The sequence below is a fragment of the Arvicola amphibius genome, chromosome 5 (assembly GCF_903992535.2).
Source record: "Arvicola amphibius chromosome 5, mArvAmp1.2, whole genome shotgun sequence".
Taxonomy (NCBI): Eukaryota; Metazoa; Chordata; class Mammalia; order Rodentia; family Cricetidae; genus Arvicola; species Arvicola amphibius.
The window spans coordinates 53,567,861-53,639,949 of NC_052051.1; the positions used below are offsets into that span (position 1 = coordinate 53,567,861).

General features: G+C 39.6%; 1 protein-coding gene across 1 annotated transcript; it reads right to left on the minus strand.

Moving 5' to 3' along the window:
• Positions 1 to 883: 883 nt before the first annotated feature.
• On the minus strand, positions 884 to 55,348 carry Ctdspl2 (CTD small phosphatase like 2). The gene is made up of 13 exons (XM_038330185.1): positions 54,788 to 55,348; positions 41,135 to 41,344; positions 36,745 to 36,883; positions 35,060 to 35,209; positions 34,039 to 34,251; positions 29,429 to 29,507; positions 28,014 to 28,125; positions 23,360 to 23,446; positions 13,062 to 13,124; positions 12,883 to 12,962; positions 10,032 to 10,158; positions 8,193 to 8,288; positions 884 to 5,648 (listed from the first exon to the last, which is right to left on the minus strand). Exons 2-13 carry the CDS (start codon positions 41,318 to 41,320, stop codon positions 5,583 to 5,585), a joined length of 1,398 nt encoding a protein of 465 aa, XP_038186113.1. The 5' UTR covers positions 41,321 to 41,344; positions 54,788 to 55,348; the 3' UTR covers positions 884 to 5,582.
• Positions 55,349 to 72,089: the final 16,741 nt, after the last annotated feature.

The following is a 72,089-nucleotide window of genomic DNA, read 5'->3' on the forward strand; positions in this document are numbered from 1 at the left end:
GTCTCACATATGCTAGGTACCTACTACCCCATGCTGTTTCCTCAGCCTCTTCAATTTCTTCACTAAGCACACTCATAACAAGTTCTCAACAACCATGGGTACCCTTTTAATTCCTAGTACTTGCCATGCATGTATATAGCCCAGGCTGCTATGTGTGGTATGATACCAATTACTATTTCAAATACCATCCTTCAGAAGACCATCTGCTTTGAAATCCCCATTCTTGCTGTTGATTGCTTTGTAGTTTGTGTTTACCTTTAGAGTACACAAAGGTAGGTATTAGTGTACCAGTTTTACAAATACAAAATTGAGACTCAGGAAACTGAATTCAGATCAAGACTCTAATCAGCTTTTAAGAGTCCTCATCAAGCCCACCGCCCAACGCTAACCCTTCTTTATCTGTACTGACCTCAGATATTTTCTTTCATCTGGGCTCACAGAAATGGCTAAGACTATAATGGAGTAATGGAAATTATGAGACATACATTGTTCCCAGATGTGACCTTTAGGTGCATATGAAGAGTTAATTTGGAAGCAGCAGTTTCCTTCTACTTTCAAAACTGGACGATACCTTTAGGCCCAGTTTGTATGATTCTATATTCCTTTTTATAACGGCATCTTTAGACTAAACTGACATACGAGGAGGCTTTGTATTTATGTACAACCATGACCACACAAGAACGCCAGCACACTGCAGTGCTACTTGAGTTCGGCTTTGGTTCACAGGCCCGACTTGACCTTGTTTCTGTACTGGTCTTTCCTCATCTGCAACCCACTCTGATCTTTATAGCACGTTCTAAGGTCAGTATCGAAAAGTAAAGAACATGAAAATACTCAAAATCTCATTGTTTCCGATGGCCGATAAAACGTCATCAAAGAAAAGTACTTCCATAAAAGTTTTATTTATCCCCACAACAACCCTGTGAGGTAGGGTGATCAGGGCATTTGAAGATGAGAAAACTAAATCTACATTACTTGTTCACGGCTATACTGCATAGTAAATAAGTAGAAATTAAATTGAGATTTTTAAATGTCCATAACTTCGTATTGATTCATGTGGAAATAAGTAGAGAGAATATTAACTCCTCCCTACCTTAATGCCAAAAGGACACTACCTTGAAAAATCCCATTTCAAAAGATGAAAGTAGCATTTCATTGCTCATTTCTACAAAGATTTATAAAATAAAAAAATAGTGAAATATTTTAGTTACTATATATAATGGTCTCATTCAGGGACATGTCCTTCAGCTACGTAAATGATCAGCTATTCAGAGTTCTATAAATGCAAACTCTTTAAAAAGTATGAATGACAAAAATAATAGTGAGCAGTAGCCTCAATCTTCATCATTCCTCCTCGGATCTTGAATAAGTTCTGTGAAATCTGGTCCCAGGACTTAAAAAGAAAGAAAAGAAGGAAAAAAAAAAAAAAAAGGAAAAGACAAAAAAAGCTACCACAGAGAGATGACTGGTGAACTTTTGTAGCCTATTCTCAAACCACACTATTTAGAACAGAGACATACCAAAGTTGTCTATTTAAATCACTAGGAGAACTTTAAAAACGGAACTGTTCCCAGCCTGCTCCTGACACAATGAGAAGGCTTCCCAGGGGCAGGCTTCAGGAGTTTGCAGTTCAAAAAGCTCCTCAGAGTAATTCTGATGAACATGCTGGTTTGGGAATCACTATGTATCTTAAAACAATAGTATTAAACCATAAACTAGAATAAACTTGCTCTCATCCCCTTAATTCTTTTTAAAAAGGATCTCAAAACATGTTTGTTGACTAAATTGATTTACAATGAAATCTCAATTCAAGATAACAGAGAAACATTTTAAGAAAATGTATATGACTTGGATTTCAATAATTTAAGTAGAATTTGAATATAAGGAACTGAGTTTTAACTCTGAAAACTTTTTAAGGTATTTTACACAAATTCCTAGCAGGTTTTCAACTCAAGGGAAGACATGAAAAGCAATGGTATAATCAAATACATTAGCACTGAAGAAAAAAAAAATTCAAATACAGCCCATGAGAGGAATAAGAAAGTGAATGAACGACAACCTAAGGCCTCTTGGCCTTACATTTTTGTTCCCAGTCCACTCTTCCCCTATAAGGGGAAATAAAATAAACATTCTTTCCTAGTTCTTGGCATAGTTATTCGGTGGGTAACTATTCTAAGTTAATTTAGACATACAAGATCTAAAAAGGTTAACAAATAAATACCTAGGAAGACAAAGAGGTCAGGTCACAACCTTAACTAGCTAGTGATGTAGTGTATAACACCATCACATCAGTACAGGAGACGAAGGCTTCCGTGTCCTTTATGTGACTGACACAGACGTGGAAGAGATCCGATCCTTATGAAGAATCTGTGCTTGCTGTAAGACTTGTAGGAATAATGAAACACCTTCTTCACTGATGAGATGAAGTCTCTCTTACAGCCAAGTTGATGACAGAACAAGAATGAACTCCGTTAGAAGGCTGAATGAAGTAAAAGCTAGCAGAAAAAGTCATTGGCAAAAGGTAACTTAAAAAACAAAAAAACATTGTCAACCCTAAAAAAAAATTACCCCCAGAAATATATATATGTATATATATATATATATAAAACAATGTACACATCCATATCACTGACAGTTACAAGAAAATAGCCATTTATAGAAGTCACACAATGCTTTCAACAAGTCCCAATACAATTTTGGGAAACAAATAAAGCCATCGGATAAATAAATATACACACTAGCAAATATAAAACAACTTCTGGTTACGAATTGTCATCGGTTCTCTTTTAGGACCAGGAAAATGGTCAGGACTGCATATATTACACGGGATTAAAAAATACAACCAATTAAAACATCCTCTAACAATGATACAAATATTTAAATGTCTTAAAGTCAAACATTCAGAACTGGAAATAGCACAATTTTAATAGGTCCTTAAGAGTTGTAATGTGTACACAGGTAGCTTGCTATGCCTCATGGATCCATTGCCCCTACATTTACTACAGGCATGTTTGTCGTGTGCACTGACAGCTGGGCGCGTCTCAATTCAAAAACAACACACCCCCGAGTAACTAAATGGAAGGGTTCTACAGCTACCAGCAAAGGAAAGCTGTGACTGGAAGATAACCTACTGAGAAGGGAAATAGCTGGTTAAATGGCTTATTTGTAATTTGCTTTAAACCTTGTATCAATAACTTTAGAATTACCCAAATAAAGTAGTGGAAAAATAATGTATTAATTTGGTCGTATAAACTTTCCCACAATGTGTTTTCTCTGTCATTCTTGAGTCATCTATCAGCTGACTTTAAAGAAGTCCTCCTCAAACGGTCTGCTTTTATTATTAAAGTGCCCAGAGGCACAATGGTGTAAGTGTTTACATTTCCCCTTAAAGTTGTGGGAAGGGCTTTGAGACTGTATTCACTTAGTCAGGAAAGCTTTCAACAATTATGCATGTCAAAAATTCAGATCTTGTATAGGTTTGGGGTTTGCTAAAGAAGCATAAAAATGATGGGGTCAGGAAGAAATTAACTAGGTTCACAATTTTGAGCAAGAGCATATGTAAAGGTAACGTATGTACATTTTATTTCAAGAAAAACATAAGACAAACAGCATTAAAGATGCCCAGGTGCCCTAAAGATAAATACATTTAAAAAATTCTCATTAAAATGAATCTGTAGTATTGTTCCTGCAAGCAAAATACCTTTTTTTAAAATAAAAAAAAATCAGTATTCTGAATTGCAAATGCTTTTGTTTTTTTTTTTTTGCAGAAAATCTGCCATGATTATTTTTTTAATAAGGATTTTCCACAAAACAGGCTTGCTCTACATGCTAGATTTTTAAACAGTTCAGTGACACAATATGCTAACTACATACATAACAGATAATAAGAAAACACTTAACCTGATGAAAAGTTAAAATCTTCATTAATACACTGAAAACTGACAACTCATGCCTTTAAAATCAAAAATACAAAAATTAAATGTTTTCCTAAAAAGATTTCCTTATTTTAAGGATTCATTTGAAAATGAAGCTGCATGTAATTTGTACAAGAAGTTGTACAAGTAAACAGGTAATATACATAAAAAATTAACTGACATACTCCTCAATTATCAGTTGTCCACCTTTAATTTCCAATACTGTACTTTCTTAACAAGCATACAAAATATCAAACTTCTCTTTAGAAAAAGTGCCGTTCTTTGACATCCTTTACACAAAAACAGTCTGAGCCTGCGGCATGTCAATGCAGTTGAGAGGCAAAGCATACTAACTCTTACAAATTCTACCTTCCATAAAAAGCCCCTGAAAAGGAGATTACACGCCACTATAAAAATATCAACCTCTTGTGGTAGCTGCATTAGAGAACCAAGGCGTGACGACTATTCCCACACAGCAGACTAACTGCACGGGTAGCTGGGAGTGTACTGACTGAGCCACGGGTATGCATAGCTACTGTTAGGTACCAAGCCTGTTACACAGAGTTTTAAACTGATTGTAACCAAGAGTGTAACAGAGGGACCACCAGCCCATGCAAAGCAAATACTGAGTCACTGTGCTGAATACTTCATTCCTGGAGAAAACCAAAGGCAGCAGTAACTGAATCAAGCCTGACAGGAGACTGAACTCATTCTCCTCAATGGTGAGCACAGTGAAGTCTGAGGTATACCTTTATCCATTCCATGTGTGCCATTACAAGATATTACCATCTGGAATACATGTCATCACAATGGTTCTAATCGCTTGAATATTAGTCATTCATATATTCTTACCTACCCAGTCTCTTGATTTTTGAAGATTTTACCTACAGTAGAATATTACAGAACAAAATATAAATGCATGTTTTTTAAAAAATGAAACTTACATGGACTAAAAGAGAATATTTTTAAACAAATATACAATATGCAGGCAGACAAAGCAGGAAAACGGCCATTCAAATGTGTGTGTGTATATATATGTGTATATATATATATATATGTGTATGTATATATATATATATATATGTATATATATACATAAAAAACTCAAAAACTAAAAATTGACTATTTCCAGAAAACTGAAGCGCCTCAACTAAAAGGAATGCATCATGAGAGTCTAATCTAATACAGGTCAGAAGTGTAAAAAGGTTATAAACCTGAACAGGAAAAAAAAACAACTTTTACTGGCCATTCCTGTTGAAATGAGAGTAGTAAAGTAACAGAAAAGTGGCTACAAACCCACCGAGAGCACCAAACAGAGGAGAGTGGAAGTTCCACTTCACCCTGTATTATCATAAAGTCCTGTGCACTACAGGCAGACTGATGGTGGCAGAAAACAGAATCTTTATGAACCGCAGGTGTCCTGTGCATACAGTGTCACTGCAGTTGCACTAGCTCTGCAGACGCTTCTGTTTTAGCCCCCCCACTGTGTGTTCAATCTGGATAGACAGTTCTCTTTCTAACCCTTGATTATTATTGGGCACCAAAGATAAGAAAAGCAAGACGGGGTACAAAAATGCAAAATTTCAACAGTAATGGCAATGTTTTTGTCTTAGTCCAAAAGGTCCTGCATTCTCTCTCCCCCCTCAGTGATCTGACAAGTCTCTGAACTTAATCTGGGGGCAGCAAATCATGCAAGCGAAATTTGTCTCTGATGTGAGGCCGGACATCTTCATTCTGTGTGGAGAAAAAATTATTTTTCAAAAGCCACATATTTCTAAGGTATGATCCCCTACATAACACTCTTTACAGAGAAGTGGACTACTTCCTTACTTCATGACATATTATTTTGCTTGCCAAATACAGTCAGTTTCTATAACCAATCTATAGATTCATATCTCTACTGGCAGACTTTTGTCATTAATCTCTAAACAATACAGTGCAAACTATTTAACTTAGCATTTACTCATACTAGATATTACTAAGACTTTAAAGATAATTTTAAGGATTTGGGAGGGTATGTGAAGGTTATACGCAAACACCACATACAACTCTCTAAGGGACTTGAGAACACGTGGATATTGTCATTTGGGAGATCCTGGATTCAATCTAGAAGGGTATGGAGGGGTGACTGTATTAGACTACAACATAAAATAAGTTCAGAATTACATTTAGACTTAAGCTTTTTTTCTCGTCATTTTTTTTTGTTAAAAAACATTAAGAAGCTAAACCCAATAGATAAGTAAAATGTTTTATACCACTAAATTCTACTTTCTACAATTAACTCACAGATAAGAAAATAATTCCTAGAAAAAGGAGCTGAGTGACCAAAACATTACTATTAAATGTGAATTATGACGGGTAAAATGCATCATTTTAGAAACATATGTAAACAAAAGAGGAAACTATACAAATAAAAGTCCCAAAGCACTTAGTATATAAAACTTTTAAGAACGGGTAGGCCTTATTTTTTAATAATTTCTAACAGAATTCGAAAACTGTTCATGGAAACAATGGTGGGCAGAAAGGACCAAGGTTTAGAACCTGAAATGAGGCTACAAATCACTAAATTTGTTCTAAGCCCTCTATCTTTGCCCAGGGGAGGAATATTATTTATTCTTTGAGCATCCCAGCTTCCAGCCCAGGATTTCTCTTATAAAGCCCAAGGAGAAGGGAGCCTTTTCTGAGTCCTTGTTCTCTCCAGTGCATCTGGCTTCTCTGTTAATTTTCCTGACAAATCACTTAGAGAAGTAAAGCCTTGCTGTAGACATTGTGATTTGCTGGGCATAGTAGCACTCAAGAGGCAGGCAGATCTCTAAGAGCTGGAGGACAGCCTGATACACATAGTAAGTTCCAGGCCAGTCAAGTCCCTGGGACCCTGTCTCAAACAACAAAAAAACCACCTTGAGCTATTTCTTTGGTCCATTTTACTGGCCAGTGATAAAACTTCCCTTGAAGACCAGCTGCATCATGGAAGGCTTCATATCCTGCCTGAGGCAGAATCCTGGCAGTTCCAGCTGATCACAAACATCTCTGCTTCCCATCAGAACTACATGTGAGGATCCCAAATCATTTGCTCACCAGAACTACTCTCCCAGGCAATCTTTTTGTCTTGCCACCACACACATGGCTGAACTCTTCCTTCCATGTCAGGGAAATACTGAGAGCTGCTTTTAGCTCTCCCACTCCTGCTTACTCTTAACTCCAAGCAAAAGCTAGGGGAAGTTTGTAAAAGGTTAGACTCCCTGAGGCTAACTGATGCCTGCGCATCACAGTGCAAGGCCAAGCTCACTCTCATGTTGCCAACAAGAGCCCCGCAAGTCCTCCTACTTTCTGCTTATTTTTGTACACTTCATGAGTACTGAAAACTTTATCTTTTCAATATGCAAACAGAAACAAACTGTAGAGATATTTTTTTAAAAGACAAGAGTTCCATTTAGTCCCAGGCTGACCTCAAGCTCACCAGGCAAGAATCACCTTTAATTCCTGATCCTCCTGCCTCTGCGATACTTAGTGCTGGGATCAACTGATCATTCATATGCACCACAACTCTAAGAAAACTTGTTTCAATAGAAGGATGAACCTAGTCAATTTCTACTGCATATTGATTTATTAAAAAAAAAACCAACAAAACCAATTAGTCTTTTTTAAACTTTTGTCACAATCTTTGTTTTTCCCAAATATTTATTTATTTATTATGTATACCATGTTCTGCCAGAAGTTGGCACCAAATTTTATTACAGGTGGTTGTGGGCCACTATGTGGTTGCTGGGAATTGAACTCAGGACCTCTGGAAGAACAATCAGTGCTCTTAACTGCTGAGCCATCTCTCCAGCCCCCCCTTCTTTTTATTTTTTAAAAAAAAGATTTATTTATTTATCATATATTCAGTGTTCTGCCTGCATGTATCCCTGCAGGCCAGAAAAGGGCACCAAATCTCATTACAGATGGTTGTGAGCACATGTGGTTGCTGGGAATTGAACTCAGGACCTTTGGAAGAGCAGGCAAAGCAAAGCTCTTAACCACTGAGCCATCTCTCCAGCCCCTTGCCACAATCTTCTACCAGTTAACTTTATTATTTGTTCTGTTACTTTTTAGGGAGGATTTCTCTATATGTGTAACCTAGACTGCCCTCAATCTGATGATTATCCCTCTTTAGTCTTCCAGGTTGGTACACAGTTAACTTTAAAAGCCAATACACACAGAGAGATTTGTTCAATATAGTTCAGCTAACAACAACAGCAGCAGCAGCAATAAAAATCAAACAGATGACATACTTACCATTTCTACAAGCTTCTCCAGAAATGGAATCAATTTTAGGAGTTCATTGTCATTTTTATCCATAAACCAGCTTTCTATAGGAATTCCATTAGAAAGCTAAAACAATAAATATGTAATTAAGTTCTCTTTAACTACATTAGCCTGCTTTGGAAAACTTAAAAAACAGAGTTAAATAACTATGGACATAAAAGTTTCTCTGGAAAAAAATATTATTAGATTTCACTGGCAGCTCAATAACGCAAGAGAGAGTTTGACTGTTCAGTGTCCCTGACTTCCTCGGTGAGTGCAAAAGGGAAATAATAAAGAGCTCACTAGGCGATTCTACAATATTCATTCAAGAAAGTCACCAGCACAATGCTAGTCACTGTGGAGTAAAGAGAAACTACCAACCTAAACACTCTCAGAAAGCATATGTAAATACTTTTACACAAGGACCATGTCTTTCCTATTCACTGGTTTTTTCTTTCTTCCTTTCCCTTTTTTGGTCTCTCCTTTTCTTTTTGAAACACTCTATAGTCACGTTCTATTCTTTTAAGAAGGGGTCTTGAGCTGGGTGGTAGTGGCACACGCCTTTAATTCCAGTACTTGGGAAGCAGAGGCAGGCGGATCTCAGTTAGTTTGAGGCCAGCCTGGTCTACAGAGTGAGTTTCAGGACAAGATCTAAAGATACAGAGAACCCTGTCTTGAAAAACTCAACCCCCCCAAAAAAGGAAAGAAGAGAGTGAAGGGTCTTGAGCTGGGTGGTGGGGCGCACACCTTTAATCCCAGCACTTGGGAGACAGAGGCAGGGGGGAATTCTCCAAGTTCGAGGCCAGCCTGCTCTACAGAGCGAGTTTCCAGGACAGCCAGGGCTGTTAGACTGACAAACCCTGTCGGCTGTGGCCCAGGCAGGCCTTTAACAATCAATCCTCCCACTCCAGACTAACCATTTTCCTGCTATCAACTCATGAGTACAAGTAAAAGTACAAATACAAGGTAGGAAAAAGCACTGATTTTAACAAAGTAAACACTGGGGCAGGGATAGGGCCTTTAATTTCACCATTTGGAAGACAAAAGAAAGCTGACCTCTGAGTTCAAGGTTGGCATGGGCTGCATATACATATATGAGAGAGAGAGAGGAGAGGAGAGAGAGACTTAAAGATAATACAAAAAAACACCCAGTGTGTGTCTTCCAATAATTCAGGTGGGTAGAACAGAGCTATAGAAATATTAGCAAAAACGGGTCGGGCAGTGGTGGCGCACGCCTTTAATCTCTTGGGAGGCAGAGGCAGGCAGATCTCTGTGAGTTCGAGGGCCAGCCTGGTCTACAAGAGCTAGTTCCAGCACAGGCACCAACAGCTACAGAGAAAACCGTGTCTCGAAAACAAACCAAAAGTAGTATTAGCAAGCACACAAAAATCTAGCCAAACATTTCAAATTATTTAAGTCAATAGACTAGAATATTGTTAATTTTAGTTTTCAAACATATTTATAATTTTAAAAAAATATCAACGGGTGGGTGGTGATGGCCTTGATCTACAAGACTACAAGAGCTAGTTCCAGAAAACCTATTGTTGTAACACAGGGAAAACCTGTCCTGAATAAAGCAAACAAACAAACAAATGGAAATGCTACTAAATGGTATCCTGACCCATCATTTTATCTGCATTTCTCTTAATTTATGTTGTACTTCATGTAGAAAACAAATTTCCACAAATACTTTTCCATTTGGCCTTTCTAATCTTAAAAGATTACGTAGTAAATAAAAATTACTGTTTTTTTTTCTATCATAATTTCTTGGCAGCAATTGTCTTCATTGTAATTTTTCCATTTGGGTTTCTTTAGGAATCTTCTCCCTACCTGATAGGCAAAGGCTTGTGGTGAGTTGTCAATTATTATAGTTTTGGAAAGATCTCTTCCAAGGATATTTAAGTCCTTTATATAGTTTCCTTGTACACAAACACAATGTTCTCGGAAAAGCCGATGCCTAAACAAAAAATAAAACCGAGATTTTAAAACATGCACTGAAATTCATGCCACAAGATTTCTAAGTATTCTTTCTCTCAGGAAGCAAATTCAACTACAAACATTGGCCTAAATTGTAGTAGTTTTCAATATAAAAATTCTTAGCAATTACTGAGACCTTTAAAAAAAAAAAAAACCACCAAATATTACAATGGTTTAAACAACTCTGGTTTATACTATGTCATAAAGTAAAAAAAGAATTAAAACTTTGAAGTTGTTTTTGTAATTTAATTACCCAAGAAAGCTCAGCTCAGATGCAGCATTTGGTTGTCATCGAGGTCCTGCTTTTAAACCAATTTTCCAGATGGCTGACTGAGGCACAAGTGACTTGCCCAAGGTCACAGTAAGTCTGTGGTTAGTTGGAAACCAGGATCCTCCTGGCTCCCAGTCCTTTGCTCTAACCAGTAGACCACACAGCCTCCCTATCCCTGTACATGCCAGAATAGAAAATATAAGAAGGTATGTTTTTGTATTGGAGTTAATATATATATATATATATATATATATATATATATATATATATATATTTTAGTTTTCCTAATAGTTTTTTGAGAAAAGATGCTGCTGAGGCCAAAACATTCCATCATTTCAACTTTCCCCAAACACTCTTATTTCTGTGTGTGTGTGTGTATGTATGTATGTGTGTGTGTGTAATATTGATTCAAAGAACAGGGATTGAAAAAAAATCAAATGTAAATAATCTTACAAACTAAATAGAAAATTCTGCCATTTTAAAAGCTATTAAAAGATGTGTAATTCTTATATACTATAGTAATTATGCAATCTTAATTTATAATCAAGATACTATTCTCTAAATATTACTAATAACCGAAACAGATTTTTCAGCTTGAAATATGTTTGTGCTATATGACTTAACAACTGAGTTTGTCTTGCTGCTTAACCCTTAACAAATGTTCATGAGCAATATACTATTCATCCCTGTACTTTTTGTTTTATAATTTCAAGAAAGGAGTTTATTTTCAGCTGGGCATAGTGGTGGTGCATACACAGATGCACCTGCATCTCTGTGAGCTCCAGGGCAGCCAGGGCTACACAGAGAAACCATGTCTTGGAAGAAAAGAAAAAAAGAAAAAGAAAAAGAAGAAAGCGTTTTCTACCCATACACCCTGTCCCAGTTCAACACCATTTAAAAAGCAAAAACTCATCTTAAAAAACCAGTGCTAGTGGCAATGACGATTAGGGAGTTTTAGTTACCCAGCTACTAAGAGACAGTTCTCTAAAGCACTTCAAAAAAATTCCAATCAAGGGCTGAAGAGATGGCTCAGAGGTTAAGAGCACTGACTGCTCTTCCAGAGGTCCTGAGTTCAAATCCCAGCAACTACATGGTGGCTCACAACCATCTGTAATGAGATCTGGTGCCCTCTTCTGGCCTGCAGGCATACATGGAGGCTGAACATTGTGTATATAATAAATTAATAAATCTTTAAAAAAATTCCAATCAGTCACATTTTTTTCTCTTTAAAAATTCAATATGGTAGAACAAATGAATATTTCCAAGTGTCTAGATTTTACAACACAATGTAACAGCATGGCTCCTCCCCAGGAAATGAAACTGCACAAGAGCCATGACCATGCTGCTTACAACCGTTGCTAGAATACTACAGATACTGAAAAGAAATCTTTTAACATGAATAGTCATCAAAGCAAAATCTAAATTTAGATACTTTTATTAAAGTTAGGCACAGTGAGCATATATTACAGTATACATATGTGAATTCTTTAACTTATTTGATCCTTTCAATTAAAAATTAAAGATCACAGTTTAATTGTAACCATCCAATAAAAGTTCTTTTGAGTTTGTTGAGACAGCAGCTCAAGTTGGCATGAAACACAGATCTGCCTATCTCTACTTCACAAGCTCTGGAGTTAAAGTCTTATGCCACAACACATGGGAATAAAGTATCATCAATAGTAAACTAGGTTTAAGATTTATAACTAAAAGTATGGGAGATAATGATCAAAACAATATCCAGCTAAATAGCTGTTTGAGCTTCTTACATCCTTTCTTTATTTTTTATCACTAAGTCAGACTCACTCATACGCCTCAGACGATGGAGCAAGTACTACAGACTTGACTAAAGTGTCTTCAGCTGACAGAAATAAAGGGACTGATTTTCAAAATCTCCCAAGGCAACCCTGCTACCCAGGAACACACTTCATTTGCTGGTTAATGACATACACAAGGAACAGAGTCCAGTTCAGGATAAACTGCATGATCAAGCCAGTTTTAATTTTCAGATAGATACATGTAACATTTTCTCAGGAGAGAAGGAGGCAAATCTAGTCTTAAAGAATCCTTTCTACTATATTTCTAAATGCCATTACAAAGGCAATATAACAAACATTATCTCAGAGACACGAAAGTAAAACAAGCTCATAGTGAAAATATCCACCACCACCCGCCTCACCCAAATTCCCAAAGAAATGAAGATATAGATGTAATAGGAAATATATCTGACTTTGGGACCCTTTAAGGAATGTCTGTCTGAAGTCACATAATTAGAAACTCTTAAAGAGTTGTGGGACTTTAAAAAAATTCATTTACTATTCAACACAATAATCTAGATATCAGCCAACTGAAAATGGCCATTAAAATTAAATAAAGTCAAGGTAATTGCATGGATGAGTGTGACAGACATTTCTACGATTTCTTAATTAAATTTACCTGACCAGTTGCTTTTTAGGGTCTAGTATGTTCAGTAACTTGTCTGCATACACCTTCTTAGAAGCAGTAAAAAGAATGATCTACAAATTCAGGGAAAAGAAGTAATCATTATACATGATCTAAATATGGGTACTATATTGAATAAAAAATACATAGGTAATTAGTTTAAACACATTTACCTCATACATCCGAGACATTCGTTCAAGGAATTCCCTGAAGAATGGTCTTAATCTCACATAAACCTGAAGAAATGCAAAGATAGTTTTCAGCAAATAAACATAATATAATTTAAAAGTTCCTATTTTAAAGTAACAGAAATATTTACTAAGTACCACTCAAATCAAACATATTCCATGTACCAGAAGCACTTAAGATGACTTTTAGAGACAGTAATCATTGTTTCATTTTTAATAACAAATCAACTGTATTTCACTGGAATGTAATTTCAAAAAGCATTTCAACTAAAAACAGATTTCCCTCATTGTAGATTGTGATCCACCAATCAGTTCCATCTTCCAAGCAGGTAGCATCCATCCAATTATGCTGCAGGCTGTGAGTCCAGTTCTAAGCTGACCTGTCTCAATGGACCTTCCTCAATTACTCAGAACGTCTTCTAAACAAGTACCTGTTAAAAATACCTATTGAATTTTTATATTAAGACAAGTAATAGTCAAGAAGGTGGTATCTGGATTGGTGAGTTTTAATAACCCCTCCCTTTTCTAAAGAAATCAAACTTATCCTTCACATTTAATGTTTCAGATATAACAACCGAGCTTGAAAGTATACAAAGTCAATAGTTCTCAAAGTTTACTTCTCAAGATTTTAAACACACATATATAATATATATATAAAACACACACACACACACACACACACACACACACACACACACACACGCACGCACGCGCGCGCGCGCACACACACACTGAGTTGGGTTGAGACAGGGTTTCTGTGTCATTCTGGCTGTCCTGGAACTCACTTTGTAGACCAGGCTGGCTTTGAACTCAGAGATCCACCTGCCTCTGCCTCGGGAGTGCTGGGATTAAAAAAAGGAGTGCAACACCAGCTATATATTCTTATCTCTAAGTTCAGCTTCTTTCCTAGTGTTATTGTTCCTTTAATATGCTGCGACAATCAGAAAACACACACACAAATATAAGCCATAAATAACCACTGAAACTACTTACAAAAGACTGTTCACTCCTCTTTATGTTCACTTGGTGACTAAATTTTAGAAAAGTGTTGTACTCCACTGAAAGATGTCTACTGATTTCATATATCATAAATACAGCTGAGTTAAACAGATTGTGACTTTGTAACAAGCCTGTGGTGAAAACACACCTAATGCACGCTTAGTGTTCAATTTTGCCATCTACATAAAAATGTTCCTGTGACAAAAAAGGCCAGTTCTGGGAATGTTTTACAGTAAGCCTGGGAAAGCATGCAACAAAATAAGACACAAGTAATATTTTTCCAGCGACGTCCAGATTAGACTAAACCTATGATAGCATTATGCATCCTACTGCTATTTCCATGTTTAAATTTAACACACAACCTATACATGCTTTCAAAATGAAAGATAGCACTAAGGACAGAAGAATCCATTGCTAGTGTTTCTGTCCTGAGAACACAGGGGTTAAGAAGAGCTGTCTATCAAGGTGTCTATCTGCAGAACAGATTCATTGTTTAATCAGAAAGGTATCACAAAAAGATTCAAAGACACAGATAACACAGTAGCTTATGGTGAAAAAAAATAGTGGTCAGCTCTGGAATAAGGCTAGAGAGCTGTGCCATGTGATACAAACGCACACAGCCATAAAAAAAAAAATAGCAGAGATGAGGTACACGCCCAAAAGGGTTATGACTCAGAAATCTATTAAACATGAACAGGAATATATATGAATTAGAAAGTCCTAAGTTTTGTTCTAAAAGAAAGAATTAAGGTATGCATAATAAATATGGTCTTTCTTTGTTCACTAGGTCTATCTACTGGGGGCAAGGTGTGCCGTGGTGTGTACATGACATCGGTCAGAGGACAACTTTTTTGAAAATCCATTTTCTTCTCTCCCCATGTAGAGCCCAGGAACCAAACTCAAGTAGCAAGTCTTTTTCTGTTGAGCCATCTCATTGGCTCCAAAAATTTAGTTCCTGACACTAACATTACTTAATTGTATTAGATCACAAAGACAGACACGGGTATGTCTCTAAATCCTTCCAAACCTAAGCTCACAAGTAACAATTGGCTCCATTTTCCTTCTCCAAACTTCAACCTCATATAGGATTCTATTCTGAAGCACCCACCCGTCATTTCCTACCAACCATCCTCCTAAAAACTCAAAACTTTTTGTTTTGTTTTGTTGAGACAGGGTCTTAGTCTGCAGCCCAGACCAGTCTGGAACTTACTATGTAGCCAGGATGACCTGCCCAGCCTTCCCTACACTGGCATTCCAGGCGTTTGTAGCCATGCCTAAGCAAACACAACTCTTAACTGGGTAAACTCTTAAGACTAAAAGACTGATTTCACTCTAGCTAAAATGTTCTTCTAGACCTACAGCAATGCTATTTAGGTTAAGTCTGTTTTCAAATAAACCAAATATATTTTGGAAAATAAGTTAAATTTTAAAATGCTTAATGATAGCAATAAATCTGGCAAGATTGACAAAGACTCAAAAGTGGGTATTTGCAAATAAGTACATTTTGCCAAATTTTTAAAAATCAGAAACATTGTAATTTGTTGGGTGGTGGTGGTGCACGCCTTTAATCCCAGCACTTGGGAGGCAGAGGCAGACAGATCTCTGAATGTGAGGCCAGCCTGGTCTAGAGTAAGTTCCAAGACAGCCAAGGCTATATAGTTTCAAAAAAACAAAAACAAAACAAAACAAAAAAATTAGAATCTATGAAGAACTGGCTTTACTAAAATTTAAATTTATAAAGAAAATTTTATATATGTATATAAATACATATACACACATATATACAATAAAAACCCAGTATATTACATTAACAATATAACAACACTACTTGACAATGAATAATAGTTTATTTTCTGTGTCCTCTTTGGTAGCCTGTCAATGAAAACTAACTGATGTTCATGGTACTAACAAAGCACAATAGAACCACACTTATTAAAAGTCAATTACATAGAAATTGATTATAAACACTGAATTTAAGTCTGGTTAAATACAAATTTAACTTATTTCTATTAATTTATCAAAATTTCATGTTATTTTAACAATAAGACAGAGAAACAAAGCAAAATACTACCTACAGCAATTTCAACTTGTAAGAAAATTACTAGTCAACTTTTTTTTCAACTTTTTTAGGAGAAATATTTTACATGATTTCCAAGCCCAGATTAACATTAAAAACAAGGTTTTTTTTTTGTGTGTTTTATTTTTCATATGATGGTGGCACACACCTTTAATCCCAGCATTCAGGAAGCAGAAGCAAGACAATCTCTCTGAGTTTGAGGCCAGCATGGTCTACAGAGTAAGTTTCAGGGCAGTTAGCGTTACTCAGAGAAACCCTGTTTTGAAAAGAATCTTTGATACATCCTTTGAATTTATTGATATACTATGTCTATAATTTAAAAAAATAGTAAGTTTATAGGGTAGACGTATAGATCAAGGTTTACATGTATGCTTGGCTTAGTAGGGACTTGGGTTAGCATCGAAAGAAACATACAGTCAGCAACTCAGAGACATATGCTTTTGACCCCAATACTCCAGAAGCTGAAGCAGAAGGATTTCATTGAGTTTAATACCAGTCTGAGCCAAAATGAATAAATAAATAAATGTAAGTATATGGCAGAAAGTACACTAGGTATTCCTTTAAACAAAAAGATAACCTGTGAGCACTAATGATTTAATAAGGAGAGATGAGTGCAGTCATGTCAATACACGTGATCTTAGCACTTGGGTGGCTGAAAGCAGAGAACAAATGACGCTGGAGTTTTTGAAGAATTAAATGTTAAATTATTGGGGGGCAGAAGATCTTATAATGAATAGACATACTGGGATACAAAGCAGCTCTGCCAATTTCCAACCTTTTGGTACAACTTCATTTCCTCATCTATAAAATGGATGCCAGTGGTATAAAGGGTAAACAATACAGGTAAGCATTTGGTATCGTACCCAGTGAATGTAAGGTGACAAAAACTGGTAAACACTATTACCTACCTCTTTATTTAAAAGTCACCAGCCCGCTGGGCGGTGGTGGCGCACGCCTTTAATCCCAGCACTCGGGAGGCAGAGGCAGGCGGATCTCTGTGAGTTCGAGGCCAGCCTGGTCTACAAGAGCTAGTTCCAGGACAGGCTCTAGAAACTACAGGGAAACCCTGTCTCAAAAAACAAAAAAACAAAAAAAAGAGCCGGGCGGTGGTGGCGCACGCCTTTAATCCCAGCACTCGGGAGGCAGAGGCAGGCGGATCTCTGTGAGTTCGAGGCCAGCCTGGTCTACAAGAGCTAGTTCCAGGACAGGCTCTAAAAAAGCTGCAGAGAAACCCTGTCTCGAAAAACCAAAAAAACAACAACAAAAAAAAAAAAAAAACAAAAAACAAAAAAAGTCACCAGCCCCCCCGTATTATGGGGTAGAACTGAGCAACCACAATTCTAAAGAGAAAGCCTTACAGCTACCAACGAGTCTCTTAAAAGAAAAACATTACTGACTCTACCAATATTTCCTTAGCATTAGCACGAAAACACAGAAACAAAGGCCAAATCTTTTCCAAGGACAGAAAGGCTGCTCAAGTAGGAGCCATGGAGGCCCCCACTTTATAACCTATATGGTTAATTTAGTAATCATTTGCCTCAACTAGTTCCAGTAAGAGGTGGGGAATAATCTGGGGACAAACAGGGAAGGACCCAAACACCAGAACCAGAATTTTCCTTAACTATGAAATAGAATTCAATCTGAAAGGGGACTTAGAGTCCAAACGGGATAAACTAAAGTTTAATGTATTCATATACATTATTAAGTATTCAATGAAGAATAATGTTTATGATGGGAAAAAATAGCGATATATTTACACATAGTATATAAGTACATACATAAAACTTTAAATGACATCTATTAAGAGAAACTGTAATTACTTCAAAGGCAAAAAGAAAGTAGTAATTTAAGTAACAAAATGTTGCCTTTAAAAACCATTTTAGCATAAGCCAACATGGTGGCCCACGCCTTTGCAAAGCAGGCAGATCTCTGCGTTATTAAGGCCATCTGGTCTAGAGTGAGTTCCAGGCCAGTCAGCGCCTCAAAGTAAGACTTTGTTTGTAGTAGTAATAACAACAACAATAGTAATAACAGCAATAAGAAATCATTCTAGTGAGCAATCAGGAAGTTGAAAGATTGTGAGTTCTAGGCCAGCCTGGGCTATACATAGTGAAACCATATCTCAAAAATAAAATTAAATAAAAACCACTCTTAAACATCATTCTAAAGATAATGAACCCTCCAATTTAGTTCACGCTGTAATCAACTCTCATCTCTTCTATATTTAAAATACTTTCTGCTGTTAAGTAGGAACTTTCATGTGTAGAGAGTCCATCTACCCCTCCCCATATATAGCCCAAGCAAGCCCCAAACTCTTCTAAGCTGTGATGACATACATGCATCACCTCTCTGGCTGTATAATTTGCTTTTTAAAGTGATTTATTCCTAATTTGAGATACTTTAACAATTCCCATGAAATATATTTTCTAATTTGTGATAAAGAGAAAACTGTAAGTTTAATTTATATAATTTCTAATCTAAAAATCAATAAAATTATAACAAAAACATATTGCCCATGCTTACTTACTAAGAAAGATGGTAAAGTTACTTTACAATTATTCTAAAGTAGTATTTTTCAGGTAAGTTATTATCCAAATATGGTTCTCTCCTATCTAAAAGTGACATCAGTACTAAATATTCTTAACCCCAAATACTATACAAAGGCATAATTATATAAATCATACATGTTTATGTACAACAAAAGAAAGTTTATAAAACTAAGCAACAAAATGCCTCTTTAATTTTAAAGTCAGAATTTGCAAAAGAAAATATAATCAGGTATAGACAACAGAATTTTTTACTTAAATATATTTTTCGTCATGAAGTGAAAATAAAGCCAGTTTTCTAGGAAGAGCTAAAAGCCATTGACACTTATAACTCTCTTTCTGTGATATGGAAAATGCCCTGAGTTCTATGATTTTTCAAGAAAACAAAGTAGGAAGAGGCTGAGTTTTGCTAACCGGGCTCTCCACTGGTCTCTTTCTTCCCCACCACTTTCTCTATAAAAGCAACTCAACCAATGAAAGAAAGCATCTTTTACAAGTAGCTCCCTACAGCATCCTAGCTCCTTGAGTGCTTACCATAGTCTGATTTCTGGACAGCTGACCCAAAGTTTGTTGATTTTACTGATCCTCAGAAAGAAGCCACTGACTGGCTAAAGTCTTAATGGTGAAAACAGTCAAAAAATCAGATGCCCCTGCCTTACTGTACAGAATGAGGAGATGGACAACACAGTTGCGTTTGATGCACTGTGGTGAGACATATGAGGTATCTTCTTTGTCTTCAATCAGCCACATTTGGGCTGAGTAGCTCTATTACATCTTCAAAAAACTGAGCTCCAGTTCTTGATGGAGACAGAGGAAGGTCATTGAGGAGGTGTTTCAGCTCAAGAGCTAAGTGAAAAATGTCTTTTGATTCAGTTCTGCTTGTGGATAGCAGTCATCTTCTGGATGGAAGAGGGAGTGAGATGACCTAGAGTCTTGAATTGGTGGATCTGCAGGAACAGAAACTAAATACAGTGGAGACCTCTTAACCGAGTAACACCACGAGATGGATTTCCTGACAATGTGTCATATTAAACTAACTACAAGTTTAAACGTGCACTGGGAGTGATCATGCACCTCTTTCCAAATGAAATGCATCTGTACCATTTTATGAATATATCCTTCCTTAATCACTATGGCGACAATTCTTAAGAAAATGTGTATTAAAAAGTACAGCAATTCAAACAGTCTGTACCTTTTGTGAGTCTAATACCCTTACTTTCAAGTCCGTTCTTTCATATTTTTCATATACACAAGCAAATCTGCCCATTATATCTAGGATCAGGAATAATGTGTCAACTTTAATTTGAGATGAAAATCTTTTGATTTTCCCCCGGCTAAGAAATGCAATTTAGGTAAATACTAAATTCAGACTTGAATGATTTATCTGCCTGAAAATTCTAAGGCTGGTAGTATCTGAATTTATTCCTATTTACCAAAATAAGGAGAGCATATGTCATAAAGTATAGCAATCTAAGTATAGTAGTTACCCAAAACTTCCCTCAATCTTAAAAAAGCCTATTACCACCAGATCACCATGAATTTAAATTTTCTATATAAAAGAATTCTGATTAATATTTGGTTACTCACTTCTACTCAAATTTAAGTATATGCTCCCAAAAAATATTAGGCCAGCAAATTAAGGACTGTTAGCCAAATACAACCTACCACTTACTTTTTAAAATATTTCATTCTACCGGAAGACAACCATATTTTTGGCTATTTTTTGAGACAGGGTCCCACTATGGCGAGGAATTACATAGCTCAGGCTGGTCTCAAATCAATGATCTTCCTTCTGCCACAGCCTCCCCTGTACGGGAATTATAGAGTGTGGGATTATGGGTGTACACCACCACTTCTGGCCAACTCTTTTTGATAGATGATTCTTTCATGTTGGAAAAGCAGAAAAAGTGCTTGCAGCAGGAGCTGTAAAACCTAAAACTCCTGATTTAGACTTTTTTTGTTTTGTTTTTCAAGACAGGGTTTCTTTGTGTAGCCCTAGCTGTCATAAAACTCGCTCTGTAAACCAGGCTGGCCTTGAACTCACAGAGATCCACCTGCCTCTGCCTCCCAAGTGCTGGGATTAAAGGAGTGCGCCACCACATCCTGGCTTTGATAATTTTTAAAGTATATTTAACATAATTTACACTTTAAACTGTCTTAAAGTGGAAAAAAGTAAAATTAGATATAGATGAACCATTACAAACTGAACACAAACCTAAAATAAATCCCAAGTGGATACTTTATCTCCTATTTATTCAGAACAAGAAGCTATTTTTTAAACACACACACACAGAGAAAAATGCGTGCACACAATTCACACACACACACACACACACACACACACAAGAAGGGGGTGCTATGGAATAGATAGATATATTTAAGAAGTACAAGTAAATGTCATGGATGTGCTATGTAAATTTCACCTCAATGTTATTTTAAAATAAGAGTATAGACAGTATTTATGGGTTTCCACCTTTATGTGGGCCATATTACATTACAGTGGTTAGATATGTAAGTTACATCTTACCTAATAATGTGGTTTCTCCAAAATCTCTTAGCTCATCCCAGACCCTTGTGTATATTCTTCTTTGCCAGTAGATGGAGACAACACCACTGAAAGTTTAAAAGACATCATTCCCTGTTTAAAGGGAGCTTGCTGGTCTGAAAAAAACTGGGGGAGCCCTAAGCCAAAGACTCCATTTTTAAAAAGCTACGTTAAAACCAGAAATCCAAGGAAATGTACCCAATATTAACTATGGATATCTTTAAAAAATTTAGTAGAGGGGAATTAAATATGTCCTTCATAAAGTAAATAAATCATAATACTAAAAATGCAATCATTTCTACAGCTTCTAAAACTCAAACTTCCTGCTCACTGCTATTTAGATGGCTGGGTCACTTCACTCAGTTTCAAAAAGTGTGACTCAAAATATATGTGGAAAAGGTTTCAGAATTCTATAAAGGTAAGCATAATATATTGCATAGCTTTTCTAAGTATTACTTAATACATACAGTTATAAGCCTTTTATTCAAACAAAGACAATTATCCAGATCCATAGGAAAATAATAACTTTTAAAAAGAAAAGGCAGAAATGGTAGAAACAATAAGAAAAATTTCTATATATACCCATACTGAAAGGAGCCAAATGGAATTTACTTCTCACATTTATTTCACTACTCAAAAAAAAAAAAAACCCAGAAACAAAACAAACAAACAAACAAAAAAACTACACACGAACCCCCAGAAGCCATTTGTAAGAGGTAAATTTCAAATCAGGAAATTTAAGAATTATCAAGTAAGTTTTACTTCTGAAATCCAAAGGCCTAAAACCAGTTTTCAAAGTCGTTCAAAATAAATAGCTAAAACCAAGCCACAAAGAACAACAAACAAGGCTACTGCGCTCAAACAGAACACTAAGTTACTGCTACATTACTTATGCTGGCCTTTAAGACTCCCGTCCTTTAACTGGGCTAAACATGAGCAATCTATCTGGTAGGGAATAGTTCATTCAGAAACAAAAACCAAAACAAAACAAAAAACACCTTAAACGAAATAATAATCCAAAATAAAAATAAGTATGTTTTCCTCTTGTCCTAATAATGTATTAGGAGTAATATGAGATTACTTTATAAAAGGAAATGAATATACTATTCAGATATTATAATACCCATCTAGATTAAATTAGACCAAAAATCACTAGTAAAATAAATCCTCACATCTCATGACTACATAAAAGCATTTGGCAAAGTAGCTCGAAACTACTTCTACTTAACTCTGAAATCTTATGACTCCTGCAAGACAACAACTAAAATCTATCAAAAAACCGTAAGCATTCGCACCTGCCCACCAAGAGTCCATACAAACCAGGGACCTGGTCATTACCCACATGGCAAATGCCTACAACTTTATAAAACCCAAGGTGGCTTGGCTTCCTCTTGACACATTTGACCTTTTCCAATCTTTCAGCAGCTGGTATATATATAAAGATCACACTAATAATGCAAATATAAACACACAAAAGGACTTTGCAATTTTCCAAATATATTCATTTATTAATTAAGCCAATCCTGTGACAGGATATTTTAACAAAAATATGGCCAACACAGATAATCCACAGTAAAATCTTAACAGTATTTATATTTTGCACTGTAACCTGTCCATCAACAAAGGTGAGAGAAATGCAGATATCTAAATTCTTTATATATAAAAGTAGCAACTACAGGAGTCCTTGAATTCTGTGATTAATATAAATTAGGTACACTGAACTGTAATTTACAGATAACATTACTTTAGTAAGTAAAAATGACCAACAAGGAATGAACATTCTTTGTATTAATTGGATTTAGGGTGGAAAATAAAGGCAAAACCCCCAGGTGTTAACCTGGCAAGTTCTTCCTGGGGATCTGTGTCAGTGTTCCTTGCCTCCACCTGCTGGCAAAGAGTATGAAACTAGTAGAGATCACAAGTTAGCAAAGTTAGAATTTTTTGGTTACAAATTAATGTTGTTCATATAACTCTCTAGCATTATGCTATTTTGTGTTAATACACTATTAAAACATAGATAAAAACTATTAATAATCTACAGAAAGACATACTGAACATCATAAAAAATTTTTCTTGGCTTGGAATGTTACCTAGTAGTTTAAAATGTCTTAATTACCTGATAAATGACATCTTGGAAGAGGACTGGGAAAGTAAGTGCTGCATCCTCTAGCTCATTCAGACTACAGTGCACTAGTGTTTCATCCTTAAAGCAAACAGAGCGAAACAAAACATTAAAAGAAACTTCAAAGGACAGTTTTATGGGTCATGATCCCCCTTCACATGTGGAATTTATATGTCGTATAATGTGACACAGCATATTAGGACAGGATTATTCCTAGAGCTGGTGGTTCTCAGGTCTACGTTTTAGAGCATAAACAGCACCATGATCCTTGGGAACTCTATTCCTTATGAGTTACACACTCAGCGGCTGTGATGAACTTCTCAGGCACCTCTGCAGCATATTCAAGTTTGAAAACCTTTGCTCTGAGCTCTGCAGCTCAACTTTTTGTTAAAGAACATTTGTTACTCCTTTTGTATTTTAACTTCCTTAAGAAAATAATCATTTAGTTTTTTTATTAAAAAAGACTTATTTATTTATTTGTTTGTTATGTACATAGTGTTCTGACTGCATGTGTCCCTGCAGGCCAGAAGAGGGTACCAGATTCCACTATGAATGGCTGTAGGCCACCATGTAGTTGCTGGGAATTGAACTCAGGACCTCTGAAAGAGTAGTCAGTGCTCTTAACTGCTGAGCCATCTCTCCAGTCCATCACTTAGTTTTTTTTTAAAAAGATTTATTTATTTATTATATATACAGTATTCTGCCCGCACAGATCCCTATAGATCAGAAGAGGGCGCCATACCTCATTACAGATGGTTGTGAGCCACCATGTGGTTGCTGGGAATTGAACTCAGGACCACTTGAAGAACAGTCATTGAATGCTCTTAACCTCTGAGCCATCTCTCCAGCCCCATCATTCAGTTTTTAAGACAGTCTCATTATATAGTCTAGGCTGTCTTCAAATTCATGATCTCCTCCGCTTGTATCACCTCTTGAGTGCTGACATTACAGAAGCATGTGCCATCACCATCTGTTTATACTAACTATATTTTATTGAATTAGCTCATGCAAGTCTACAATCTAATTATTTGTATTTTCTCATATAAAACATCTTCAAACTTTTTATAAAAAGGATTATTAACTTAGGATTAGATGTTATAGTATCTGAGTATATTTCATCTACCTTGATTAAACAGCTAATGAAAACTTATCATCTGGGGATGGAGAGAGGGCTCAGTGGTTAAGAGCACTGACTGCTCTTCCAAAGGTCCTGAGTTCAATTCCCAGCAACCAAATGGTGGCTCACAACCATCTGTAATGAGGTCTGGTGCCCTCTTCTGGCCTGCTGGCACACACACAGACAGAATATTGTATACATTAAAAAAAAACAAAAAACAAAAAACAACTTATCATTTTAGGCCATCAAATCCTGATTTCTTACTGAAAATAAGAAAAATACGAGAGCTACTCAAGAAAAAATCTAAGTCAATACATTTCTTAAAACCTAAATGTTAGCCGGGCGGTGGTGGCGCACGCCTTTAATCCCAGCACTCGGGAGGCAGAGGCAGGCGGATCTCTGTGAGTTCGAGACCAGCCTGGTCTACAAGAGCTAGTTCCAGGACAGGCTCCAAAGCCACAGAGAAACCCTGTCTCGAAAAACAAAAAAACAAAAAACAAACAAAACAAAAACAAAAACAAAACAAAACAAAAAAAACACCTAAATGTTAAAAAGGACTGGGAATATAACTGACTTGGAAGAGTGTTTCCTACCATGCACCAAAGCCTCAGTTAGATTAGATCCCCAGGACTATATAATCAGACAAGGTGGCACATGCCTATTATCCTCAACACTTGGGAGATGGAAGCAGAAAATCAGGAATCCAAGCTCATCCTTGGCTATATAAGTTCAAGGATAGCTTAGGCTATCTCAAAAATAAAATGTGCTGCTAATAACCCCTCAAATTTTTCAATGGGCTTAGTTAAGTTCAACTAAAATTGCAAGGCAGTGTTGGCACAAGCCTTTAATCTCAGAACTCGGGAGGCAAGAGCAGGTAGATCTCTGAATTGCAGGCAAGCCTGGTCGACAGAGATAGTTCAAGGACAATCAGGGCTACACAGAGAAATCCTGTCTCAAAAAAAAAACCCAAAATAAATAAATGAATTAAAAAAAAACCCAAAAACAAAAAAACAAAACAAAAGTAAAAAAGAGCTGGCTTTACATCAAGATAAGTTTACTGAGAATTAAATAACATTTCTAATTATGGGATGCCAGGAACAAGTTAAGTAATAAATTGCTTTCCAGCACATTAAATACATTTTTTGATAAGAATATAAAACTGTAAGTATGTGGTAAATGTTAAAAAAAAATCACAGACACACACACACACAGGGGGGAGAAACAGGTGGTAAAAAATGAGATATTCAATTCAAACTTTTTCTGGTACCCAAAAGGTATAAAAACACTCAGAAATGTAGATTTTTCCCCCCAGATAGAAGTCCTGCTAAACTTTTTATTTAAAAAAAAAAAAAAAAAAACATTTATTATGTATACAGTGTTCTGCCTGGATGTATGCCTGTAGGCCAGAGAGGGCACCAGATCTCATTATGGATGGTTGTAAGCCACCATGTGGTTTTGGGGATTTGAACTCAGGACCTCTGGAAGAATAGCCGGTGCTCTTAACTGCTGTGCCATCTCTCCAGCCCAGTCCTGCTACTCTTATGTCTCATCCTCTTCTGTAGTTCAGGCTACAAAGCACATAAAGTTATATCCTATACCAAGTATGCAAACTAGAAATTTTTAAATCACATTGAGAAAAAAAAGGTTGATTGGTAATTAAATAAATCTATTTTATTTAAATGAACTGAAAATAAAAACAGAATATGGACACAGTTCAGCTGGTAAATTTCAGCATGTAAAAATCCCTAACATCAAACACACCAGGCACAGTGGCACATTGCAGACCTCAGATCCCGGTACTTGGGAGGAGAAAGTTGAAGATTCAGAAGTTCAAAATCATCCTCAGCTACATGTGGAGTTTGAGGCCAGTCCAAGTCACATGAGAACTTTCTTAAGGGGGGGGGAAGGAGTAGAAAAGAACACATTCTAATAGTTAACTTATTGAAGCCAAATTATCTTTGGACCTTCAGGAAAAGAAAATTATAAAAATAAAAGGAAATCTAAATTCTAGACATCACTTTAATAGGATCAAACTGGAAATTGCAGGGGGTTTACGGCACTGGTGAGATACTCAGTGATTAGAAACCTTGCTAGTCTTGCAGAAGTTCTGGACTCAGTTACAACTATCTACAGCTCCAGTTCCAGGGGATCCAGAGCCCTCTTCTCGCCTCCTGTGGCACCAGACATTTACTGGTACAGAGATACATGCAGGCAAAATATTCATATACAAACATATGATGTGGAATGTCCTTGTGTATATGTGTTGCTTTTATTGGTTAATGAAAGAAGCTGCTTTGGCCTATAGCAGGACAGAATATAGCGAGGCTGGAAGAGATATAGAGAGAGGGTAGGCAGTCAGGGAGATGCTATGTAGCTGCCAAAGGAGATGGTCACTGGAACCTTACCTGTAGAGCCACAGCCTCATGGCGATACACAGAATAATAGAAATGGTTTAATATATAAGAGCTAGCCAATAAGAAGTCTGAGCTAATAGGCCAAGTAGTGTTATATAGTTTCTGTGTGATTATTCGGTTCTGGGCAGCCAGGAAATGGGAAAGAACGAGCAGTCTCTGCCTACAAACATACATAAATCTTGTTTTAAAAGAGAGACAGAGCCAAGTGGATCTGAGTTCGAGGCCAGCCTAGTCTTCCATGCGAGTGCCAGGACAGGCTACAAAGCTATATGAGAGCCGGAAGGTGGTGGCACACACCTTTAATTCCAGCACTCAGGAGGCAAAAACAGGTAGATCTCTGTGCGTTCGAGGCCAGCCTGGTCTACAAGAGCTAGTTGCAGGACAGGCTCCAAAGCTACAGAGAAACCCTGTCTTGAAAAACAATAAAAACAAAAACAAACAACAACAACAACAACAAGCTATACTAGAAGCCTCGTCTTGAAAAACAAACAAAAAACAAACAACAACAACAACAAAAAAAGAGAGAATTCAGGCAGAGGATATAATACAGTGTATATCACCTGCCTTACATATGTAAGACCCTTGATCAATTACCAAAACTTCTCAAAAAAATAAACATCAGGGGCTGGAGAGATAGCTCAGAGGTTAAGAGCACTGACTGCTCTTCTGGAGGTCCTGAGTTCAATTCCCAGCAACCACATGGTGGCTCACAACCATCTGTACTGATATCTGGTGCCCTCTTCTGGCACGTGGGCATGTATGGAGGCAGAACACTGTGTACATAATAAATAAATATTAAAAAAAAATAAACATCAAATAAAATTAGAAACAAATCACAGGGTCTCAAGAATGTGGAGAAAAAAACTCATTTAAATACAAAAGTAAAAGTCTAATTGATTTTCAAAATATACCAGACTCCAACCAAACTAGTCTAATGCTAGGATCCGTAGAGTCCCTAGCATTTATTTACTTAAATAAAAACATTTCAAACACTCAGAACATATTTATAATAAGTATGATGACTCCTGATTTGCTTGTATTCTTTACAGCACCTTGGACTGTTACTTTAAGAGAATTTAACCCCTTTTCTTTGTACCTGTAAAGATAACACACTCACCAGATCTAAGACCAAGGAGAACTCTGGTGTGCTTCTCGTTTTCAAAGGAAGAGCAGGTTTCCTATTTAGTTGTTCTTCTGTCAGAGGCGGAACATGTTTGATGAAATAATAGCTATAAATCAAATTTTAAGAAAATTTCAACACTTCTATGTTTCATACACATCAAACACTACTGAATTTATACTAGCTTGGGATGTGCTCAGCTATACAGCATTTGCCCAGAAGGTGTAAAACCTTGGGTTCAATCCCTACAGTACAAAGTAAAACAAGAGCAGCCTGTGATGGCTGGTCTTTATTATCTACCCCAATGTATTATTATATAGGCACAAAAGGAATTGCTATGCTACTCAATTTTAAATAGTTGTAACTAGACTCAAACACATCTCAACTGATCCCAATAAGAACAATCAATATGGCCAGTCGGTGGTGGCACACGCCTTTAATCCCAGCATTTAGGAGGTAGAGGCAGGTGGATCTTTGTGAGTTCGAGACCAGCCTGGTCTACAAGAGCTAGAGAAATCCTGTCTCCAAAAACCAAAAACAAACAAAAAAGAATAATCAATATGTTTTTGCCTACAAGAAATAAGTTTGGTTTTTATTCTATCTCTCATCTCTTGTAGTAAGACAAAGAAATAGGTCTGTTTATTCCTATAGAGCAGCAGTTCTCAACCTGCGGGACGTCACCCCTTTGGGGGTTGAATGACTCTTTCACAGGGGTCACATATCAGATATTTACTCTAGGATTCATAACAGTAGCAAAACTAGTTATGAAATTGCAACCTATTAACTTTATGGTTGGGGGTCCCCACAACATGAGGAACTGGACTGAAGGGTAGCAACCTTAGGAAGGTTGAGAACTACTGCTCTATAAAAATCCAGACTTCAGGACTCTGAATTCTTGGACATTATTTTCTGCATACTGATGGTTGTGGAAATGTTTTCTCTGAAAAAAAGTTACTTTGAGCTAGGTGGTGGTGGTGGCACACGCCTTTAATCCAAGCACTCAGGAGGCAGAGGCAGGTGGATCTCTATGAGTTTGCAGCCAGCCTGGTCTACAGAGTAAGTTCCATGACAGCCAGGGCTACATAGTGAAACCCTGTCATGAAAAACCAAAGACCAAAAAATAAAAAGCATTTATTATACCTAGACTACCAAACACAATACTAAAAAAATATAAAGCCTAAATAAACAATGCAGAGCATCAGCTGTCTGCCCTCAGGAGTACATGGGAATGCATAGGAAAATGGAGTTCTCTCCCCAACATCATGAGAGAATATCCTGTTAGGTACTCCTTACTTGGGAAGCTGAAACTCAACATTCAAAGTAAATTTTCTACTGGACAAACATTTTTCAATTTCATCATGAAGCTGAAAATTGTTCAAGATAGAAAATTTGATAACCAGAAAACAACTCACGGGTCAAATACTTCCCAGTCTTCCTCATAGGTGGCCTCTGCATGGGCTGACGAGTAACCACTCTCTGGAGTTACTGGTGCTATTTAGGAAGACAAAGAGGAAAAAGATTACTTTCACTTCTCTGAAGCTTCCCAAAAAGTACACATTTTTACTGTTTCTATACAAGAGCTTCTCAAGGTTCTGTGTATTTTAGGTTAAAGATATAAATAATTCATAAAGATCACTTAAAAACAATTTAGTAACACATTCAACTCTACACCCAAAGGAAATTAATTATTGCTATCGACGACATGGCAAAATACAACATGGGTAGAATTTAAATGTCTATCAGCTAAGAGGAAATCTATTATTATTAGAAAGTAATACTCAGCAACAACAACAAAAAAGAGCAAAAAATGTGCTAATTAGTATTTTGTCAATTCAACACAAGCTAGAGTCCTTTTAGAAGGTAAAACCTCAATTAAGAAAAGGCCTCTGGGGCTATAGATATGTCTGAGTGGTTAAGAGCAGTGGCTGCTCTTCCAGGGGACCCAGGTTCAATTCCCAGCACCCACATTGGCAACCCACACTGTAACTCCAGTTCCAGGGAATCTGACACCCTCACACAGACATAAAAAGCAGAAAAAACACCAATGTACATAAAACTAAGGAGAGAGAGAGAGAGAGAGAGAGAGAGAGAGAGAATATCAAAGAAAGAAAAAGTAAATCCTACATCAGATTGGCCTGCAGGCAAGTCTGTGGATATTTTCTTGATTGACAATTGGTGTAGGAATGTCCAGCCCACCCCTGAGAAGGCTTATATAAAAAACAAGTTGAATGAGCCATGAGGAGCAAGCCAATAAGCAAAGTTCCTCTATGATCACTGCTTCAGGTCCTGTCACGAGTTCCCAATAAGCTATGAAATAAAATAAACCCTTTCTTAAATTGCTTTGTTTGTTTGCTTTGTTTTTCAAGATAGGGTTCTCTGTGTTGCTTTGGCTGTCCCGGAACTCACTCTATAGACCAGGCTGGCCTCCAACTCACAGAGATCTGCCTGCCTCTGCCTCCTGAGTACTGAGATTAAAGGTGTGTGCCACCACCACCTGGCCCGTTTTTGTTCATGACATTTATCACAGCAATAAAAAGCCAACCAAACAATTCATTTCTAATTGGACAGTATATACATGCGGTAGTACTAAGACAGCAAGCCATGTACATACAGGTGGTCAATTAATACCTGCTGACAACATGCCAAATATAGTTGTAAAATCTAAGACCCATTAACATTCTAAGTAATCCACTAATCCAGACATTCAGAATAGAGATGCAGCTTGAGCACTGTGTTAAGTAACCTGAGTCAGTTTCAAAGAGGAGCACATGAGCTCACCATGTGGTGGTTAGGAGAGGAGAGGATGATCAACCGGCACTAAGTATCTCAGTTTCAAAAAGAAGTTCTCATATGCTACTGTACATGAGATATAATAATGTATTAAACATTTTAAAAAGCTAGGGGAAAAACACTGTTTATCATGAAGAAATGTTATATATGAAGAGATAAACAGATTTAGCCTAATTTAAATATATAAATTATACATGTAAACTAAAACATTACATAGCAGATACCTCCCCTTCCCGTGTGTCTGTATTGTCCTATTTTGTTTTGTGACAATGTCTCACTATGCAGACTAGATTAGCTTTGATATCACTATGTAGCCCAGGCTAGCCTCAAATTACCAATTCTTCTGCTTCACCTTCCTAGGGGCTGGGATCACAAGAATGTTCCACCACCCCTAGCTTTTATATCTCACTCTCTTTTAGATCTATTTATCTATATAACTGTCTGGTCTACATGTATGTCTGTGCACCATGGGGCCTTGAGAGGTCAGAAGAGGGTGCTGGTTATCCTAGAACTGGAGATACAAATGGTTGTGAGCCGGAACCTAGCTTGTCTTCAACAAGGGAAACAAGTGCTCCTAACCAACAGCTACTAAGTCATCTCTTCCGCTCCCACAGCTCTTACTGTATAAGACAAGGCCTCACTACATAACTTAAGTTGGCCTCAAACTCATGAGATCCTTCAAGTATTGGCAATATGTGTAATTTTTCTGTTGTGACCAAAATCATAAAGGCAGAGAGAAAAAAAGAATAAGACAACAGGACAGGAAAAAAAAAAAACCTTGAAGAAAAAAAACCCTAAAGAAATAAAATATGTCCAGAAATTTCAAAGTTACCTATGATTGTAAAAAGTTAAGAAAAGAGCCGGGTAGTGATGATGACGCACACTTTTAATCCCAGCAGAGACAGGCAGATCTCCTTGAGTTTGAGGCCAACCTGGTCTACAGAGCAAGTTCTAGGATACACTCCAAAGCTACAAAGAAACCCTGTCTCCAAAAAAAAAAAACCACCCCAAAATAACGAACAAAACAAAAGTTAAGAAAAGGTTGAGGGCTGAGAAGATGGTGCAGCAGTTAACAGCACCATGTGTATTTAAAAATGACCTGGAGTCAGTCCCCAGCTCCCACATGGTGTTTATAATTTACAATTCATTGTAACTCCAGTTCCAGGGGACTTGATGCTTGCCCACTGCTGACCTCTACAGGAACCAGTAACTACATAGTACACAGACATACATGCAGGCAAAAACACCCATACACAAAACCAAAAGAATTAAAATAAAAATAAATAAAAAATGGTTTAAGGGGGCTGGAGAAATGGCTCAGCGGTTAAGAGCATTGCCTGTTCTTCCAAAGGTCCTGAGTTCAATTCCCAGCAACCACATGATGGCTCACAACCATCTGAAATGAGATCTGATGCCCTCTTCTGGCCTGCAGGCAGACACACAGAATATTGTATACATAATAAATAAATAAATAGATATTTTAAAAAATGGTTTAAGGAGGCCTGGCAATGTGGGTGCACACCTTTAACCCCAGCACTCAAAGGCAGAGACAGGCGGGTCTCTGTGAGTTTGAGGCCAGCCTGGTCTAGAGAGTGAGTTTCAGGACAGGCTCCAAAGCTACAGAGAACCCTGTCTCGAAAAACCAGAAGAAAAAAAATCCAGAAGCAATTTTATATTGTATTCCATGGTTCATTCTATTGGAGCCAAGGACATGTCAAGTGACAGCACCAGAAACAACTTTCTAAAATGGCTAGAGAGGGCAGTGACATTCACAAGGTAAACAAATAATGTCTGAGATAAAAGAGAAAATTCAATACAATTGTTAAATTCCAGCACTGTGGGTGTGTGCCACCAAGCCCAGTTATTTTTCTACTTTTAGTTCCTTAGTTTTGAGATGAGGAATGTAATGGCTTGATTAACTGTTTGAAATTGTCTCAAGCTTAAATAAGTAGTCCAAATTTATAAAGCCAAGGAAATGACAGAGCAAGCCTCCAGTATTCCTGACATCTTTGGCTATATTCTCAAAGTTAAAACAAGCAGCACTTTATCATTCCTATTCACCTTTTCATTACTATTGATTTAATTTATTGACTGTTTTCCCCCCTTTGTTCTTCAAAACAGGGTTTCACTGTTTCACTGAGTTCGATGCCCTGGCTGGCATCGAACTCAGAGATCCACCTGCCTCTGCCTCCCATGTGTGGCACCACTGTCTAGCCTATTTATTTTAATTTTGAAATAAGGTCTCTCTGTAGCCCTGGTCGTCCTGGAACTCATTAAGAAAATCAGGCTGGCCTTATCTCAAAACAGAGACCCACCTACCTCTGCCTCCTTTAAAAGATAAATAAAAGTTGACTTCTGTCTATCTTTTCATAGCATTCCAGAATAACAGCGATGTGCATTTGCTACTACGCTATAATTTTTCTGTATATTTGGTTCTTTAATTCGATTGTAAAAAGTTCAAAGGCAGCTGGCCAGTGGAAGAACACACCTCCCAGCACTTTGGAGGCAGAAGCAAGTGGATCTCTGAGTTTAAGGCCAGCCTGATCTATATAGGATAGTCAGAGCTACATAATGATACCCCGTCTCAAAACTAAACAAATAAAAAATGGCAGAACATAATTTTTCTTGTACTGTTTTTAAAATTTTACTTATTATGTATACAGTATTCTGCCTGCATGTATCCCTGCAGACCAGAAGAGGGCATCAAATCTCACTGCAGATGGTTGTCAACCACCATGTGGTTGCTGGGAATTGAACTCAGGAACTTTGGAAGAGCAGACAAAGCTCTTAACCACTGAGCCATCTCTCCAGCCCCTCATCTTGTATTTTTTATGAACATGTATCACAGTAAGTAATAAATTCAGATATCATGTGTTCCACATTTTAATGGCAACTAGCACAGGAATGTAACAATTATGATAGAACTTTGTGAAGATCTAAGATTAAGCTGCAAAGTCTGGAATAGGGGATGATATCTTCTGGCAAGGTAGCCTCCATTTATGAATCAAACAAATCTAAGGCATGAGACTGCCTTTCTCTACACTGGGACTTTAATCTTAAGGACCTAAGGCTATTATGTATAATGACAGAATTTGGGGACAAAATTTGTTCAGCATTTTTAACTTCAATGAATAAAAACTTAACCATTCAATCTGGTCATTTAAGAAAAAATATTAAATTCTGTGTTTTTGTAACTATTCATAAGATGTGTTAAAGGGGGTATTTTATTCACCAGTAAGAGGTGGGATATCGCGGGTAACTGTTTCTTCTGCTTCTTCCAAACCATTATTTATCGATGACCTCACTTGAACTGCTTGACTTGAGTAAGCTGCTCCATTAGCTGACGTTGTGCTGGTAGTGATTTCATCCACCTGTTCCATGTCTAGTTGCTTTACTATCTCCTCAGCTTCCACAGCCTGTCCTGGGGAATCCGAGCCTGACGTTCCTGAAATTGTCCATAAGTAAACTCTAAATCACTTCAAAGCACAAATATTAGAAAAGCTAAACACAATCAACACTACAATTTATTTAAATTATTAAAATTATTTATTAAAATAGCAAAACCGAGGGTACCACTGTTTGAAAAATATCTATAAAAATCCCAATAAACAATGGGGAATAAAGATTACTACAGGCACCTGTCCTTGTTTTTCAGTACTAGGTACTGAACCTAGGGGTTCATCACACACTAGCCAAGCCAAGCCCTCTGCCACTCTCTGAGGCAAGGTATCATTGAGTACTCCAGGAAGAGTTTGAACATTAATTCTCCTGCCTCCACCTCCACAGCAGTTTTGGATTATAGGTCTGTGCCACCAGGCACACTAATATTTATGAACTAAGTTCAGTTCAGAAACACCTCATAAGTCAAACAACAACAATTTATAACTTTCCATTAAAGTACTGCGTGTGAGGCATTTGATAAACATTTATCACCTCAAACAGCTCTCCATCTTTCCAGTTCAAACACACTAAACATTCTAGCCACAGAAGACAACTAAATTCTCAAGTTATCCAAGAAGGGCTAAATGTTGCCCTAACCATGATTAATCTGTTTATTAAAAGACTCAAGGTTATTTATTTTTTTTAATTTTTCATGATAGGTTTCTCTGTAGCTTTGGATCCTGTCCTGGAACTGGCTCTTATAGATCAGGTGGCCTCGAACTCACAGAGATTCTCCTGCCTCTGTCTCCCGAGTGCTGGGACAAAAGGTGTGTGCCACCACCGTCCAGCTAAAATTATTTACTTTTACTTACCATTTTTATTTGCTGGTGAAAAAAAGTTGAAGACAGGAGAAAATATGGTCCCCAGTAATGTAGTCCTTGGTGGGCTACCTGCGGAAGGGTTATCTTCTAATTTCCCATTTTGTTTTATATGTTGATTTGTCATTTCATAGCTACCAGCTTCTAAGAAAGAAACAGAGAAGAAAGTAATGTCTAGAAACACTGCATTTCAGGTTATGTATTGTAAATAATTTTTAATGTATTTACATTAAAATGTATTTCATGTAGACTAACATTAATGTTCATAAGTGCTTATTAAAGAACTCCTGAGGCAAATTCCTTAAAAATCAAACTCTTTTATCTATTTACAATGCTCTGTAACTGTTAACACTCACTTGTTTAGGTGAAAGCTCCACTTTGTCCCCACCCCTCTCTTTCCACCTTCAGAAAGGCCATCAAGCAGTGGTCCCTCCCCGAGATGCTGGGGACCAAGCTTACAGGGTATTTAAAAGAGGGGAAGGAGAGAGAGAGAGAGAGAGAGAGAGAGGAGAGAGAGGAGAGAGGAGAGAGAGAGAGAGAGAGAGAGAGAGAGAGAGAGAGAGAGAGAGAGAGAGAGAGAGAGAGAGAGAGAGAGTGTCGGACCTGTGCCATATGATTTCTCTTCGGCTTTGGTCCCCAAGAATCACCCAGCGGTGCTTTACTCATTAAACCTGGACTTTTAACTTGGCCTGATCTGATTTATTGCATCAGGAAAGAAACCCAATATCGGGGTACGGAAACCTTTCATCACTGAGTTTTTTCAAAGGTGATTTGCATCTAAAGTGAAATAAACTGAAAGGTTTCCGATCAGCAGAAAATGAAGAAAATCCTTGTAAGCAAGCAAACAAGTTACCAATTCCAACACTCAGACACAAGATTCCTGCTGTTTATATTTTGGGACATTAGCGATTTCAGAAAACTTTTCTTGACATCTACTTCTAGTAAATGACTGCTAAATGAATATAGTTAGATCCACAAACAAGTCTTTTATATAATTTCAACTAAATTGTCATGTTGATGCGTATCCCTTTTCTTGGTGTTGGAAACTGAACAAGCTATCCAAGTACACTACTACTGTGGCAATTCCTTCTAGCTCCAATTCATGAATATTGTATAGTAAGTAATATAAATTTGGTATTCTGCCTATACTCATTTTAATCCAAAGGAAAAAATTGTAGAAAATAATTTTTAATTTTACTTGATGCTTTAAACTAATTCTCAGTACAAAAATAGACTATAAAAACAAAGCAAGGGGATGGAGAGATGGCTCAGCAGTTAAGAGAATTAACTACCCCTACAGGTCTTGAGTTCAATTCTCAGCAACCACATGGTGGTGGCTCACAACCATCTATAGTGGGATCTGATGCCCTCTTATGGCATAAAGGTGTACATGCAGAAAAAGCACTCACATATAACATAAACCTTTTCTTTCTCTCTCTTTTTTTTTTAAAGACAAAACCTGTACTTAATGTTTTATTGTTGCTTTTTGAGTTAGTATTTTGATTTGTTGCCTAGCCTGGCCTTGATGTCTCAATCCTCTTACCTTTTGAGTTCTATGACTATAGGAAAAGGCCACTATGCCTAGCTTCAAAGCAGGTTTTCAAAACAAAGGTCATGGCAGGTGTGGAGGGACTTTTGCTTACAGGTAAAGGAAAGATAGCATCAAAACATCAACAAACCTCCATTGACTGGACTTTTCCGTCTTACTCGAGACAACTGCTTGTTAGGCTTTTCTCCAGCTCTTGGTGTTGATGATATCAAATTATTATCTATATCACGTTCAATTCTACTCCGTTTCGAAGGATTTTCTCTCTCTTCCTTAAGATACAACAGAAAAAAATTCACTGAGCATAATTATTCTGCCTTTCATTTTAAATAAAATATATAAGACACAATATATTTTTCTCATGCTTTTTATATCATGAAGAAACAAAATGCAATTAACAATGAAGATAGACCAGCAATGTTAAAATGTTAATGTAGTTATACTTCACAATTATAAGGACAGCATCCCCAGAACAAGTTTTCTAAGGCTCCTAAATTTTCTATGCTCCTCAAACACCGAATTTTACAATATGCTCTGGATTACTAGCCAGCTTTATTATTTATCTCATTCATCTAAGACTCTTCACAGAACATACAGTAACAGTAATTCAGACCTGGTGAACAGACCTATAAACACCATTACTTGAGAGGCTAAGGCAGGACAGCCAATTCAAGGTCAGCCCGCTATTTGGTAAGACCTCAACTTAAGAAAAACCACAGCTGGGCAATGGTAGTGCAAACTTTTAATCCCAGCATTAGGGAGGTGGAGTGATATGGCCAGGTGGAGAGAGGTATATAAGGTATGAGGAGACAAGAGCTCATTGCAGTCTGCAGTCGTTTTGATGACAGGATTGCCCCTTTGCTTGTCTGAGCCTTGGCAGAGGTAAGAACTCTCTAGTGGCTGGCTGCTTTGCTTTTCTGATCTTCAGCTTGAACCCCAATATCTGTTTCTGGGTTTTTATTATTTGTGCTACACAAATCTGTCAACAAGACAAACAAAGGGTTGGGGCTGTTGCTCGGTGCTTATTTAGCATGAATTAAGCCCTGGCTTTGATCTCCAGCAGCCCAAGCAGGTGCTGTGACATGTGTTTGTATCTCAGCACTTTGCCAGCAGTTTGGAGGTAGACGCAGGAGGATCAGGAGTTCAGGGTCATCCTCTGATACATAAAGAGGTTGTGATGAGACAAGTCGGCATGAAACTTAGAGGAAGGAACAAGAAGAAAGGATTATCTACTTATTATTTATTATGGTCCTGGGCCAGTTAAGATGCCTTAATAGGCAAAGGTTCCTGCTGTCAACCCGAGCTGGAGCCTTACGACTCTCATGGTTGTGAGGTCCTGACCTTCACACATGTTTTGGCATATACACACCCATACATATACGTATACATAATAAATAAAAAGTAATAAAAGTATTTATATTATGGTACTATCAGTTATTTCATTCTAAGGATTACAATATTACTATCCAAGTCAGGTGTGGTGGTGCACATCTTTAATATCAGCACTTGGGACACAGATGATCTCTTTTGTGTTCAAGGCTAGCCTAATCTACAGCTATAGCTAAGGCTACAGGAAAACCCTGAATTGAAAGCCAAACAAACAAACAAACAATCTTACTATCCAAACCCTAATTTGAAACATTTCTTCAAGTTTCTTCTTAGTTTCTTTTAATAGAGAATAGTGGAAATGCTGAATGCTAGGCATATATAATGTAGTGGACAGAGTAGAAAATATATAAATGCAACATGCATGTAGAAGTGCTTTTTGTTTTGGAAAGCATCATGCGTGATACATGCTTTTAATCCTAGAACTCAGGAGACAGAGGCAGGCAGATCTCTGGGAGTTTCAGGGCAGCCTGATTTATATAGAGTTCCAGGTAGTCCTGGACTTTTGATGAAACTCTGATTCAAAACAAAAATGATCTAATAATGTTTTCAGATCAAGGGACATAAATCCAACAGTGAATCATGAAATTAATTTAAAGTTTTATGATCATCTTTAAAAGAAATGACGGAACGAAGCCAGGCGGTGGTGGCGCATGCCTTTAATCCAGCACTTAAAAGGCAGAGGCAGGTGGATCTTTGAGTTTGAGGACACCTGGTCTACAAGAGCTAGTTCCAGGACTGCTAGGATTGTTACACAGAGAAACCCTGTCTTGAAAAACAAACAAACAAACAAAAAAAAAAATGACAGAAAAAAAAAATCAGACTTCATTACAATATTGAAGGTTAAAAATTGGGTGCCATAGCTCTTTACAATCCTCCCCTCTGGAAGCTGAGTCAAGAGGGCTGCTGTTAGTAGCAGGCTACCGCGGGAAGGGAAGGTGAGGGTAAACTCAGTGGTAAAGTGCTTCCTAGACTGCATGAAGCCCTGGGCTCAATCTTCAGTAATGTGTGTCCGCATCTATGAGTTTTGTTTTGCATATATAATACATTATAAAAATATTTATTTCTGTAGATCATAATTAGATCTATAAATATGGATTCATGTGAGATATAATTATAGTATTTCACTAAAATTAAAGATCCAAACTATGAAGCTTCCACTTCAAATATATAAATTAGAAATCTAAAAGCAGAAAGGTTATGTAAATAATTCCCGAGTGTTCTTATTAACAGTTTAAAAATTCTGAAATCATGTAAGTTGTGAGTCTTTGGGCCAAAATCTGGATTTGAACAGACCGAGGATCCCATTTACTTTCTTAAGGGCAAATAATGAGGGAGAAGAGCCAAGGGTGGTGGCACATGGTTTTATTTCCAGCACTCAGAAGGCATAGGTAGGCAGATCTCCTGTAAATTCAACGTCAGTCTACATACCACATGGTAAGTGCAAAGCCAGGACTCCACAGAGCTCAGGAAGCAGAGGCAAGGGAAACTGTTTGATAGGTGGATCTTCGTTAGTTTGAGGCCAGCCTGGTTTACAGAGTTAGTTCCATGACAGCTAGGGATATTACACAGAGAAACCCTGTCCCAAAAAACAAAAAATAAAATAAAATAACATAGAAAAATAGATAGATAGATAATAAAAACGAGAGAGGCGCTAGTCATATACTGAAACTAAGTTTTTTTAAAATATGATCATAACTGAAGAACGAAGCTTCCAAAGGTAACTGAAGCAAAGGAGCTTTTCAAAGGGGTTGGAAAGATGGCTCAGTTTAAGAACAGTGAATACTCTTCCAGAGAACTCTGGTTAAATTCCCAGCACCCATATGGTAGCTAACAACTGTCTATAACTCCAGTCCCAAGGTATCCAATGTCTTCTGTCCTCCATGGGTACACTGTAATGCATGTATACACAAACACACACAGAGGTAAAACACCATGCACATAAAATAAAAATCTCAGCCAGGCAGTGGTGGTGCACACCTTTAATCCCAGACTTAGGAAAGAGAGGCAGGCAGATCTCTTTGAGTTTAAGGCCAGACTGGTCTACAAGAGCTAGTTCCAGGACAGGCTCCAAAACTACAGAGAAACCCTGTCTCGAAAAACCAAAAGAGTTCCAGGACAGCCAGGGCTGTTACTCAAAGAAACCCTGCTTCTGCTTGGGGAATGGGGGAAGGGAGGGAGTCTTTAAAAAAAAAAAAAAATTAAGGCCGGGCGGTGGTGGCGCACGCCTTTAATCCCAGCACTCGGGAGGCAGAGACAGGCGGATCTCTGTGAGTTCGAGGCCAGCCTGGTCTACAAGAGCTAGTTCCAGGACAGGCTCCAAAGCCACAGAGAAACCCTGTCTCGAAAAACCAAAAGTTAAAAAGAATTTGTTATTTATAACCATAATTATCACCATGAATAAGCCAAGAAACTGACTGTTATCTTTCAAAAAATACTTGCCCCAAGAAACACAGAATAAAGTCATTAACAGCCATAACAAAATCTACATTATAATTAAGTTTCTAAGACTGATTTTCCACTTTGTATCATCTAGTCTGAAAACGATTCTGAGACCAAGCACTTGGTATCGATCCCAATTTCCCTGACACTTAGCAGAGTAACTGACTTCCTTAAGTCGCTTATGAGAAACCCATAATATCAATGTAGAACACATCTAAGTCATTTTTCTTTTAATAGTTTTGTTTCTGCTGCAGTTTTTAATAAATTTGTTCTTGCTATACCCACTGTTCATCTTCACTATGCTAAATCTGTTTTCTTTAATAATTCAAAAGAATAAAGAAAATCCTCTTTTGCTTTCCACAATACTATGCTGAAAAACAGAAGGCTAGTGGTACAATGGCACAATTATAATCCCAACACTCAGGAAGTTAAAACAAGAGGACTGCCATAAAGTTTGAAGTTAGCCTGGGCTACATAGCAAATACCTCTCAAAAATACAAAGCAACCATGACAGAAAGCTATCATTAGTTCTGTGGAATGTTTGTTTTGAACTTTCATTCATTTCATATGCAATAAAACCAAAATGTGTATAACCCTTAAAATGAGGTCTATCAATATCAACTTCTATATGCTTAGAGAAAATAACCTAAGCATGATTTTTTTTTTTTAATGTAGGTGTGAGGCTAAAGTATTACCTTGGGCGTGCTTCCTTTAATGAATTTTTTGATTGAGGACAATAAGCCAGTTTCATTCTTTGATGGTTTTTCTCCTCCTGAAGGCAAGCTATCATCAACCTCTGAGTATTTCCTTTTTGCTCTGGCAGTGCGCTGTGTTTGGATTGGACTGGATTGCTGAGAAGCCTTCCGTGTTCTCAGCTTCATCTTTTATGGGTGCCACATGTAAACCTGTAGGAAAAAAAAAAAAAAAACACAAGTTACCCAATATGCCCAGTTAACTTACACAATAAAAATCTACTTCTTTAAAAGAGCCCAGGTTTCTACGAGGAAGTGAAAGGCACTGTATTTTATATGTAATCTACCAAGTAAACTCAACAACATGTTGATATTGCATCCTATAAGAGAAAGTAGAGTAATACCAACGGGAGCACACAATCTTTCTAACACTGTGCTTACCCTTACCTATGCCAAAATTATGTTAAGTCATCATTTACTCTACAAATATTTATTGAGCAGTTAAACACACTTGAGATCCCAAGCTAGGTAAGCACTGAGACAACAGTAAACAAGGTAGGGAAGGGTTTTGTCCTTTTGACCTTAAGCTATATTAGGGGTAAAACCTATGATTTAAAGAATGAATTCATAAATATAATTCAAAAACCAATAGCAATGTAAGAGTTAAAAGAGAGGCTAGATCACTTTGATAAGAGTTCAGTCTTATCACACATAATAAAACTGGATTTATGGGCTGATGTGTGAATTAATGCTACAACATGAGAGGTCCCAGGTTCTGCTTCCAGCTGCACATATACAAATATACATGATTAAAAAGAAATTTTGCAGGGAGAGATGGTTCAGCAGTTAAGAGCACTTGTTGTTCTTCCAGAGAACCCAGGTTTGATTTTCATCACCTACAATGTAGGCTCACAACAATCTGGTCCAGTTCCAGGGGCCCTGACACCCTCTTTAGGACTCTCCAAGTACCAGCACCTTCATGGTGCTCAGATACACATTTAGGCAGGCAAAACACAAATTTTAAAAAATTTCTTTAGAAAGAAAAAAAAAAAGGAACAATGTTGTAAATGAACATACTTGTAAGAAAACCCATAAATACACACACACACAAAAATCCCAAATCCAGAATTGGGTGGTTGGGGAGACTTGGGAGATGGCTTAGAGATAAAAAACCCTTGCCTTTTCAAAGCCTGCTTAAAACATCTTTAATCTCAGTACTCAGTAGGCAGAGGCAGGCAGTTCTGTAAGAGCAGGAGGCTAGCCTGGGCTACATGAGAGCATGTCTCAAAAAAGAATAAATCAGACATCAAAATTAAAAATTTTAATTGTGTACCAAGGACCCTAATATACAAAGTCAAAAAGTAACCCAAGAGCCAGTGAGCTGGATCAATGGGTAAACACAGTTTGAATTTAATCCTCAGGACCCACATGGTGGGATATTAGAGGCCCATAAACTGTCCTCCGACCTTGCATATCGTAGCATGCATATGAATTGTGTATATATATGAAGAAAACATGTACAAATCATTCATCTTAAGGAACTAGTATCCAGACTACATAAAGGAACCCCATCAGAGACTAGAAATTGACTAGATTCAAAAAGAAACACCGCGGGCAGTGGTGGCGACCGCCTTTAATCCCAGCACTCGGGAGGCATAGGCAGGTGGATGGATCTCTGTGAGTTCGAGGCCAGCTTGGTCTACAAGAGCTAGTTCCAAGACAGGATCTAAAAAGCTACAGAGAAACCCTGTCTCGAAAAAAAAAAAAAAAAAAAAACCCAAAACCAAAAAGAAACACCGGCAGCAGACAAGGTAACCAAGAACTGAGGCCAGCCTAGAGAGTCACCCAGCTTTAAGGGTCTTAAGAGGAAAATGCAATCCAGGGCCAAGTAAAGCACTGTTTTCTTTCTTTACTTTCAATCTGGCCAGGCTGATCCTTTCCTTGAACTAAATCAGAAGACAATTTGAAGGGGGGGAAAAGGCAGACTTATTAAAACTGTAATCCAAGAAAGGACTATAACCAATTCTGCTTAAAGTTCTGCTGTAACAGAATTCTGCCTCAGCTACAGAAAGCTGGTAATTAAGTTGTTGCAGCCCAACACCAACAACAGTTGAAAATTTGGGTGAATCACGAAAGAGATTTTTCTAGTAACCATAGTACTAAGAACTTGCAGTAACTAATAAATCTCAAGCCAAGAAAATGCCAGGTGGTGGCGGTGGTGGTATACACAGTTGATCCCAGCACTTGAGGAGGCAGAGGCAGGCTGACCTTCATGAGTTCAAGGACAGTCTGTCTACAGAGCAAGTTCCAGGACAGTCGGGGCTGTTAGACAGAGAAACCCTGTCATGAAAAAAACCAACGTGTGTGTGTGTGTGTGTGTGTGTGTGTGATTTTTAAATTTTTCTTTAGATTTACTGGAGTTATGGATGGTTGTGAGCCACGACATGGGTGCTGGGAATCATACCCAGGACCTTCGCAAGAGCAACAAATGCTCTTGACCACTGAGCTATCTCAGTCCTTAAAACTGTTAGCAGACTGAATGCACATGGGCTAGCACGAGCACACAATATATATCTGTGGTGCTGGAGCAACCTCTAGTGTAGGAAATAAAGAGTCCAAACCAGATTCTCTCTCCTAAGGTACAAAACTGTGAAGGCTCTGGAGTAGCAACAAGTCCAGCTGACCCCAAAGACACAAGAGAAGCTATCATTAAGGATAAGAAAAGGATGGAAGATGTTCACAACCACCACTAGGATAGCATGCACCAGGTAAAATGGAGGCAAAGAATTAATAAACAAACACCCAGAGCCGATGAGGAAAACTGAGAAGCTTTCCCATATTTCAGCTAGGATTCTGAGTAAAGTAACAAGGGAACTTAATTAAGCCAATGATGCACAAAGGAACTCTCTGCAACAACTGAAACTCAACTCTTGACTAGGCTAATACAAATGCCTTCAATTACAAGCCAGGAATCCAATTTTCCAAATATACTCTACCAGCAGTTACTTTCTATTCATAATATTCAGTATTCTGTAAAATATTCCCAAAGCTGGAAAGGTGGCAAGTTGAGTAGAAGCACTTGCTACACAAGCCTAGCAACCTGTATTCAAACCCCAGAGCCCACATAAAGGTGAAATGAGTTTTCCTCTGGCCTCTACATGCCCTGTGGCATGCTCCAACACACACACACACACACACACACCAGCAACAAATGCAACACACTGTCCACAAACAAACAAACAAAATGGAACAACTAAGGCTGGGGATGGAATTTCGGTTCAGGGGCAGAACACTGACTTAGCATGCATAAGGTCCTAGATTGTCTCTAGAATTATAAAATAGAGGGGAGGGAGAGTAAATACAACCAGAAGTTGACTTTTTAAGAACAGACCAGTAAATTGATAAACTTATAGCAAGAATTAAAAAAGAGGATACCAATATTGGGAATGAAAACTTGAAAATAATAGACTGTAGACTTAGAAAGAATTATGGAGCATTCCAAACATCTTTACATTCACCAATTCAGGCAGAATGGACAAATTCCTCAAAATATGAGTCACAAGCAGGGAAATGGTCACACTTAGTTTTAATAAATCTAGTACTAATGAATGAATATGATAAAAATGAGAATAATTAAGTCCAAGAACTTGAGACATAAAAATCACTTTTGGGATGGGGGCGGTTTAAGACAGGGTTTCTCTGTGTAGTTTTAGAGCTTATCCTGGAACTTGCTCTGTAGACCAGGCTGGGCTCAACTCACAGAGATCTGCCTGTCTCTGCCTCCCGAGTGCTGGGGTTAAAGGCTGTGAATAAAGGCATGCACCACCACTGTCCAGCAACACTCTTTTTTCTAACATTCCAACCAGATCTCATTCAGGATTTTTTTTAAATCTATTTAACTCTATTTTACATGCTTTTGGTGTGAAGGTGTCAGAGCTCCTGGAACTGGAGTTACAGACAGTTTTGAGTACCACGTGGATGCTGGGAATTGAACCCAAGTCCTCAGGAAGAACAGCTAGCACTCTAAACCGCTGAACCATCTCTCTAGCCCCTCTCAGGATTATGAAAACTAAAAACTGAGCAGTAAATTTGTTCTGTAGTTACTTGATGCCCAGGTAAGCAGATTACGGAGGAGGGGTGTTGGTGCTGGAGAAAGTCTTCCAAAGATTCACCATAAACAGCAACATTAATTCTGCTAGTTTTCTAAACTACCATCTAAAATTCCAGACTCACACCTAACTACCATGTTTGGCACTTCAAATTCAATTTACACAAAACTGAATTCATTCTTCTTATCCCATTCCATCCCAAAATATCTCCCTCCTGTTGTATATTTTTCTCCTATAGTCACCCATATAGCCTACCAATCAAGAAATCCAAACTCTACCAACCAGCTAGTTGTGACACCCTGCCCTTACCCCTACAGTCAATTACCAAATTCTGATTTTTAACCTCTAAAATTAATTTTCCAGTCTTTCCCTTTAAAAATCTATCCTCTGAACTACAGAAATGTACCTATTCCTCTTACCTAGTTTCTCATCAACTGCTTTCCAATATAAACTAAATTCACTGGTAAATATGTACTGCACTGTGTGTGTGTGTGGTGCAAATACAAAGAGGTGTTCATGTGTGTTGATGTTCCTGTGTGGAAGACAGAAGAAGACATCAGATGCCTTCCTCAGTCTTTTCTTATAGAACTTGGAACGCACAATCAGCACCAGAAATCCACCTGTCTGTCTTCCCCAAAGAAGGTTTCCAGTCAGTCTTTCTTCATTGTTTTTTTGCTGTTATTCTCTGTACTAAAGTAATTATAGCTGCTGACACTCTAGGCTCTCTACCCACATTTCTGTTCTCTTTACCACAAATATTATTTCAACTAATTATCTCGTTATCCTCACTGTTTAAAACTCAGCCTAAGTATCATAGAACCAATAAAAGAACCACCCCCACACCCATAAACTTCTGTAAACCCTGAGGTCATCTTTCCTACCAAATTACCCTAAAATAATCTCCTTCAATAGATTCAATTGCACTTGACAAAAGTGAGTCCTGATGGCCAGGACAGGAGATGTATGAACCCTTGGCTAAGCATGCAGATGCACTGCAATGAATTAAAAAAAAACTCTTTTTTTTAAAAAATATTTATTTATTTATTTATTTATTATGTATTCAATATTCTGTCTGTGTGTATGTCTGCAGGCCAGAAGAGGGCACCAGACCTCATTACAGATGGTTGTGAGCCACCACGTGGTTGCCGGGAATTGAACTCAGGACCTTTGGAAGAGCAGGCAATGCTCTTAACCACTGAGCCATCTCTCCAGCCCCCCAAAAAAACTCTTTAAAGCAATGATCTCTAACAACCTGGCACACACAACCAACCAGTCTCCCCTGAACTCAACCACAATTTTCTTCCCAAGTCTTTCAAAAAAAAATCTTGTGAGAGAAAATTGTATCACTGAAACACTCAGAAGTACATTAAGAATGCTTGCTTACAAAATTGGGGCAAATTAATATCTCTGAACCATCTCACTGACCCAAGCAATTTTTAAGGCAGATAGTTAAATTAAAAATCCTCTTAGGTTACCAGATTACAATAATGGTACAAGTATTAGACTGGCTTTATCTAGGTGTTTCCTAAATAAATGCAGCAATTTCAGTAATGGTACAAGAACAAACTCAGTTAACAGTTTGTCATGGAGGTCTTCAGCACACTAATTTCCAAATAAAGACAGACAATAAAGAAAACTGTAAAAGCCGGGTGGTGATGGCGCATGCCTTTAATCCCAGCACTCGGGAGGCAGAGGCAAGTGGATCTTTGTGAGTTGGAGGACAGCCTGGTCTACAAGAGCTAGTTCCAGGGCAGGCTCCAAAACTGCAGTGAAACCCTGTCTAGAAAAACTAACAAACAACAACACCCCCCCAAAAGGGCAAAGCTAGCCATGATTGTCTATTATAAAGAATATTTGAAGCTGGGCAGTAGTGGCATGTGCCTTTAATGCCAGTACTAGGGAGGCAGAGGCAGTTCTCTGTAAATTCAAGGCCAGCGTGGCCAACAAAGAGAGTTCCAGGATAGCCAGGGCTGTTATACAGAGAAATCCTGTTTTGGGGGGAGGGGAAAATAAAAGGACTAGAGGTATAGATTCATGGTGGAGTAGTTACCTTAGTGTGGGCAAGGTCCTGTACTCTAGACAGTATCATGAAAGAAATACCATGCCAACAAGAGGGCTCAACAGCTAAGCAGTGGTGGCGCACGCCTTTAATCCCAACACTTTAATCCCAGCACTCGGGAGACAGAGGTAGGCGGATCTCTGTGAGTATGAGGCCAGTCTGGTCTACAAAACAAGTTCCAAGACAGCCAGGACTGTTATACAGAGAAACCCTGTCACAAAAAAAGGCAAGAAAACAAAAAAAAAAAAAAAAAAAAAACCCAAAAAAAAACCCAAAAGGCAAAAAACAAACAACAACAACAACAAAAAACCTCACCAAGTCTGACAATATGAGTTCAATCTCCAGAATCCACATGGTGCATCATTGGACTTTACTAAATATAAATTTTACCTTTTTGTAAAAGGCTGAGCTGGGCAAGGTGATCATATCTATAATCTTGGCATTGAGAGGACCATTACTCCAAGTTTAAGGCCAACCTGGGCTACAGAGTGAGATCCTATCTCAAAACATATATGAATACATACATACTAAAAATCAAAATGAAAGACAAGTCATTGCTCCAACCTGTCCAAATAGAACTTTAATTAAACATTTATTGCACATTTAAAAGTCTTGAGAATTGGGCTGGCAAAGTTCAGCAGGTAAAGGGGCTTCCCACCAAGCCTGACTGACATGCGTTTGAGTCCCAGAATCTACATGGTGAAAGTCAAGACCTGACTCCTACAAACTGTCCTCTCACTGCCACACGTATACCAAGTGCAAGTGCTACACACGCACACGCACAAACTCATACACATGTAGATACACATGAGAGTAAATGAATGTAAAACTTTTTTAATTAAAAAAACAGCTTTAAAACAATAAACTTAACTTTGGAAGAAATTAAGGATCCTTTTCTCCAATAAATCTAAAATTCTACAATTCTTATTCTATCTAAAAAAATCATTATTAGTGCTCCTCATCATGATACCCATGAAAGAAGCAGTTGAAAGTAGTCTAGTAGTCCATTCTCATGTACCTAAACTGAAATCAGTGTTCCACTGTTAGGGCTGCCCATTTTCTCTCCCCGACTAATTTAAGTCACTAAAGTAATTCAGAAAGAGGCTGTTCTACCACCTTATAAAAATTAAGGGCTGGGCAGTGGTGGAACACACCTTTAATCCCAGCATTCAGGAAGCAGAGACAGGAGGATATCTGTGAGTTCAAGGCTAGTGTGGTCTACAGAGCAAGTCCAGGACAGGTTCCAAAACTACAAAGAAATCCTGTCTGGGGGGGTTGGGGTGTGGGTGAACAAAAAGTCTACATACACAGAGTTAATAAAGTTTAAACCTAATTATTTTAAAGTAGTCAAGTGCCACTTTTCTTTATTTAAAAAGAAATGAGGCAGGGAAGTGGTGGTACAGATCTTTAATCCCAGCACTTAGGAAGCTGAGGCAGGCAATCAGTGAGTTTGAGGCCAGCCCAATCTACAAAAGCCGAGTTCCAGGACAGCCAGGACTGCTAAACAGAGAAACTCTGTCTTGAAAAGCCAAAACCAAACCAAAAGGAAACAAGAAAAAGTACCTGCCCTACAAATTATTGCAGGTATGAAAGCCTGAGTGTTAGAAACTCGGTAATGTTCAATCTTTCAATCTACTATAGAAAGCTATGCCTATAGTAAAATATGGGATCCCAATATAGTTAACTATCCTACTTTGACTTTATGTCAAAATTTTATTTGTTGCTGGACATGGTGGCTTATGCCTATAATTAAGAACTTTTGAGGTAAAGGCAGGAAGAACAGAAGAGGTTCAAGGTCAGCCCCTGCTACATAGACTATTCAAAGCCTGTCTGGCCTGCCACAAAACAAAATAAAAACCATTTGTCTATAAAGTCTTACCTGAGGCAACACTTAAATCCCACCATTCCTTACTGCCAGGTTCACAAAAGTACCAAAGGATTCCTGGAGGCCTAGGAGTCTCAATGTGTACATTTTATTCTCAACATGCTTGTTTTACCTAGACAATACTCTTAAATTCCACAATCTCCTGATCATAACCAGCATATAAAAGTTTAACTTTCTTTGCTAGGCAGTGGTGACACAAGTCTTTTATCCCAGCACTCAGAAAGCAGATGAATCTGAGTTTGAGGCCAGCCTGGTCTATAGAATGAGTCCCAGAAGAGCCAGGACTACATAAATAAACCCTGCCTTTATAAAAAAAGAAAATTTAACAAATTTAACTTTTCTCAATCCCACTTGTAGTTTAACAAGCTATTCTACACTTACAAGTAAAATACAATGACATTTTATCTAAAATTTTGAAAGTTTGTAATTTGTTTTGAGACAAGGTCTTTCTGTGTAGCCCTAGCTATCCTGTACTAGGTCTGTAGACCAAGCTGGCCTCAAACTCACAAAAACTACCTGCTTCTTCCCTTGAGCGCTGGTCTTAAAGGCATGTGCCACCGCACCCAGGAAAATTTGTAATTTTAAACAATGCACTTCAGAAAGAATTCCATAGAATGAGGATATATAAATGAACTCAAGCATGGACATTCTCAACAAAATCTCAACTACCCAGGGCTACCTATTTGTTCAATAACAATTCAGCAGAGTTTAAATTGAAAATGCATGTACTCAATGGCTACAGAGACGTAAATCTTTATTCCCAGGACTTAGACGGTAGAGGTAAGAGGTTCTCTGTGAGTTTAAAGCCAGCCTAGTCTACATTGAAAGTTTCAGGCAAGCCAGAGCTATATAGTGTATAGTGGGACTTTTTCTTAAGGGAAAAAAAAAAAAAGCATGTAGTCATACAAACATTAATGAATATGGATGTTAGGGCATAAGGAAATCAGGGTGAGTAAGAAAAAAACAGAAGTCAAATTGTTCATTCTAGCAGGTTTCATGCCTGTTAAACAGCCTAATTCTGGGATACGGTGGCACTAACCTGTAATCTCAGCACTCCAGGCTGAGGCAGAAGGATCTGGAGTTTGAGTAAGCTTGGGCTACATAGCCAGACCCTGACTCATTAAAAAAACAAAAACAAATGAATAAATAAACAGCCTTATCACAAATGACCCCTGTAGCCAATCCAGTTAAAATGGCTTGTTAATTTCAACCAACTAATAAAAATTACTTAGGATCATATCATATATGAGGTCCTCTTCACACGTTTGACATTTGTGATTTAAACTATCTTTTTCCCTTATATATTTCCTAACAACTTGATAAATTACAAATACAATGAGATGCTGCCTTTTTATATTCCTGGCAAACCACTACATTCTTTAACTCACCAATCAAAAGTATAGTGTATTGTAACCAAGATAACTTAATTCTACTTTATCCAATCAGCAACTGATTCTGCAACTACAAGTCTAATGTCCAGTACATCCTTTCCAAACAGGTCCAAGCCTTTCAGAGGCAGGGCCTCACATAGCCCCAACTGGCCTACAATTTGTAACTGTGAACTTGTGATTCTTCTGCTTCCATCTCCCTGACAAATCATTATAACCAGCTGATGTGGTGGTAATGAGGACCTGGGTACTATAAACCCCAGTGCTTCCTGCATGCTAGGCGAGCACTCTACCAATTGAGCTACATACCCAGCCAGATTTTTTTATAATCATCACAAGAAGCCATCTGAACAAAATCTACAGTCTTGGAATAGGTTAGGTTAATTTGGAAAAGATAAAACTTTCCAACCACCAATTTCCTAATGGTGGGAGAAAATAACACCACCAGCACAAACACAATGTCCAAAAGGCACTAGCACTGTGTGGAACAGAAAACCCTAAAACATACCTATACATTGCTATACAGCTGCAACACACAGAAGTTAAAGACTACACCACTTGGCAGCTTTCATATCCATTCAAATCATGTACAGGAAAGGATTAAGAATGTAGGGACTAAGCCGGGCAATGGTGGCGCACGCCTTTAATCCCAGCACTCGGGAGGCAGAGGCAGGCGGATCTCTGTGAGTTCGAGACCAGCCTGGTCTACAAGAGCTAGTTCCAGGACAGGCTCTAAAGCCACAGAGAAACCCTGTCTCGAAAAACCAAAAAAAAAAAAAAAAAAAAAAAGAATGTAGGGACTAGCTGGGCAGTGGTGGTGCACACCTTTAATCCCAGGATTAGGGAAGCAGAGGCCAGGTCTACAAAGTGCGATCTAAGCCAGGCAGGGCTGTTACACAGAGAAACCCTGTGTGGAGGGGGGACTGAGGAAAAGCAAAAAACCCAATCTCCAACTTCAAGCTTTACTACAGAGCTACAGTACTGAAAACAGCCTGGTACTGGCATAAAAACAGACAGGAGGACCAATGGAACCAAATAGAAGACCTGGATATCAATCTACACATCTTTGGAACACCTGATCTTTGATAGAGAAGCAAAATATATCAAACAGAAAAAAGAAAGCCTATTTAACAAGTGGACCTGGCATAACTGGTTATCAACATGTAGAAGAATGAAAATAGAACCATATCTATCACCATGCACAAAACTCAAGTCCAAATGGATCAAAGACCTCAACATAAAGCCAACCACACTGAAACTCATAGAAGAGAAAGTGGGAAGTACACTTGAATGCACTGGCACAGGGAACCACTTCCTAAATAGAACACCAGCAGCACAGACACTGAAACAATTAATAAATAGGACCTCCTGAAACTGAAAAGCTTCTGTAAAGCAAAGGACATGGTCAACAAGACAAAATGACAGTCTACAGAATGGGAAAAGATCTTCACCAACCCCACATCAGATAGAGGTCTGATCTCCAAAATATACAAAGAACTCAAGAAATTGGACACCAAAAGATCACATAATCCAATAAAAAAAAAAAAGGAATACAGACCTAAACAGAGAATTCTCAACAGAAGAATCTAAAATGGCTGAAAGACACTTAAGGAAATGTTCAACATCCTTAGTCATCAGAAAAATGCAAATCAAAACAACTCTGAGATTCTACCTTACACCTGTGAGAATGACCAAGATCAAAAACACTGATAACAACTTATGCTGAAGAGGTTGTGGGGAAAAGGGAACACTGCTGGTGGGAATGCAAGCTGGTACAACCCCTTTGGATGTCAGTGTGGCGATTTCTCAGAAAATTAGGAAACAACCTTCCTCAAGACCCAGTAATACCACATTTGGGTATATATCCAAAGGATGCTCAATCGTGCCACAAGGACATGTGCTCAACTACGTTCATAGCAGCTTTGTCAGAGCCAGAATCTGGAAACTTAAATGCCCCTCAGTCAAAGAATGGATGAGGAAAATGTGGTACATTTACACAATGGAGTACTACACAGCAGAAAAAAATAATGACAGCTTGAATTTTGCAGGAAAATGGATGGAGCTAGAAAACATTTTGAGTGAGGTAACCCAGACACAAAAAGACAATTATCACATGTACTCACTCTTAGGTGGTTTTTAAACATAAAGCAAAGAAAGCCAGCCTACAAACCACACTCCTAGAGAACTTAGACAACAATGCAGACACTAAGAGAGACTTACACAGATCTAATCTACATGGGAAAGTAGAAAAAGACAAGATCTCCTGAGTAAATTGGGAGCATGGGGACCTTGGGGGAGGATTGAAGGGGGGGAGGAGAGAAGCAGGGAGGGGAGCAGAGAAAAATGTAGAGCCCAATAAGTATCATAAAAAAATATTAAAAAAAGAAAAAAACGAAAAACAGAAAGAAAGAAGACAAAGAATGCAGGGACTAATGGAATGTAGTAGTAACTAACTTGGGAAAATCCTGGAAACAGTCTACAATGCAGACTCTGCTACCTATAAATTAAATTTTACCAAAAAACTACCCCCCCAAACAACTTAAAATACAAAGCCTGCACTAGACATATAACTTATCCGGATTCTTTCAAGTAATGTAATTGACCACATTTTAAAAAGACATTGAAAGGGCAGTGGTGGCACACGCCTTTAATTCCAGCACTTGGGAGTCAGAGGCAGGTGGATCTTCGTGAATTTGAGACCAGCCTGGTCTACAAGAGCTAGTTCCAGGACAGGCTCCAAAACTACAGAGAAACCCTGTCTCAAAAAACCAAAAAATAAATAAATTGATAACCCCTAAGTCAGCCAAACTTAAAAAGCAGTGAGCTCAGCTCACTCCTAACACTACTTCACCTAAGAGCTACATTTTACCTTGACTTTCTTTGACTTAGCCCGTTTTTCAAATGAAAACTATAATATTTGCACGTGCCTGCTTATTACTGAAATCTAATCCTGACATGAACATGAAGTACTCAAGGCTGGACCTATGGAGCAGAAAAATACTGAATGATAAACATTAACTGACATGTAACATAAGCCATGTTTTAACCTTCATTTTTATTCATGGGGGAAAACACCTATAATGCCCCAAATTCTACATGACCAAAATACTGAAAAAATCTGAGGACCTCTGTACATTTAGAAAATGTGAGCAAAAAAAAAAAAAAAAAAAAAAAGCTTCAAATTGCCATTTCGCTGCTTTTATAAAGATAACTGCTGGATCACAAACAAAAATATGTAACTTGGCATCTGATGAATCGAAGTAACAAGCAATCTACAATCTAAAAATTATGCAGATAAGCCTATCATTTCATGTCACTAATTTGTACACCGACGTAAAGGAGTAATCTTGGTTTTGCCTGACGAGCATTAGAAAGATAAATTCCTGCCTTAGAGTAACATCTACTCAGTCCATTCATCTCGGGAGTTTAGGGTAGTTTCCCAGCAGTATCTCCGTAGGTTTCCCTGCGGTACTCATTCACACATCCAGCTGCCACTAGGGCGAGAAGTAAATAAACAGCGTTTACTTATGCAATTATTTATAACAGACTCCTGGTCAAGAATGCAAAAGTAAAGTAAGACGGGCATACCCAAAGGAAACGGCACGTTTGTAGAATCCAAATTCACCCTTAACTGACCACTATGGAAACCAGAGGCCTCCCACACAGGCTGGTTTTTACTACCACTCTTGATTTTCAAAAGTAGTAATGTCAACTCAACATTTTACCAGTACAGACGACAGAAGTTCCTGTAACCTCTCGTTCCAGATTCTCAAAGGCTGTTTATAAGAGCTGAAGCAACGCCCCCCCAAAGCACCCTACAAGAATAAAATACCCCAAACATTACGTGGGCCCACAAGAAGGTTAGAAAAGGCAATCTAACTTAATTAGCCATAAGGACCACAGGGTCAAAGACCAGGAAGGTGAAATGGGGTTGGGGGTGGGTAGCAAAGTGAAATCTAACCCCAGAAATCACAACACAGGCCGCAGCCTAAGAGCTGAAGCTGGCGGGAAGTGAGCTCCCTTTCCGTTCCCAGGGGAAAGTCCAGGCCAGAACGGCGACCACACTGTGGACTTACAAGGCGCCAACAGTGCATGCCTACGGACGCGCTGGAACCGCTGAAGGCTCGGCTAGGGAAGGGGAGGAGATCCCGGCAGACGGCCCTGGGAGAGGACTGAGCTTGGGAGCAACGGCAGCGTCTGGACCAAGGGAATTACCTTCACTGTGACGACAGAAAAGTGTCTTCAGGCTCCGGCGATGGTCCCGACTGCGCAATAGGTGGTGTCTTTCCCGCTTATCCCTCAGCAGCAACAGAACCAGCTCCTTCAGCCAGTCGCCATTTCCCGCCTACCGACCTGCTGCACCGCACGGACAGGGACCCGGATGGAAAGCGGCCTCTCCGCGCAGGCGCCCTGGCTTCCTCCTCCCCCGCCCGCCACTCTTCGGCTAGGCGGGAGGGAAGGAATGCAGGAGGCCTGGGCGACAGCGGGGGGAGGGGGAGGGTGCAACTTTCACTTCCGTAAAGAGGGTGAAGTTTCTGCCGCCCTAGGAAACTCACCGGCACGAATTCATGACAAAACAATAAAAATAAAAATAGAAAAGACGAAAAGGCGAGCCGCAGGGCCTTAGGGTCCGCGAGTTGGACGGGACGCAGCTACTGAGTGGAGCACGGGGCCTGGGGGACGTTTGTACTTCGGAGGCCTCCGTAGCGGGCTGCAGGGTGGTCGCAGGGGGCGTAGGGAGGAAAGCGTTAGCAGCGGAGGCGGGGACGCCGGGGACGGTTTTTCCCTCCCGCCGCTAACGGAACCGCCTAGGGCCGAGCGACGAGGGGAGCGCGCCCTCGCCGGGGAGGCGGGGTTTAAGAGCGCGCCGAGCGCCCGGAGGCCAGGGTTAGCGACTGGGAGGCGGTGGGTGGAGCCGGCTGGAAGGGGCGGTGCTAACGGCTTGGCGCGCTGGAGCCGGAGCCAGGGACCCAGCCTGGTCCGGGTGCTTTCAGGGTTTCTCCGGGCTCCCGGAGCTTCTCTTTCTTGCTTACTTTCCTAGCGGTAGTCGCTGTCGTTCTCGGTCCTGTGATACAAACCCATACCCTTCGCTTCTTCGCGATGTGGACCGTGATCCACGCAACTATGGGCTCCAAGCACGAGAAAATGTTTTCTGTCCAGATCAGCGGTTCTCAACCTTCCTAAAGCTGCGGACCTTTAACACAGTTCCTCGTGTTGTGGTGACCCCCAAAATTGTTTTAGTTGCTACTTCCTAACCAATTTTGGTACCGTTATGAATCGTAATGTAAATATCTGTTTTCCGGTGGTCTTAGGCGACCCAAATGAAAGGGTCGAAACCCACAGGTTGAGAACACTGATCTAGCTAGCTCATTTAGCTTTGGGCTGAAACTGCAATTCGCTTTCATATTTCTGTAAGAAATATTTATCGGAAACGTACTGTGTAAAAGGAATTTAACAGTGAACTAGGAAAAACAATCTGCATTCTCGAGTTAACAGTCCACCAAAGAAGACAGTTCTAAGGGTTTGATAAGGTGAGGGAAGCGATGTGATCGCGCTAGCTACAGGCTCTTGGGAGCTTAGACTTAGTTAAGCTTAAACTTAACCAAGTGAGCCGGGTGGTGCAAGCCTTCAATTTAAGTATTGGTTGGCAGAGGCAGTCAGGAGCTCTGTAAGTTTGAGGCCGGCCTGGTTTACAGAACAGAGTGAGTGAGTTCCAGGACAGCCAGGGCTACACAGAACTGTCTGGAAAAAAGACAAGAAAAGCTTCACTAAGTGCAGCATAAATGATGGTTTGATTTTGTAAGAGTTGTGTTCTTTGATAAAGGATATAAGCAAAAGTTCCACGGCAGGAATTGTTGGTGGTAGGGGATAATAGCAGATGAGGCAGAAAGGTACTTTTTTTTTTTTTTTTTTTTTAGTTTTTAGTTTTTCAAGACAAATTTTCTGTAGCTTCAGGGCCTGGCCCGGAAATTGCTCCACAGACCAGGCTGACCTTAAACTCCGAGATTTGCCTGACTCTGCCTCCTGAGTGCTGGGGTTAAAAACACGTGCCACCACTGCCCCGCCTAAAGTGCTCCTAAGAAGTTTCTTCAAAATGTGGAACAGGTGGTTCGTCTTCAGAAGAGATCCTGTCAGAGCTAAGAGTCCACTTGCAATCTTCCCAGCATAAGGGTATAGGGGGCCTGGGGGTGACTGGTGACACGGGTGACGTTCAGGATTACTGAGGCATGAGTTTAAAAAATTCCAACCAGCCAGGGCTACAGAATGCTAACCTGGCTTCAAAAGAAAGAGAGTGAGAGGAAAAAAAGTTAAGAAATCTTTGGATACAACATTGATTGCGAACCGATGGTGATCAAAGCACAGAACAAGTTGGAGTCCATGGCTTCTGAAAGACCAACCGAAAATCAAAAAATAATTCATGGTTATCTAGTGCATATGTTAGAAAGTAATAGAATGTAAACTAAAAAATTATCCCCATTGAATACTAAAATTACTTTGTATACATTTTTACACACACACACACACACACTACTGTTGAATATGAAGGTCAAAAGACAATTCTGTGGTTCTCTCCTGCTTCCTTGTGTGATCCAGAGATGACACTTATGTTGTCAGGCCTGCACAAAAGCTCTTGCTCCTAAGACTTTTTTTCTTAATGTGTATGGGTGCTTTATCTGCATGTATGCTATGCACTGCGTATGTGGCTGATGCCCAAGGAGGTCAGAAGAGGGCGCTAGACCCAGGACCTCTGGAAGAATAAATAGAAATGCATACATACGTAGTCTGTAAATGCATGTTTTAGGTTTTAGAAGCATATAAATTTGAAAAAGCTACTTTTTGGAACTTTTTAATTTTTATTTTAAAAAATTTAGGGGTATGATGAAATGGCTCCCTGGTTAAGAGTCCTGGCTGCCTCCTCCAAGTGCTGGTATCAAGGGCATGCACCACCACACTCAGTACTGTCTTTGGTTTTTCAATACAGTTTCTTTGTAGTTCAGCTTGGTCTCAAACTCCCACATATCTGAGGATGACCTTGAACTTCTGGCTAGCTGCCTCTACCTTGCAAGGACCGAGATTACAGACATGTGACATCATACATCAATTAAAAAAAGTTTCTGGGAAAAAATGACATATGATATTTACAAAATGATACCATCATCTGAGATCTTTATTCTATGGTTCAAGTGGGACATCCCTGTTGTGACTTTACTAAGAATGTCCCCATTAGGCTCATGCACTTGGTCCCCAGTTGGTAGCAATGTTTGGGGAGGTACAGGCTTCTGAAGGAAATATGTCACTGGGTGTGGGCTTTGAGGGTTTACAGCCCTACCCTGCTTCCAGCTGTCTCTCTCTGCTTCCTGTGTGTAGTTAGCCAACTTCCCTGTCCTGTCCCCACCATTCAGAGGACTCTAGTCTTCTGAAAACAAGTGTAAACTCCTAATCTTTTAGTCCCAGTATTTTATCACAGCAATAGAAAAGAAACTGACTTGGCTCACCAAACAAAACAAAACAAAACCTTTGAATCGCCACTGGCACCAAAAGGAGAAAATTCCACACTTGACCTTTAGGTGACAGTCAAATTTCAGGTTGACTAAAAACTTCAGGCTGTCTACATAAGGTGCACAGGAAATAAATTCTGTGTTTAGATGAGGTCCCACCTCCATAACAGCTCATTGATACATGCAGAAATATTCCAGTATCCAAGAAAACTAAATCACTTTTAGTTCCAAGCATTTCAGATCACTTCACCCATATAAGAAATTTATTTTTTAGTTGAATCATATGGTATATTTGTAATGGTAAAAGTAAAACGCTGCAGGTTCCTGAGTGAATGCAGCAGGCAACGGGCCATGAGACCACGCTGCAGGTCCCCTAGCAGGGGCAGGTAGCAGGCAGCGGATCATGAGAGCAGCCAGTCCCAGGCAGGGACAGCACAGTTCCCCCAGTGGCTGTAGTGGGCCACGAGGGACAGCGAGTCCCATGGAGGAGAGACAGACAAATGGACATGCCACAAGACCAAACTGCAGGTCTCCAAAGGTGGCTGGTTCAGGGCAGGGAGCCACACAGCAGGTGAGAGACAGAGACATGGTTAGGCATGCCATGCAGAATGAGGTTGAATATTTATTTAGTGGGTTATGGAGGGGAAAGTGGAGAAGGGCAGAGAGAGACAGAGAGAGAAAAAGAAGGGGAGAAGGGAGAAGTGGGGAGAGACAGAAGCTGCCTCTATGAAAGGGAGACAGAAAAGGAAGGGACTCAGGCAAGATCAGCTTGCTTTGGCAGATGGGGGAGGGAGTGGGCATGGCTTGTCTCTCTGAAAGGCACAGAGCAGACCATTACAATATTAACTTCACAACTCATCATTTAATCCATGGTGCAATCAATTTATTAATGCAATAATATATTAAATACTGAGATATCCAGGCTGTCATTTTGCTGTATAATGACTTGACAGCAGTGAAACTTTATACAGTCCAAACTAGATTTTTCTCTCATCCATTTATACCGCAGTGTTTTAGGCTTTGGTAAAGACAGATTTTCTTCAACGCCAAGTACAATCCAGACGGTCTTCAATATTTTATATTCAATATTCCAAATTCAATTTCCATACCTATTCAATATTCCATACCATTTCAATATTCCATACCTATTCCATATCCCTACTATCTAAAAAGAGAAAAAAGTCTGTACTGTATATACTGCCCACTTTTGTTAATGCCTCCTAAACTATATAATGTAATAATTATTTACACAGCATTCACAGTGTGTCAAGGACTGTAAACAGCCTAGCAATCACTTGAAGATTTGTGATGGTTTAAAAGGCTATGGGTGTAGTCAAGCATCCAGTGATAGTTGGGTTTTTTTTTTGTTTTTTTTGGGGGGGGTGGGGTTTCGAGACAAGGTTTCTCTGTAGCTTTGGAATCTGTCCTGGAATTAGCTCTTGTAGACCAGGCTGGCCTCGAACTCAGAGATTCGCCTGCCTCTGCCTCTCAAGTGCTGGAATTAAAGGCATGTGCCACTACCGCCGGACATTTTTTTAATTTTATTTATTTATTTATTTATTTATTTATTTTGGTTTTTTCGAGACAGGGTTTCTCTGTAGCTTTGGAGCCTGTCCTGGAACTAGCTCTTGTAGACCAGGATGGCCTTGAAGTCACAAAGATCCACCTGCCCCTGCCTCCCAAGTGCTGGGATTAAAGGCATGAGCCACCACCACCGGGCTCCGACATTTTTTTAAATACTGTAATTTGGCTTTTTTTTTTTTTTTAGATTTATTTATTATGTATACAGTGTTCTGCCTGCATGTATCCCTGTAGAACAAAAGAGGGCACTGTAATGATTGTTCTGTCTCTTTAAAAGACAAGCCATGTCCATTCCCTCCCCCATACACTGAGGCAGGCTGATCTTCAGCTTCCAGCCTGAGCTAGCTCTTTTTTTCCTCTTATTCTCGGAGAGGCAGCTTCTGTCTCTCTCCCCACTTCTCCCTGTCCCCCTTCTGTCTCTCCTCCCCTCTCTCTCTCTCTCTCTCTCTCTCTCTCTCTCTCTCTCTCTCTCTCCCTCTCCCTTTCTGCTCTTCTCCCCTCCCCTTCCATAACCCCCTGAATAAATAACCAACCTCACTCTGCACGGAGTGCCTATCCATGTCTCTGTCTCTCTGCCTGCCGCAGTCACATGGAGACCTGGAGATCTGCTGCATGGTCTCATGCGTCGTCCTTGCTTGGGACTGGCTGCTTTCAGCAGCAAGCTGCTAGGGACTTGCAGCCTGCTTGGGACTGGCTGCTTACTGCAGCAAGTTTCTGGGGACCCACAACAAATCCATTACAGATGATTGTCAGCCACCATGTGTTTGCTGGGAATTGAACTCAGGACTTTTGGAAGAGCAGGCAAAAAAGCTCTTAACCACTGAGCCATCTCTCCAGCCCCAATAGTTGGTTTTAATATCAACTGAAGAACTGCCTGTTATACCCAGATACACAAAGTTCCACAAAACCCAACAAGGAGACTGAGTCCTGTAAAAGAAAAGAGCCTTTATTTTACATAAGTTTGCAAACTTGGTCTCTCAGCATGTCCAATATATTGGAATAATTGGAGAGCCCTGAGCTCAGTTAGGGTTGAGTTTTTATAGTAGCAAAGGTAGGGACGAGGGATTTCTAAAGTTCAGGACTCATGATTGGCTGACATTTGTCTTGGAGTGTACAGGTGAAAAGCAATTTGGGTGTGTGCTGGCAGGTGATCCTATCTACAATGGTTGGAATGTTAGGAATTTCCTTTGAAGGGTCTGTTTCTGCCTGGGTAGTCTCAGCTTGAGGTTTTTCCTGAAACCAAGCACTGCCTTAGGGTAAACTACTGAAAGTCAGGCCTCTATTGACTTTGCCTTGGCTGGGTTCTACCCTGTCCTGATAACATTAGTTGACGCGAGAAGACCTACTCCAACTACGGGCTGCTGGTAAAACACAGATTTTTTTTTTTTTTTTTTTGGTTTTTCTTTATCTTTTTTTTTTTTTTTTTTTTTTTTTTTTTCAAGACAGGGTTTCTCTGTAGCTTTGAGGCCTGTCCTGGAACTAGCTCTTGTAGACCAGGCTGGCCTCGAACTCACAGAAATCTGCCTGCCACTGCCTCCTGAGTGCTGGGATTAAAGGCATGCGCCACCCCACCACCCGGCACACCCAGATTTTTTTAAAGGCCATGACAGTTCTTTTTTCTTTTTTTTTTTTTTTTTGCTCATTGGGCTTTCCCACTTGCTACTGAGTTGATTTATTCTGTTGCCACTGCTGATTTCTTTTTTAGAGATTTATTCATTTATTATGCATGCAGTGTTCTGCCTGCCTGTATGCTTTCAGGCCAGAAGAGGGCACCTGATCTTAGATGGTTGTGAGCCACCATGTGGTTGCTGGGAATTGAACTCAGGAACTCTGGAAGAGTAGCCAGTGCTCTTAACTCACCTCTCCAGCCCACCGCTGCTTATTCTTTTGCTGATGTCATCATCACCATCACCATCATTGACCAATGTCTCTCCAGGAATCTTTCAGGTTTTTCATGCCAGATTGGAACTGCTGAGACATCCAGCCTGACCAACCACCTAATGTAATGATTGTTCTGTCTCTTTAAGAGACAAGCCACGCCCACTCCCTCCTCCACCTGCTGAGACAGGCTGATCTTCAGCTTCCAGCCTGAGTTCTCTCTCTTTTCCATCTTCCTCTCCAAGAGGCAGCTCTTTTCTTTCCCTTCTGTCTCTCCTTTCTATCGCTCCCTCCATTCCTCTCTTCCTCCCTCCCTCCCTCCCTCCCTCTCTCTCTCACTCTCTCTCTCTCTCTCTCTCTCTCTCTCTCTCTCTCTCTCTCTCTCTCTGCTCTTTTCCTTCTCCCCCTCCCCTTCCATAACCAACTTAATAAATATCCAACCTCACTCTGCATGGCGTGCCTATCCATGTCTCTGTCTCTTGCCCACCACTGCAAGTCTCCCTGCCCTGGACCAGTCGCCGCTTGGGGACCTGCAGCCATCTTGCCTGGGACTGGCTACTCTCAGGGCCTGCTGCCTGCCACAACATGGCCTGCTGCCACCGCTCGGGTACCTACAGTGTTTCTGCTGCCTGCTGCCAGGGATCCTGCAGCATTTTTAATAATCCATTTCACCTAACAGTTTGTCAGCCTCTCTAGTGTGAGAGAGCCACAATGGGGCAGCTCTAACTGCAGAGGAGTTGCCTCAAGGACCAAGCAATTCCTATGTTCTCAGCCTCTCGGATGTGAACCAACTGTTGGTGCATTTAAAAAATATAAACTGATTTAATAAATTTATTAGTATATTAGACGCATCTAATATATACATCTAATATGAAATTATACACATACGTACATGCATACATTTTCTTCCATCCTATCTGTTTCTTTGGAGAACACTGACTAATATACATGACCTAGGGCATAGGGTTAAATCTTTAGACTGTGTAAGCTAGTATGGTGGCACACATCTGTAAACCCAGCAATTGGGCATGGGAGGCAGAAGGATCAGGATTCAGCTACATAGGGAATTCAGTGACAGCCTGGGCTATGTGAGTTTGTCTCCAAATTACTATTTTGCTTATATACAGTAAAATGTCTTGCTGTGTAGACCAGAATGACCTCAAATTTACAGAGATCCTCCTGCCTCTGCCTCTTAAGTTCTGGGATAAAGCCCACCATGCCTGGTCATACTGGCTGGTTTTGGGTTGACACAAGCTAGAGACATTTGAGAGGAAGAAGTTCCAGTTGAGGAAATAACTCCATGAGATCCAGCTGTAAGCTATTTTCTCAATTAGTGATCAATAGAGGAGGGCCTAGCCCCTAATGAGTGATGCCACCCCTGGGCTGGTGTTTCTGGGGTCTATAAGAAAGCAGGGGGAGTAAGACAGTAAGCAACATCTCTCCATGGCTTCTGCATCATTTCCTGCTTCCAGGATCCTGACCAGTTTGAGTTCTTGTCCTGACTTCTGGCGATAATGAACAGCAACATGGAAGTGCCAAATAAACCCTTTTCTCCCAACTGGCTTTTTGGTCGTGGTGTTTCGTCACAGCAATAGAAACCCTAAGCAAGACACTGACTTACTTTGCTTTTTTGAGATAGTGTCTTCTATAACCCTAACAGGCCTTTAATTCACTATTTAGCCAAGGTTGGCCATTTACTACTGACCCCTGCCTCTACTTCCCAAATGCTGGGCTTAAAGGTGTATGTCACTATGCTAAACTCACCAGTTTTTAAATTTATGTATTTTATGTATGTGGGTGCATTGTCTGCATGGATGTTTGTATATGAGAAGAGGGTATCAGGTTCTATCATAAATGGTTGCAAGCCATTAGTCATGTGGGTGCTGGAATCAAACCCAGGTCCTCTGGATGGGCAGCCAGTACTCTTAACTGCTGAGCTATCTCTCTAGCCCCTCATCATTTTTAGAAAAGTATTTTTAATTACTTTGAAATTATGTGTATATATGGGGGGAATGTGCATGTGTGTACATGTGCCCTCAGAAGAAGGTATCAGATTCCCTTAGTACTAGAGTTACAAGTGGTTCTGAACTGCCTGACTTAGGTGCTGGAGACTGAGCCTCCTCTTGTCTCTTGTCCTGGGCAAGGGCAGTAAGCATTCTTAAACATTGCAGCCTATATATAATATATAAATATACACACATGTATATACATATACATATATATGTGTGTATGTGTGTACATATATGTATATATACATATATAGAATATATTACTTTTTATTATATGTTATAAATAAAAATATATACTTTTGGGGGACAGGATCTTTTTTTTTGAGACAGGGTTTCTCTGTAGCTTTGGAGCTTGTCCTGGAACTTGCTCTGTAGACCAGGCTGGCCGCAAACACACAAAGATACTCCTGTTTGGATTAAAGGTGTGTGCCACCATCAGCTGAAATGGAGATAGGATCTTACTGTGTAGTTCTGGCTGCCTTAGAACTCACTTTGCAGACCAGGCTGGACCTGACTCTGCCTCCTGGGTGCTGAAATTAAAGGCATGCTCACCACTACTCACAGTCCTCTATTTTTCTTAAAGATGATATTTTGTTTATATAGCCAGTCACTTTCGGGACCGGCCGACCTGTTTGCACATGCCTGAAAAGGGGGGGTGAGGACTGAGGAAAGAAATAGACAAGAGACAGAAGAATAGAGCCGGGAGGGCTTTCAGTGAACACTGCTACAGCCCCATGATTATTACTTGTAGTTTGTATATACCCCAATCAAAAGAGGAGGGCAAAAGGATTCTTTACCATGAAGCAAGGAACAAGCAAGCACAATTGCCTCCTTACATCTCAAAGTCACCTAGTAACCATGCCCTAAGTCGAACATCCCATAATCTGGTCTTTGAGGAGAAAAACATCCAGTAGCCACACCTTTGGCCAAACATCCTACTATTTGGCCTTGAAGAGCAAGCATAGGTGACTTTTAGACAAGATGGAATGGATTCAAAACTGTGGGTTCCCATAGTCACTTCCTAAGGATTTCTTCTTATTGCTTATAAATTATATGTATATGCATGTCTCTATGTGGATTATGTGTATATGCGTGTCTCTATGTGGATTATGTGTATATGCGTGTCTCTATGTGGATGTGTGCAGGTCAGTGTTGTTGGAGGCCACGTGTTAGTTCCTGGCTGCTCAGTCCCAAAATAACCACACAGAAACTGTATTAATTACATCACTGCTTGACCCGTTAGCTCTAGCTTCTTATTGTTTAACTTATTTATTATTAATAAAAAATATTTATTTATTTATTATGTATACAATATTCTGTTTGTATGACCGCAGGCCAGAAGAGGGCACCAGACCCCATTACAGATGGTTGTGAGCCACCATGTGGTTGACTGGGAATTGAACTCAGGACCTTTGGAAGAACAGGCAATGGTCTTAACCTCTGAGCTATCTCTACAGCCCCTTGGTTAACTCTTACATCTTAATTTAACCCATTTCTATTAACCTGTGTATCACCATATGGCTGTGGTTTATGGGCAAGATTCTGTCTCAGAGGGCATCTCTTGGCCTCACCTTCTTTCTCCCAGCATTCAGTTTAGTTTTCTCTGTCTAGCTCTACTCTACCCTATCACAGGCCAAGACAGCTTTATTAATCAATGCTAGTCACCGCATACACATCATGTCAGCACAGGTGGGAAGAGGGTATCAGCTTTCTTGGAGCTGGAGTTACAGGCAGTTTTGAGTTGTTCATTGTGGGTGCTGCGAATTGTACTCTAGTCTTCTGGGAAAGCAACAAGAGCTCTTAATACCGAGTCACCTTTCCCAGACCCCTTACTCAGTCATTTTTTTATTGAACACTGGACGTATGAACAATGTAGAGACCTGGGATTGTTAGAATCTCTGAAAAGTATTGATTCTTGTTTCAGCAGCTTTCCAGGTAGCCTGCATTTGTGTCTGTGCACTGTGTACATGCGTGGTACCTGCAGAGCTCTGAAGAGGACATTGGATCCCATGGAACTGAAGTTATGTGAACCACCATGTGGGTACTGGGAACTGACCCTGGGTCCTCTGCAATAGCAACAAGTGCTCTTAACCATGGAGGCATCTTCAGCTCCTGAACTTGACTTTTTTGTTTGTTGTTGTTGTTGTTATTCTTGTTTTTTCAAGACAGGCTTTCTCTGTGCAGTCCTGCCTGTTCTGGAAGTCATCCTATAGACCAGGCTGACCTCAAACTCAGGGATCTGCCTGCGTCTGCCTCCTGAGTGCTTGGGGTAAAGGTGTGTACCACGATTTATTTACTAAGTATAGAGTGTCCTGCCTGCATATATGCCTTCAGGCCAGAAGAGGGCACCAGATCTCATTCTAAATGGTTGTGAGATACCATGTGGTTGTTGGGAATTGAACTCTAGAAGAGCAGCCAATGCTCTTAACCTCTGAGCCATGGTCCAGCCCAAACTTGGCTTTTTTTTTTTTTTTTAAATCAAGACAGGGTTTCTCTGTAGTTTTGGAGCCTGTCCTGGAACTAGCTATTGTAGACCAGGCTGGTCTTGAACTCACAGAGATCCACCTGCTTCTGCCTCCCGAGTGCTGGGATTAAAGGCATGTGCCACCACTGCCTGGCAAAACTGATTTGACTGCCATTTTTGTTGTTGTTGTTGATTTTTTTTTGAGACAGGGTTTCTCTGTAGCTTTGGGGCCTGTCCTGGAACTAGCTATTGTAGACCAGGCTGGCCTTGAACTCACAGAGATCTGCCTGCTTCTGCCTCCAGAGTGCTGGGATTAAAGGCGTGCTGCGCCATCACTGCCCAGCCCAAACTTGGCTTTTTATATGGATGTTGTGGCTCCAAATTTGTGCAGCAAGCACTTTACTAACTGAGCAATCTCCTTGACTCTCAGGGTTAGTTCTTTTTGTGTTTCCTTTGTATCCTTAGTTGACTTTGTAATCTATATGTAGCTGAGGATAACCTTGTCCTGACCTTCCTGCCTCTGCTTCCCAAGTGTCGAGGTCAAGGTCATGCTTGGCTTAAGCAGTATGGGGGATGGAACCCGGGACCACAAGCCTTCTAGACACAAACTACCAAATGAGCCCCCCTCACCCCCTCCCCTGCTCCCTGCTCTTATGTACAGAAAGTTCCAAAAGTTTTTCAAGTCTTAACTTGGCAGGATTTAATCTCTCTAATGTTTTCTCTGACAATATTATCAGGGACTTGAGTTTGGCTATATCCGAACAGGGCAGGTCTAGAATATCCTCCAAAAAGGACATACTTTAGTGGCTAAGGACAGATGACCTCCTTCCTTCCTTTACCCCCTCACATCTGTCTTCCTCAGTTTCTTCTCTCTCTCTCTCTCTCTCTCTCTCTCTCTCTCTCTCTCCTTCTTTTTGGTTTTTTCAAGACAAGGTTTCTCTGTGTAACAATCCTGGCTGTCCTGGAACTTGCTTTGTAGACTAGGCTGGCCTCAAATTCACAGAGATCTGCCTGCCTCTGCCTCTACCTCTGGAGTGCTGGGATAAAAGGTGTGAATCACCACTAACCCAGCTCTTTCTTGGGTTTTTTGAAATAGGGTATCTCTACATGCTCCTGCCGTCCTGAAACTCAGTATGTAGATCAGGCTGGCCTCAGACTCACAGAAATCTGCCTGTTTCTGCCTTCCTGCGGGGATTAGATCATCCACCACTATATCAGGCACCTCCCTCTTTTCCTTCTCCCAGAGCAGTGGATCAAACCCAGAGACTCAAGCAAGGCGAGGCAGGCGCTATCACATATCAGGTGTTTCCAATTTGAGCGTAGTACAGCTCGGCTCTTAGTCCTATCTGGGCTTGTGGATTTCTAGGGCTGTATCTCTCAAGAGCTCCTCTTCTCTGGTAGCCCACCTAACAGATTCCAGTTCTTTGAGCTGTCCCAACAATGGTCTCAGTGTTCTCAGGCAGAGCCACTGTGTTTTGCTCTGAAACCAATCTTTTTACAGCACAGGAAGCTGGGTGATTGTGGGGCTCACAACCTGTTTCCCTTCTCTTAAAAACGGTTGCTTTAGCCAGCCTCCTGTTTGTAATTCTAGTACTGAGAAGCCTAAGGTAGGGGGATTGCCATAAATTTGGTGTAATCTTGGGCTACATAGTAAGAATCAGGCCATCTTGGGCTCTAGTATGAGAACTATCTTTTGGTCCTCCTGCCTCCTCCACCTCCTCAGCATAATCCTCCCATTGTGTGCCACCAGGTTAGGTGACACTGACTCAAAACAAAAACCCAAGACTTTTAGTCATAGGCTGCCTGCAAACAGCTGTCCAGCATGTCCACTTTTGTAATTTCTGGTTACCCGGGAGATACAGTCAAGTTACTCCATTATACCAGTGGCAAAAGACTTCTCTCCTATTGCCAAGGGAAGAGGTCTAGTTTCTCCCAAGTAGCAAAAATAGGAAAATTTGGCCTTCTAGAAACCAAACTTTCATCACTAAAGGGAATGTAGCACGAATTCTAATTGTTTTTAATAATAAAATTTCAGAGTCAGATAGAGGGGTTAATGCTGGAAGATCAGAAAAGCAGAGCAGCCAGCCATTAGAGTTCTTCTCCTTACAAATGCCGTATTCTGTAGCTATCTGAAGAGTCTGAAGATGGCCTGTCTATCTAAAGTCTATTTCTGTTTGACCTTGGGAACACACCTAATATGACTACAAGTTTGATTGTAATTGGTGACTAATTACTAACCTGCATTTCCTTATCATCCTAAATAGTTGGTAATAATAACTTTCAAGAGCTAGAAATTTGCATTACATTCTTAAATGAGCTATCTGGGTGCGATGCCTTGAACAAAAGTAGAAATGTATGTACAGCATGTTCTAACAAAAATAACAAACTTGTGTTAATATACAAAATTTGTATACAATATACAAAAGTCCAATCCAATGTAAAATATTTAAAACTAGTAGTTGTTTTTTAAAAGTAGATTCACTGGATGGTGGGAGTGCATGCCTTTAATTTCAGCACTCAGGAGGCAGAGGCAGAGGTAGACAGATTTCTATGAGTTTGAGGCCAGCCTGATCTACAAGAGCTAGTTCTAGGACAGACTCCAAAGATACAGAGAAACTCTGTCTTGAAACCTCCCCAAAAAGTAGATTCAGGCCTTCCTTCCTCCCTTTCCTTCTTTTTCTTTTTTTGAGACAGGGTTTCTTTGTGTATCCCTGGCTGTGCTAGAACTCACTCTGTAGACCAGGCTGGCCTCAAACTCAGAGATCCACCTGCCTCTGCCTCCCAGAGCATGCTCCACCACTGTCCAGTATGAACCTGGCCTTTTATGTGGAAACTGTAGTACATTTTCTTAGTGATTGATTGGAGAGACCAGCCCATTGTGGATGGAAACATCCCTAGGTTGATGGTCCTGGGTTGTATAAGAAAGCAGGTAGAGCAAGTCATTAGGAGCAAGTCAATAAGCAGCACCCCTCCATGCCTCTGCATCAGCTTCTGTCCCCAGGTTCCTGTCCTGTTTGAGTTCCCGCCCTGATTTTCTCCAGTGATGAAGTGGATATGTAAACCAAATGAACCCTTTCCTCCCCAGTATGTTTTTGATTGTGGTGTCTTTTTTTCCATAAGATTTATTTATTTAGTATATCTACAGTGTTCTGCCTGCATGTATGCCTGCACATCAGAAGAAGGGATCAGATCTCATTATACTCATTACAGATGGTCGTGAGCCACCATGTGGTTACTGGGAATTGAACTCGGGACCTCTCGAAGACAGCTAGTGCTCTTAACCATCTCTCCAGCTCCGATTCTGGTCTCTTATTATAGCAAAAATAACAGTAAAACACTTACATAGATCATTAAATTTCTCCCCTTTCCTTAGTTGGCTCAATTTTCACTTGAAACTTTGAGAGAGGAGTCTAAAGGGACTGGAAAAGTAACAATAAAAAGGAGCTGGATTGATTAGATGCGACCTAATTAGACATGGATTTTAATGACTCACAGGTGCTGTAGAGACAAAAAAGTATTAATACTGCAGTGAGAACTGGGAAGTTCCTTTTTGCTAAGAACCACCCACTCTGTTGACTCTGCACTGCCAAGCAGAAGCAGGGTAAACTAAAGCACGATAAAGCTTAGCATCTCTGCCTTCATCATGTCTTTAGCTGAGTTAGATTTCTGCTTCATTCTATGTGTAGGGGTGTGAATCCCTAAAGGGGCAGGCAGTTAGCGAAGGCAGTCCTCCCTCTTCTGAAAGGCCAAGACACTAACACAGTAGTAGTGTAAAGATTTTTCAACAATATAATCAGCAGGTTATGAGAGCCAGCTTTTAGCACATCCTTTTCTAGACCCCTAAAACGGCACCTAGAGGCCCACTGCCTGCCAGGGACAGTGATCTTTACCTGTGACTTTATAGTGAGGCTGGTGTATAAAACAACAGGAACCACCTTCACCTCACAGTAAGAACCAAACTGCCCCCTCAGGTGCTAAGGCTCACCCTAGAGCCTCCAAACACTAGAACTAAGACATCATTCAGTCAGGCCACAGTCTGACCAAGACTGCCTAATTATGCATGCCTCCTGCCTGTGGCCTTGAGTTTTCAAAGCTGTCTTCCCAGACTTTGATACTTTTTTTAATTAAAAATTTTAATAAGCCAGGTGGTTGTGGTGTCCAGCACTGGGGAGGCCTAGTCAAGCAGATCTCTGTGAGTTCAAGGCCAGCCTGGTCTACAGAGTGAGTCAGGAAAGCCATGGTTACATAAAAAAACCCTGTCTCCAAAAATAATAAATAAATATATAAATTTTAAAAAATCTTTGTCGCCGGGTGGTGGTGGCACACACCTTTAATCCCAGCACTCGGGAGCAGAGGCAGGCGGACCTCTGTGAGTTCAAGAGCTAGTTCCAGGACAGACTCCAAAAGCTACAGAGAAACCCTGTCTCGAAAAACCAAACAAAAAAATTTTTTTCTTTGTCTTTAAAAATTTAAAGTATAATTACATCATTTCTCCCTTCCACCCTCCCATGTAACCCTCACTCTATCCCAAATCCACAGGGCCTCATTTTCATTTCTTTTTTTGTCTAAGAATTTTTTTAATACAATCTTTTCTCATTTTACATAACTACCCTAGTTCCCACTCTTTCTTCTCCTTCCCGTCTCCCTGTCACCCCCCCCCCCCCATTCACTACTCAGAAAGGGTAAGGCTTCCCATGGGGAGTCAACAAAGTCTGATACTTCACTTCGAGGCAGGACCAAGGCCCTCTTCCCTATATGTAGACTGAGCAAGGTATCCCTCCAAAGAGAATGTTCTCCAAGGCGCCAGTTCAAGGACTAGGGATAAATCCTGGTCCCACCGTCAGTGGCCCCACAGACTGTCCAAGCCTCACAACCGTCCACCACAGTTAGTGGGCCTAGTTTGGTCCTATACAGGTTCCCCACTATTAGTCCAGAGTCAGTGAACTCTCACTAGCTCAGGTCAGCTGTTTCTGTGGGATTCCTCATCATGGTCTTGACCCTTTTGCTCATATTATTGCTCTTCCCTCTCTTGGACTGGTCAGTAGCTTGGCCTGGTGCTTGGCTGTAGATCTCTGTATCTGCTTCCATCAGTTGCTGGATGAAAGTTCTAGGTAGTCATCATTCTGATACAGGGAAAGGCCTGTTTAGGCGTCTTCTCTACTGTTGCTTCGTGTCTTAGCTGGGGTCATCCTTGTGGATTCCTGGGAATTTCCCTAGTGCCATGTTTCTTGCTAGTCCCTTAATGGCTCTCTCAATCAAGATATCTTTCCTTTCTCTGCCTCTCTGTCCTTCCCTCTTCCCTCCCATCCTCCTCCTACCTCCCCTTCTCCTCTCCCCCTCCCAATTTTCTCAGGAGATCTTGTCTGTTTCCCAGGCTTCCTTTAATAATTGCTGTTCAGTGTTGCCTGTTCATATTTCTAAGGCTGATCACTTGGTGTTGGGTAACGAATTAGGGGGATCGTCCCTGGGGAACACCAATTCTCCCATTCATAGCAGTCGTTAATTCCTTATAGTTCTTTAGGGGATGCATCCCACGAGATTGCTCCCATCTACACTGGGTTCTCAGCTGTTCAGGTCTTGTTTAGGCAGCCATGTGATTGAGATTTCATGGTGTAACTCCCCTGCCATAGCTAGTCTCCCAGCAGACTTCCTAGTCCTCTGGCTCTTACAGTCTTTGTTCCCTCTTCAGCGTTGGTTCCCGAGCCTCACATGCAAGCGTTGTGCTGTGCATGTCCCAATTGTGGCTGGCACCTCATGGTCAGTTCTCTGCATTTTGACTAGCTGTGGCTTTCTGTAATGGTCTCCTGCTGCAAAAAGTAGGGTTTTGTTTTGAGGGATGAGACCTATACTCATCTATGGGTGTAAAGAGAAGTATCTAGAGTGCAATTAGGAATTGTGCCGGTCAGGAAAGCCTTGGCAGTAGGTTCCTCTCTTAGGTCTCTGACCTCTCCATCCACAGGTGGCTGCCTAGGTTTACAGTACCAGGCAGGATTTCCCTCCTGTTCAGCAGGTCTTTAAGTTGTTAGATATGTGTCATTATTTTAGCATTGTACGTATGTTGCTGGTGCAGTAACTGTTATGGTTCA

What these genes read in the sequence shown, in the direction of transcription:
- Ctdspl2 (XM_038330185.1), bottom strand. Translation starts at nt 41,320, where the DNA reads ATGAAGCTGAGAACACGGAAGGCTTCTCAGCAATCCAGTCCAATCCAA. An exon ending in TCTCCTTGGTCTTAGATCTG is followed by an intron (nt 23,447 to 28,013) that starts GTGAGTGTGTTA and finishes GTTTGCTTTAAG; the next exon opens with GATGAAACACTAGTGCACTG. An exon ending in CCTAAAAAGCAACTGGTCAG is followed by an intron (nt 10,159 to 12,882) that starts GTAAATTTAATT and finishes TTTTTTGTTTAG; the next exon opens with GCATCGGCTTTTCCGAGAAC.